Source organism: Cicer arietinum, chromosome 1 (genome assembly GCF_000331145.2).
Source record: "Cicer arietinum cultivar CDC Frontier isolate Library 1 chromosome 1, Cicar.CDCFrontier_v2.0, whole genome shotgun sequence".
NCBI lineage: Eukaryota > Viridiplantae > Streptophyta > Magnoliopsida > Fabales > Fabaceae > Cicer > Cicer arietinum.
This window is the reverse complement of record NC_021160.2, coordinates 10,859,986-10,922,521: the sequence shown is the minus strand read 5'-3', so window position 1 is coordinate 10,922,521 and position 62,536 is coordinate 10,859,986. Positions and strand designations below refer to the sequence as shown.

The window sequence follows — 62,536 nt, the reverse complement described above, 5'->3', positions numbered from 1 at the left end:
AAATTTTTTATTGAAACAAACGCACCTATTATTATCTCTCAAACAACTCAGAATATTACCTCTAAACAAATCCTCTCAAACAACTCGGAATATTATCTCTCAAACAAACTCATATTCAGTAATAATAAACAATTAGGGTTTCTAAATTTATATACTAATAATATATATAAAGATAACAAATAAATAGTATTGGTTTTTATAAAATATAAAGTAACAAATAAATAATATCGGTTTTTATAAAAAAAATACGTTGTTTTCATACATGTTTGTTGGAGTGAGTGCAATGGAAATTAGAAGAAGAAAAAATAGAGAATGGAATACATATAAAATATATATAGGCCGGCCTGTCAGGCCTAATAGGCCTTTTTACAAGTCTGAGCCTGACCTATTTACATAAATAGGCTTTAAAAACAGCATGAGTCTGGCCTATTTACATAAATAGGCTTTAAAAACAGCATGAGCCTGACCTTTTTTATTAAACAGGCCAGGCCAAGTCAAGCCATAAGTAGACCAGACCATAGACCCCTGTCGGACAGCCTAGCCTATTCCCATCCTTATTTGTCACATGTGGCTATTGTGCTTCACGTACAAATTGATTGGATGGTACCCTATGCTGATTAAAAAAAATAGGTACTCCATCCATTTAATTATAAGTGAGACATTTGAGTTATGCACGTTATTTAAGAAAATATCTATTTGTATTGATTTTAATAATAAAATATTTTTATTTTATTAATAGTTAGTTAGTTACTAGTTAATCAGATAAATTGTGATACAATAAATAATTAATATTATATCATTTAATTTTAAACAATTAAGTAAATAATATAAATAAGACAGTTCATAGTCAATTATAAATTGAGACAGATGGAGTATATGTGCACATGTATATATTTTAGGAATAAGATATATTGAAGCAAGTTGGATTCATTCATTAATTAGTGGAAGGGAACAGAACGAAAATATCGGATCAAAGTCACACAACAAAACTTTGCAAATCTAATTTGTTTCTCTTATGGAAAATGTTAAAAGTTTAAATGTTGAAAAATATTATTGAAACTTGTGTAATACATTATTAGGAATTGTAAAATGTATGATTTTTTATTTAAAAGTTATTTTTTATTTTATTTTTTTTAACAAGTGTCCTTAAAGCATTTATTAGTATAGTCATCTTGAATAAAATTAAAGTACAATTTGAATAATTAAAAAAGGTAAAATAAATTTGAGTCTTTATAAAATTTCAAAATTTATATTTAGTCAATTTCTCTCTTCTTAATTTATTAATTCTTTTTATTCAATTTTAGTTCCTATTTTGCAAAAATTTTTTTGTAAAAATATGATATTTTTAGTCCTATAAAATCAAAATAGAGACTATAATTAGATAAGAAAATATTAGAGATTAAACTTAAAAAATCAAAATTTAATAATAAAACTAAAAAAATTCACCATCATTTTGTAATATTATAAAATAAAATAAAAATATTTACCAATTGAAAACCCATATATTATTGGATTACTAGTCCAATCCAATATATAGTCGATCCTGTTTAACCCTTCTCTTAATAATTGGATTTCTTTTTTTTTTTTTTGTTCAATCACAAGGAAAATAGACTCTAACTTGAGTTTTCATGTACTATTTGTTATTAACTAGAGTTTATTAATCATTTGGGTTATCCTATTTAAGTAAATTATATATATATATTGCAATAGTAGATTATATTTGTATGTAATTAAGTGAATTAACATCTACACTCGATCAATATATATACATATATAGCTGACACGACAACTTCTTTCAAAACTTTAATTAATATTTCTTTTGAAATAAATTATAAGAAAAAGTTATAATTAAAAAATTGATCTCTATTATTAAAATAACATTAAATCATCAATTTTTCAGTTATCTTTTTTCTTTATATTTCATTTTGAAAAGAGTATAAAACAATATTATGAAACAAAATGGAGCTAGGTAGCCGTATATATTACGAAGACATATTTTATTAGTTAAAATGAAAATAAAAAACTTTAATATTTTTGGTCTTATGGTAAAAAAAAATAAACATTGAATCTGCATGTTACTGATTTAAAGTGAATCATAAAATTAATATTATTTATCTTAGATTGAAACACCCTTTTCTTACCTTAAATTTTCTTTCCTAAAAATAAAAAACAAAACATGGAAAATAAATGGTCCTTAATTAACTTCATTTTGTATAAGCAAATATAACTACTCAAGTAAGATTACAAATCACCTGTTTGCTGCTTGAGAGAATATGATTTCAGCTGATCTCATTAATCATTTAATATTTTTTATGGATGGATGTGTATTAATGTCTCGTTGGGTAGTGGTGCATGGTTCAATTGAATTTTCTTTTGCTACATGACATTAACCCTTTTTTTTTTATAATGGATGTACTTTATTTAGCACCCGTTCGTTTGATAGAAATTGGTAAATAATCGGAGTATATATCTATTTTGAGAAAAGGATATTATTTGGTTTTTGTATTATTTGGTTTTATATGTATGATGATTATACATAAGAGAACGAAAAACTCTTGTCATTAGCGAATAAATTAAATTTCGATTGTTAATATCACATGGAAATTTTTATATATTGATGTTGACAATGTTTGGCAGAGGAAGCATATGGTAACCCCTCGATCGTCGCTGCTGCAGCTAGTTTCTGTTTCTTTTTTTTTCTACAAACACAAAGATTCCTTTGGTTATACTTTTAAAGGGAGGAAGTGATATTGTGATACAATTTAGGGGAAATTGTATTAATATCTTCCTTGAGTTTATTTTAGTTAATGATATTCACACTTTCTTAGTTTTAAAAAAACATTTATCTGTTTTGCATCAAATATTTTTAATTTATAAAGGTAGGATTTTATATTTTGTATTTGTAATTTTGAAATGTATAATTATGTTCTTAGTACCACAATTAGAGTTTGTATTCTAGTATATGTTGGATTTTGAGTTTCAAAAACTATTTAAAATTCACAATTTATGCCACCGAAGATATTACTGGGTTGAGTCGCGGACTAGGTCGCTCTCTTTAAGACGTTTCGCGGCACTGCCCAAATTGTGCAAGGCAGACTATCAACCACGAAGTCCCCAGGATAAAACAGCCCAGATTCACTGTATCGGAGTTCCACTGCACCGTAGAAAACCGTTCTAGAATTACACCTTCAATATGGCATTTTAAGCCACTCTCAATATGACAATCAAAGTCACTCTCAATATGGTACTATGACCATTCATAACTACGGCATAATAACCGCTCAAAAAGACAAAAACGAATTGATTACGGCATAATAACCGCTCTGAAAGCAAAGTGATTACGGCATAGCAACCGCTCTAAAAACAAAAGAACTACGGCATAACAACCGTTCAAAAAACCGATACGGCATAATAACCGCTCTAAAACCGAAGGGACTGCGGCATAATAACCGCTTTAAAACCGAAGGGACTGCGGCATAATAACCGCTTTAAAACCGAAGGGACTGCGGCATAATAACCGCTTTAAAACCGAAGGGACTGCGGCATAATAACCGCTTTAAAACCGAAGGGACAGAAAGAAAGGGGAGAAGTGGCTCGAAAATTAGGCGAGCAGAATATAAGAGGGAGAAAAGAGAAAGTTGGGAAAAGCATCCAACTTTGGTGTTAAAACCGAAGGGACTGCGGCATAATAACCGCTTTAAAACCGAAGGGACTGCGGCATAATAACCGCTTTAAAACCGAAGGGACTGCGGCATAATAACCGCTCTAAAATCGAAGGGACTGCGACATAATAACCGCTCTAAAACCGAAGGGACAGAAAGAAAGGGGAGAAGTGGCTCGAAAATTAGGCGAGCAGAATATAAGAGAGAGAAAAGAGAAAGTTGGGAAAAGCATCCAAATTTGGTGTACTTTTCACAATAGCTTGAATCTCATTATATAGTGATGGAAGCAAAGTCACATATGTTTTCTAAACAATGTGGGACTTTAGTATGTATAGAATTGAAACTACACAAAATATGATAGTTTTTTCAAAGTGGGAATTCAAAAAATATTCTTACCAATGTGGGACTTGAATTTTAAAAAAACAAGTTTCTTTCCAATTAAATTTACAAAAAATATTTCTTTCCAATGTGGGACTTCAACACATTTTTAAATTCACACTATAACATACTTATGTTCCAACAGTATATTTTGATAAATGATAGATAAAATTGAAAGAGTAACAGAAAATAAATGTTATACACAAAAAAAAAAGTTAGTGAGGAGAGGGGCGTTTTTCAAAACTAGAAAGGGTGTTAGTATCGTTTAGGTTAAATTATGTCATTGAACTTAATTTTACGTAACGTTTTAGTCCTTTATATTTTTTTTTTCCCGAGTTGGTCCTTTGTTTTAATTTTAAGTGACAATTTGATATTTTATGTTTTAAAATTTCAACAATGTTATCCTTTTTTATACAAAAATTCAAAAAAAATCATCAAATTTTTCAAACAAAACCCATAAAATTCATTATCATCTTCAATAAAATACAAATTTAATCAAATTCATAACTTAAATCTTGAAATAAACTCATACTTTTATTCTTTATTTGATGTTGTTGGAGATGAAAATATAAGTGTATTTGAATGTTTGAGTTATGGATTTGATAAAATTTGCATTATATTGAAGATGATTATTAATTTTATGGGTTTTGGTTGAAAATTTTGATGATTTTTTTGAATTTTTGTATAAAAAAGGATAACATTGTTGAAATTTTAAAACATAAAATATCAAATTGTCACTTAAAATTAAAATAAAGGACCAACTCGGAAAAAAAAAAAAGATAAAGGACTAAAACGTTACTGAAATTAAATTAAGATACCACAGATGTAATTTAGCCTAATAATTAATACAAACATCTAACATGCATTGTAACAACCTTTTTAGACTACACAAATATATTTTTTACTCTGCCTCTTAATCCTACAGTATTGGTCTAACCGCTCATCAGGCTACCTGGTTGAAAATTTTGATGATTTTTTTGAATTTTTGTATAAAAAAGGATAACATTGTTGAAATTTTAAAACATAAAATATCAAATTGTCACTTAAAATTAAAATAAAGGACCAACTCGGAAAAAAAAAAAAAAAAACAAAAGATAAAGAACTAAAACGTTACCTGAAATTAAGTTAAGGGATCACGGATGTAATTTAGTCTATCGTTTAAGGTGACCTCTGGTGAGGTAAATGCAATTTCTCCAATTTTTTATTAAAATTTTGAATTTAATTGTTGGTGTGAAAAAATTTATCTATCGACGGCGTCAGCGTATATCAGAACTATTCATATGCATGATTTGTAAGATTGTTATGTTAAAAGTCAAATATTTTTAATAATCTAATGGTTGTGATTGACTAGCAATATTAAAACTTTTTATATTGGTGGTGTATATAAATTAAATTATATTATTTTCAAAATTACTATGTTTAATTAATCACTAAGAAATATAGTTTAATTTTCATGTACAGTCAATGTAAAATATTTTACACCGGTAGCATATCACAATAAATAATGTATGTGGTTTTATAAATAATTATAGTAAAAAAATAAACATTTCTAATAACTCACGGTTGTAATGTGCTAATAGTGTAAAAAATGATTACACTAACTATGTATATAAATTAATTTCTAAAAAATACAAAAGTATTTCGATCAATAATTGTTTTATTAAAATGTTTTTTTTCCTTTTTTAAAAACATCTGAATAATTATTATAAGTTTTCTAATACAACAAGAATTTATAATATTTTACAAATGAATATTATGATATATAGCAATCAAAGTCAATAATCCAAATCAATAATATTGGGCATGAAAATCAAGAAAATTAAGCCAAAACAATTCTGCAATCCTAACAGTTTAATAGAAAAGATATTTTACATTTGTGTTACTACTATAAATTAGAATTTTATATAGAATATTTTAAGTTCAAATGTTGAGAATATTTGATTTAAAAAAGTAAACAATTCTAATTAAATACAATCAAATATTTATAGATTTCATAAAATAATTTCAAATACAAAGTGTCAAAATTATATTTTGATAAAAAAAAAATATTTTAAAGTGTTACTACAATAAATGCATAAAATATCTTTTGACTCAAATATTGACAATATATCATTTAAAAAATATGTATGATTTTCAAATTTAATTAGTATCGAATATTTATAAATTACATACAAAAAATTTCAAGCACTCGTAATTAAAATATAATATTAGAATTGACATCTCTCAACCAAAAATTATCTCAAAATTCCAAGCATATATGTAAAGAGATTATACTTAGAGGAGTTAAATTTATCAATCATTGATATGAGTTACTACAAAATTATATTCATAAAAAAATCACTATATCACTATTAGAAGTAATAAAGATCACAATCATTTATCATACTCATGAAATTTTTATCATGTTCACATGTAACTCATCAATACCACATAAATAATAATCTCTATTATATCAATTATCATATCACAACAATAGTTATACAAAAATAACATCGATCATTTACTTCAATCTATCATATGATCTTTCACATTTTTAATTAATAATTTCCCTTTTGTTCAATGACAATTTATTATCAATCTTTCAAAATATTCTTGAAAATATTTTCTCAATTTTGCTTAGCATATTTGAGTGGCACGAAATGATATTAAGATAAATGTATTTTATCTTATTTTCCTTTCTTTTAAATCAATTTTAAGATCAAACAAATCTTATAGATTTCAATCATGGTCTAAATGTGTAATTCATCAGGAATTCAACTACAAATCTTTTGCATTTGATAAATAGTTTGTTACTTCAACTCTTCAAGAGTATATTCAAAGCACGTGAATAGTTTTCTCTTAATTTTCTTTGTTTTAAATCATATTAAGATCAAATAGATCTTACTTATTATTATCACGGGTATAAAAGTCTTTTTTTTTTTTCAAGAACCCAACCACTAAATGATTACTAAGAAAATCATATTTTGAACAATCTAAAATTGATGCTTTAATATTAAGTTTTTATTATAATAATTATTTAAGTAATGTTGATTGTACATAACCATAGGAGTACTATTTGAAATATGTATAGTAATCTACAAGATAAATCATATCTTTAGAATATTTTTATTTGAAAAGCAAAGTCTATAAAGATCCGATTGTTTAGTATTAATTCAAAATGATTAGAACAATTGAAACACATATTTTTGTAAACTTAAAGTTTACAAATCATATTAAATTTTGTTGTTAGCAAGACCGGTTGGGCTATCACAGATCTATTACAATGCAAAAAAAATGTTAAAAATTTATATGGGTTTCTATTGAAAACTCAAAAGTTTATTCAATCTAATAACTTTTGTGCATTACTAGTTCCTAAATGAAGGTGATAATTTGAGAAAATAAGTCATTCACATTTCTAGACTATATATAATGTGATATTTGTGAGCTAATACATTGATCATGACCGTGTGGACCAGTTACATGTTTATAACTTAAATTGATGCATCAACGAAATAGTTACATGTATGTTTATTACAACTAACAACTATAAATTTGTGAGATTGTTTTCTCAACTAATTGAAATTTATATTGAACATCTTTTAGCATATATTCATACCCCAAAAATGGATTTGAAGATCCATTCTTAGGCGTCTAAAGTTAATTGTATTCATACTTATGAGATTATATCTTCTAAATTCTACTTTGGAAATATGCAATTATGTATGTTGAGATATTGATTCACATCAAGCAAACAAGTTAATGTATGTAATTCATCCCCTTAAATTTTATGTTTAAAACCTAATGTTCTTCATCTTAGTGAATTTTTGGATGTGTTGTGTATCTTTCAATTGCTTCAATTTAATACAATAAGATGAATTCTATAAGAATAATGGAAAAATACATTTGATATGAAATCTTCATCTATTATAAAGTATTATGAACAAATAATTGGAGACTTGTTTAGTCCATTAGGTTGATTATCAATTGATGAATTGATTTTTCCAACATTAGGGGGAGAGAATAAGCAATTGAAAATGTGAACCATAAGTTCAAATGAGTTAATTGAAATAGATTATTATTTTATATTAATCCTCATATAAAACAATGTGAACCAGAAGTTCCAAGCATAACTCATTTGCAAAGTTAAGCAAGACTAATATCAGCTGCAAATGTTTCTATCAAAACAAATGTCTATGTTTGAAAATATAATATTGCAAATGAGTCTCAATCATGCTTGAATCGTGTGAGACCAAGCAATTCCAACGATAAAAAAAATCCTCAAATAAGAAAAGAAGCTAACATAAAAATAAAAAGGTGGCCCAAGTGAGTATATGAAAATTCCAAAAGAGTAGTTTGATATAATGGATTTTCAGTTCCAGAAGAATTGATCATGTACCTGAAACTTGTGAAAATAAAAATATCTCAATAAATTATGTTGCAAATGGAATACAATGGAACCGACATGAAGTTAACGATGTTTTTGCATATAATATAGCGCTATATGTGGTCAGTGATAATGAGGATCATGAACTAAAGTCTATTGCATATTATATATAAAGAAATGCTTTGAAAATATAAAGCAGCAATTGAAGTGAAATTAAGTTCGCTCCATAAAGCAAAAGGCTTTTGGACTTGTAGTACGCACATCTGAAGATGTGAAACTAGTTAGTTATATGGTTGAATTTTCGTGCGATAAAAACATGAGAATGATGAAATACATATTCACCTGAAGTAAATTCAACAATCTTTTTATACTTAATTAAAGTTAGTAGCCATCAAATGCTCAATTTATATTAAAGATACAACATATTTGTATAACTCACTTATAGTGATGATTATAAGAAACTCCTAGAAGAATTTAATTTATGTGGGACATACAATTCAAATTATTGAATAGATGACTTAATCAAAATAAGTAAGTCTATTTATGTGCTCAAACAAATCTAGATGGACATCGTGTAAAATTCGTGTTAAATATGTGCTAAATGATGATATGGAAAAGTTATCATTTGTCAAGCATTTTGAAAAAAATATTTGTTTGAGATTACAAAAATGATTATTTGATGAATATTTTTGTAAATTATGAAACTTATATAGCAAATGCTTTATAATAGTTATATATGAACAAATCAAATTAGTTTTGCACTTTGAATATTGTAAGGTCATCAATGGTGGACAAATGTCTTTTTAGAGCTCGAGAAAATGATAAATTCTACTTGGTACTGAAGTACCATATATTAGTGCAACATCAAATGATAATGTACCTTACTAATTATTTGTTATTAATCTATAAGACATGTGAATTTCTTTACATATACAACAACAAATTTACTTTGTTATCTTAGAGATACATGTTATTTGTATAACTCTCATAATAGTATAGATCATAAATGAAGCTATTTTCTTATATGGTGAAGTACAACCATTTAATGGAGATATGTGAAACAAACCATAACAACAATATCATCAAATGAGGATGAAGTTTTAGTACTACATGAGACAAGTCAATGATGTAGTTTTGTTAAAATGTTTGATTCATCAAATACAAGAGATTTGTGATTTTTCTTCTAGAAAACGTTATTGGAAAGTTTCTACGAAATAATATCACATGCAATTAATTTAAAGAATATTATATTAGAAGAGATCGAACAAAACATATTTCTCCAAAATTATTTTTCACTTATGATCGGCAGAAGAGTTGCGACATAAATATTCAACAAATCCGTTCATGTGATAATTTTGTGGATATTTTCAAAGTCACTCTCAAATAGAATCTTCGAACAATTGATACCAAAGTTGGATTTTCGTCGTCTCATAGATTTTTGTATGGTTGAGAGGGACAAATTAATGCAACATGTAATTCACCAAAAAATATTATACTTTTTTTCTTTCACTGGAACTTTTTACGGACGAATTTTTAATGAAACATATACTCAATGGACATTCAAGAAAGAAGGTTATGAATATTTGATCCATTAGTTAATGTATTTTTCTTTGTAAATATAAATAGGGTTAATATTGTAACAAAAGTAACATACTAATAAAATAATATTATTCATTTTTTCTTCTTCTCTTTTCTTTCAATCATCTCTACTATCTTATATTTCATTGTTTTGATTTGTTTATAACAAATTCCGATTATTAATATCACATGGAAAGTATATATTGATGATGTTTGGCAGAGGAAGCATATGGTAACCCCTCGATGGTCGCTACTGCAGCTAATATCTTTATTTTTTTTTTCTCTATAAACAAGTTTTTAAGAATTTTGAGGGCAACAAAATCATGTTATAAGATTCCTTCGGTTATACTTTTAGAGAGTGAAATGATATTATAATACAACGTTTTTATTAGAATTTTGAGCTTAACCGATGGTGTAAAAAGTTGATGCTGTAAAATGTTGTACTCATCACATCACAGCTATTTTATATTAAATATTTTTAATAATTTAATTGTGATTAATTAAAAATTTAATTATTTTACATTATTAACATAAAATATTTTACATTATCAACTCATCATAATCAATTATATATGTTGTTTTATAATTAATTATAATAAAACTTAAATATTTTAATAATTCAACAGTTATGATTTGTTATAGTATAAAAAACTTTATACGTTAATAATAATATAGATTAATTTCTAAGAAATATTAAAATATGTCGACAAAAAAGATATACTAAAATATTTTTTCTTCTTTTAAACATTCGAATAATTATTATAAATTTTTGAATACTACTAAAAAAATGCGATTGTGCCAAAATTTTATGATAAAATCAAATCACTCGTTAATTATGATGAAATTTAGGGCTAAACAACATTTCTTTGAACAAACTCAACGAAGCAAAAGTTACTAAATTTTGCCCTAATGTTTTTTTTTATATTTTATTTTCATTTAAAATTGAATGTTATATTTTATATCAGTTAACTATATTTAAATATATTTGGTGATATCTATCTTCAAAAATAAAAATTAATATTTCAATGAAATATTTAATATGAAATATATTTTCATTCAAAAATAAAAATTAATATTTCAATGAAATATTTAATATGAAATATATTTTCATTGAACAAAAATATGTTGGGATATTTTATTTTTTTATCATACTTATATTAGATTGATATTTAATATTCTTGTCAAAAAATAATTTGATATAAAAATATAAAAACCTAAATTAGAAAACAAAAACCTTATCTCCTAAATGATTTGAATTTGTGTCTCCCCTTTATTTCTTCACTTTCCCTCCCAAATGACTCCTCTCACCATAATCAGAATCGAAGAACCACACACATTACAATTATTGTTGTGTAATTCATAATTAGGTAAGTATAAAAATCAATTAGTTAGTTAATGTGACGGGACAGTTAGTTAGTTGCACAAATATCATTTATAAAAAGCAAACTAAAGAGCACTTATAATATGTAATACAAAATCAATAAAAAGACAGATTTTAATTCACATCAATTTTCCTCTCAATCTTTTCACCCCTTCTCAAAGTTTGTTTGGAAACTAAATAAAGAACCTCTATTATCTCCAAACATCAATGACTTTTTTCACTGTCATTATAGGACAGAGGTGTAAGTTATTATTGGTTGCTTCTATTTTTATAGGGACATGTTATTATTGTTCATTTATTTATAGCCTAACCAACCCAACAATAAAGCATTTTCTTAATTCTTTATGCCGTTTGTTATTCAAAATGAGCATGAAACTACCATGTCATCTAACAGCATCTCACCATCAGATGAATTCTATAACTAATTAAAATTTTCTGTCGCTGATTCACAAGTTAACTTATCTCTTGCAAAATATAATTTCTTCCCAGAATTTGCGACGAGATTTCTTATTCGTCACAAAATTAGTCATAGCATCATTATCAGAATTAGTTACAAAATTTGTGACTATTAGTAACAAAAATTTAGACTTCCAAGTAAAAAATGTGTCCATTATTAGTGCCAGATTACTTATATCTATGACAGGATCATGTCTATTGCAATTTGCGAGGCCAAGTTAAGTTACAAATTTCAGTGTGTTGCTAAATCCGTCACTAAATAATTAGTGACAGAACTTTATTACTCTAGTTTGGTTCCAAGGATTTATATTTTCTTACAAAATGAACTAGGTGGGTTGATTACCTGAAAAACAGTAAAACAAGATGGAACTTCTGAATTTATTTATGGTATTACAAAAATATAAGGCTTCCCAAGAGTTTAAAAAATTTGGAGCTAGAATAAAGCAAAATGGGTAGATATTTTCCTTTTATACATTTTTTTTCAAGAGTCTTTTTCACATGTATCAAACAATCAACAAATATGGTAAGTGTGCTTTCAAAACAATATATGCATCAAGTATCTAAGACTTCTTTAAACTTTATTTGTTAGCATACTTAGCAGTTTCAAGTGTGTATGGATATAAATATAACTATATAAGGACACCTTTATCTTGTTTTTGAACTTGCAGAAAAAATTAATGCTTAATGGCAAACAAAAAATAATACAATAACTAAGGGATATATCATAGATTCAACCCCTGATGTTCAGCTATTTAATCTATGCTAATATTTTCTATAGTAGAATGAATGCTTCATCTTGAAGGTTTCAGTTTTCTTTTGTTTTTTTTTAGGTAAATGGCTTGAACTAGATGTAGTGTGTATTCCTCCTACAAAGAGCAAATTATCTACTGCCTCATGGTACCTCAACTCATGGTTACCCCTCCAATATTACGTGCCATTCATTATTGTGGTGCTCAAAACCGAGAGAACTCACATGCACAAAGCTTTTACACTTAAAAAACAAAACACCACATCTCATTAGTAGCAAATTAGTACAATCATAATATAGGTATCAATACTTTATTATCACTGTTCTAGTAAGCTACATCATGTCCTAACTAACACTTTGAAGGAACATACTATCTGCTGCTATCAACACAAGAAAAACAGAGATAGACAGAAACAAGCTAGGATCTATTCTAACTAAATAACTTGGAGTAAAGGGTATATTACAAATATTTTACAATTTCAGAAAAATTAGTACGTAAAGGGCTACACTAGATTGCAATGACATATCACAACTCAAGCAGCAACCGGTGAGGGAGTTGAAGAAGGTACCACATTTTCGGGTGGAATTTCAACAAACTCCGATAGGAGAGCTCTGAATTCGTCTCCGGTAATCGTCTCTTTCTCCAGTAGAACTTCGACAATCTTATCAATGGCCTCACGGTTGTTCCTGATATGCTTCAATGCAATTTCATATGCTTCATCTGAGATCCTCTTGATAGCAGCATCAATGTCTTCGGCAAGCTTTTCTGACATTGAGTTTCTTGCCATCATTCTCAGGATAACATCTGTGTTTTGAGCTGATACGTCCATAAGGGACCAAGGACCAATATCAGACATTCCAAATGCGGTTACCATCTGTAACAAGAGTGTCATTTCAAATTATTGAAACACATTTATGACAGAGTTGCAATCAGAGTACTCATCGCCGCCAAATAAAATTAGGAAAATGACTAAATGAGTGAGATGTATTACGGAACAACAGAAAATAATCTCATTATGTCAATGAATAAGGACCTGTTTAGCCAAACTGGTTGTTTGCTGCAAATCACCAGCTGCTCCAGTTGTAACTTCAGGCTCACCGAAAATAATTTCCTCTGCTGCTCTGCCACCGAGTCCACCAACAATTCTCGCAAAGAGTTGTTGTTTGGAGATTAGAGTTGGGTCATCAGAAGGAATGAACCAAGTAAGACCCCGAGCTTGCCCACGTGGAACAAGGGTTACCTTTTGTACAGGATCATGGCCAGGAGTCAAAGTTCTGCAAGTACAGTTTGATATTAGCAGAAACAGCTCCTAAATGTTAACCATTGTTTCCTCGACTGAGCTCATATAGGTTATGAACTTGATTGAGCTCATATAGGTTATGAACTTGATTGAGCTCATATAGGTTATGAACTTATAATCTATAATTTGATGATCAAATCGATTCCATGATTAGGATTGTAACATGAGTTCATGACGGCAACATACATATTCTGCTTATTTTGCAATCATACACAATTTTGACATGAAAGACAAGTACAGCTTAATTTTACACTTACCCACATATGGCATGCCCAACTTCATGATATGCCACTAAATTTTTGCTCTTCCCATCTGTCATCACTGTTCCTTCCATTCCAGCCACAATCCTATCGATAGAATCATCAATTTCTTTTGATGAAATTTCCGTCTTTCCACGCCGACCAGCTAATATAGCAGCTTCATTCAAGAGGTTTGCAAGATCAGCTCCACTAAAGCCAGGTGTTCTCATTGCAATTACCTCAAGAGAAACGTCAGCATCAAACTTTTTATTGCTACCATGAACCTTTAGTATTTCAGTCCTTCCCCGAATGTCCGGAACATCAACTGTTACCTACAAAAGCATTATGTTCAGTAATAATTTACTCATTAAGAAATGCATGTATTTTATTTTGTAAAGCAATCTTTACCTGTCTATCAAACCGTCCAGGTCTCAATAAAGCAGAGTCGAGAATGTCAGCCCTGTTGGTTGCTGCAATGACAATGATTCCGGTATTACCCTCAAATCCATCCATTTCTGTCAAAAGTTGGTTGAGGGTCTGTTCCCTTTCATCATTCCCTCCACCAATTCCAGTGCCTCGTTGCCTTCCTACAGCATCGATTTCATCAACAAAAACAATACAAGGAGCATTCTCTTTTGCCTTCTTGAATAAATCTCGAACTCGAGAAGCACCAACACCAACAAACATCTCAACAAACTCAGAACCTGAGATTGAGAAAAATGGAACGCCTGCTTCACCAGCAATAGCCTTGGCTAATAACGTCTTCCCAGTCCCCGGTGGACCTACGAGAAGAACTCCTTTTGGAATGCGAGCACCAATAGCAGTGAACCTCTCAGGCTTTTTAAGAAACTCCACTACCTCCATAAAATCTTGTTTGGCTTCATCCACCCCAGCAACATCATCAAATGTTACTCCAGTGTTTGGTTCCATTTGAAATTTGGCTTTCGATTGACCAAAAGCAAAAGGAAAACCAGACCCACCGGGACCTCCCGTCCCTCCAGATGAGCGACGTGAGAGAAGGAACAATCCGCCAATCACAATTAGAGGTAGAGCCAGATTTCCAATCAGGTTCGAAAAAAGGGAATCCGACTCCTCTTGAGCATTATGAGCTGAAAAGTCAGTGTTCTTTTGCCTGAATTTCTGAAGGAGTTCTTGGCTAAGTCCAGGAAGTTGAACTCGCACTCTCTGCACCTTATTACCCAACTCAGGAGAAACAGCCTCTACAATTGCTATAGTTCCATTCTCAAACAGATCAACTTTTTTAACCCTACCCTTGTCCAAATACTCGAGAAACTTCGAATACGACATTTTGGAGGAGGAAACCCCTTGTTCGTCAGCATAAGCTTTCCCACTTCCTAATAATGCGGGTAAGCCAAACAATTTCAGAAATCCTCTTCTCCCTTCATGTTTCCATTTATCAAAGGATGCCTTTACAACTATAGATTTGGATGCCCTCCTCAATGATGAATGTCTCTGAGAAAATACTACTTGTCTTCCATTTACGTCCTTGCCAAAAGTTATTTTATTACTCTGTGTAGATAAACCACTCCCAACCAGGCATGCCAATGATGCTGCCATCTGTATCGAGAAGAGTATTCAAAATATGGGTTAGTAAACATAGATTATTTCTGTGATTTGCATGTAGAGAAATATTTTATATATAAAATTTCTATTCGTCGACTAATTTCTTATTACAAAAACCAACACAGTAAATTCAGTTTACACTGTCAATTAGTTTTTTTGGAAAAGCAAATGCGTTAACAAAACTAAACCAGCACAAGATGTGCATGACTGGACAAAAGATACATAATCTAAGGAACAAAAGAATTACAAATTGAGAGACTCCATCGCTATCTAAATTTAGAGCTCATGCTGCTACTTAAGCAAATGAGACTTCCAAGCTTAATCCACCAATTACTGATGTAAAAGCTTGTTGCCAGTCCTGCAAATTAAACTCCCAAACTCCACATATATCAGAATGAAACCAAAATGATAATTACCATCATAGCAACCAAAGCTTATCCAAACCAGAATAAAAATCGATCCTGCTAGGCTGTTACCAATATTAACTCAAATCCCAAACAAACTCCATAACCCTCCACAAACCACACTCCACACAACCCTCTGAAAAAGCCCTCATCACTTATCCTGCTCTACCACTTCACAACTCCAATACAAGGGAGAAGATTTTGGAACCATAATGGTAAGTGGCTGTTAAAGCCTTTTGTTTTTTATTGTAACCAATTCCACGAGTGCAACTTCGCCAATTTCAAAATGCTGTCTAATTTTGCCAAGCTTTATTATGACAAATTTGTGGATTCCAAGCTTTCCACACTGACCAAATACATGCAAACCATAAAGTGCATAATTTTGCCTCCAAGACCTTTCCTCCAAATACCCAACCTGAGAAGTTCCAAAAATGGTCCAATACACTATTTTGGATCACTATATCCACACCTAACCATTTAGCTAACTCATACCACACTCTTGAAAAAAACGGACATTCAAAGAAGAAATGACACATAGTTTCTGAAGCCTCATTACATCCTATACACATTTGAGAGTTCCTATCTACAATCTCACATCAAACTATTTTATACTGTCGATTAATTTCTTATCACACAAACCAACACAACAAATTCACTCAATATTCTATATTCTACACACAAGCGTAAGTGCCACAAATATTGTACATAAAATGTGCCCTTAAAAAATTTCTAGATATGAAAAGTAACAAACAACCCTAAGAAGAACAAAAACTTGGCAGAATGATCAGCAGGACAGATTATGCTAGAAGCCAAATTAAGAACGTAGATGACCCCTTTGACATGATTATTATAATCACAAGAGCAAGAAGTGCAGCCCATTAAAGTTATCTCCCATAAACTACCAAATCTTTGTTTTTGTCCTTTCTTTGTGAATAAAAGCATAACATAATAAACTTAATCTGATTGTGTGTAGTAATGACTTAGAACGTATTAGCTTGTGTCAATTATTTTTTTACCAATCAAGTCATTCAACAGGAGAAAGCCGCCACAACTTTAAAAGATAATAACAAAAAAATCTAACAAAACCAAGTGACTGCATAACCTAATACAATATCAACAACCATGCATCTTTGGACAAACAAGCGCCAGAGTTGAATCTTTTTACTTCAAAATAAACCATTGATCCATGCAGCATATTTGGCTTAAACTACAAAAATACTAAATACATATTTACTTTAACACAAACAAAGAATAAGAACCGTGCACAGATACTAACACGGACACCAGACACGGCACTCCAGCAGAGATAAGAACAAATATGCAAGCTTTCTCTAACAAGTTATAGTCTCTGAAATTGTAAGAAAGTCTCAGTTTAATCGGTGGAAAGATATAATTTTTGGTCGACCCACCATTAAAAACTCCAACAATCAAATTATCAAAAACGAAATAATAAAATTAACAAAAGCAGGGGTAAAAATAGTTGATGATTAACAGTGTTATGTTGATATGATGAGGGAAGTTTTGGGAAAGATCATGAAAAATAGAGAGTGGAAGAAGAAACCAAATACCTGAAGACGAAGAGGATGAGAGAGAGAAGAAAATGAAAGAATCTGGCAAGGATGCAATGTTGTACTAATTTTCAAGAGACGTGTTGAGGACTGATGAATGTGACTACTGTACGCGATATTTTTCTTGGCGGAGTGAGGGAGTTGGGGTTTTTGGAGTTTTATTCCAGATCAATTTCATTACAAGATTTTTCTTTATCCATTTTTTTGGAGTTTTTTTTATAATAACATTTTAGGATTTTTTTTTTCTTTCTTTTTTCGATGCTACAATGACCGGTGTTTAGAAGTATTTTAAGCTTCTCATAATGGTCCTATGAGGACTGTGACTCAATTGATTTGATAAAATAAAATAAAAATAGATGTATTTATCAAAATTTAATTTATTAACCTGATATTATTTTAGCTTAATTGCAGTTTTGATCCTCCTACTTTTAGTTGAATCGCGAAAGTAGTCTCTCATTTTATTTCTCTCTAATTTTGGTCTCTAAACATAATTTTGGTCCAAAGCTTGATAAAATTTCATTTTTTAAAGTCCTACTACACCATTTATGATCATAGATTTCATGTACAATTGTTCCACCACGAAATCTTGAGGCATGATGTGACTTAAATAAATGAAGAAAAAAAACTTCTTATGTTTTGGACCAAAATTTTGGTTGAAGGATTACTTTCGCGATTCAGCTAAAATAAGGGGACCAAAACTGAGGAGAAATAAAATGGGAGGACTACTTTCGCGATTCAGCTAAAATAAGGAGACTAAAATTGCAATTAAGCCTATTATTTTTTAGACGTAAAGTGGAAAGAATTGTTAATTTATACTTTTGAGGTGTGTCGTTCATTGTCGTTAAAGTTTCTAGTAATTTTTATGAATTGTTTACAATGTACCATTTATGAAAGGTCACCTTAGATTTTGTCTTTTTTTCATCAAAAGTATGGCAAAATCTAAGGTGGATTGGATTTGTTGTGTGGACAAATTATTCAAAATACTATTGACGATCGAGAGTACTCTTTAGAAGAATAAGTTAATGGTATCCTTCATCTTTACATTTTAGACAATAACTTATTAATGTTCATCTCTATAAAGTACAAGAGAACTATTCTAAAAAGTGTAATCGCTAGACATAAAGTGCATTATCTCTTTGGCAACAATGATATTATGATGAACTAACGTCTAGACGGGTGACAAACACATGTTTGTCCGCTTTTTATTGCGCTGAGTGGAAATAGTGTGAAAAAATTGTTAGAAAAAAAAAACTTAAGCAAATTGAAGTAATAATAGGATGAAAAAAAAATAAATCTGAAGTGGTTTAAGTTAAAGATATAGAGAAGTTTTTTTTATAGAAGACAAAAATACAACTTTAGTCTTCTAAATTTAGCTCAATCATCGTTTAAATCATTTTAAGTTTAATTTTTTTCTAATTCGATCGTTTAAGTTGCATTCGTTTATATCATTAGTCATTAAGATATACTAAATTACGTATGATGTCTTTTAAGTTTGAAGTTTTTCTCCTTTAAGAACTTAATGGATAAATTTTTCTCCATTAAGTTTGGGTGTGTATATTAGCAATCTAATATATATATATAAAAGCTGTTATTCACATCTAGGTGTAAATATAAATTGAGTAGGGTTGCTTTTGGCAAAATTTGATACGCAATTTAATTAATTTTATTTGGTTGAATTTTGTTGAATTCTCATTTTATAATTTTTATATAAAATTTGAACCATACTAACTTCGTTATGGACGAGTGAGTTGAGTTTACAAGACATAAAAATAAAATTATTTTTCATTTCTAAAAAATGTAACTAATTTAAGGTTTAACTATAATTTTAATTTTTTTTTCTTTTATCAAAAATTAGTTTTAGTCATTTATCTTTTTTTAATTTATTTTCGCCTTTCATCTTTTATAAATGATGAATGTTAGTCTTTTTTATCATACTCCTTTTCGATTAACTGTAAGATTATGGTCATGAGCTATTGAGGTATAATACTATTAGATTGGTTGTTAAGTCAAGTGTTCAACTTTAATAAGGACAAAACAAAAATACAAAGAACTTTTATTAACGTTATTCATTTCAACGAGTTTACATATGTTTCAAAACATACAAAGAGTGTTTTTTCAAGTGCAAACTTATTATTTCGTTAAATGAATATTATTTTTGAAAAAAATATTATAGTGGATACATATTGACTATTGTTAGAAGAGATTCTAATGATCAAATGTTGTTATAGTTTTTGTTGTGATTGTGACTATGACTAACATATATAACATAAAAGATAAATGACAAAAAATAATTAAAAATAAAATAAATGGCCAAAACGAATATTAGATAAAAGACCAAAACTATATTTAAGTCTTAATTTAAATACTCAAAAATCATAAAATTTCTATCACAAACATATCATTCAATACTTAAAATATTTACACATACACAACAAAAAACTTAAATCAATTAAATTAACAACAAACTCAAAATATATACTTTTTTTTGGTGAATAAGAGGGGACAAATCCTAGAAAAAAGAAGAAGATAAAAGCCCCTAAGAAAGACAACCAATTTTTTTTTTATCATACAACACAACCAGGGAGGAGAAATAAGGAATTTTATCAAAAATGCGATTGATTTGAGAAGAAAAAATATTTTAACAAAAGTATCCACTATTTGATTAGCTTCATAGTGGACATAAGATAATTTAAAGTGATCCAACGGTGCAAGCATCTCCTTTATACGAATGACAAGATTCTAATATAAATGTAATATGAGAACAATTATTAAGAATTAAAGATACTATTACTTGAGAATCTGATATAATATCAATGTTTCTGAAATCACTAAAAAATGTTAGCTATAAACAATAATATATTGTCAAAAGTTTTGTCATTAAAATAATACACACTCCTAAAGCATAAGAGTAGTCAAAGATGAAGGTACCAATGTGATGTCGAACCACACCTCCATAAACTATCATTTCATCCAAGTTTTGGACTACACCATCTCCCTTGAGAGCCACCTAATCATCCTCTAGATAATGTCAAACAAATCAACGTTTAGGAGGAAATGACACACCTACAAGACGAACATGAATTAGTTGAGTATCTCTTGGTACTTGATTTTGGTGGCGATGCTACTTGTAGTGAGGACAATGTTGGAGAATATCAACTAGTTCCCAGTCTTTCACACATTATAACTATACATCAAAATATATATGTCACATAAATAAGGTGAGTTTGTGTGTTCAAAATATTAAATGTACTACTCAAACCGAATATAATTATATTTGAATACATTTGTTTGAGTTAGTTTCAAACTTAAATAAAGTGAGTCAAAATTCATATTAAGTTGATTTGAGTGAAGAGATTATTGAATTTGCCATACTTATAAGCACTCTTATTCAAATCTATTTGAAATTTAAAATAAATTATCAATTATCAATATCTAAAATAAATTGAGATAAGGAAGGCTGCAGAAAAATTGAGAATATTATTATTTTGATTTAAAATAATTTGTTTGTAGTTGCATTTAAGAAAAAATACGATTTACTATAAAATAAAATAAAAAAGAGAAAGATTTCTCACGAAAAAAAAAAAAAAGAAAGATAAAAATATAAAAAGCACTATTTATTTAGCAATTTAGCACAATATTATTTCATTATTTGCTCCCCACGTACGGTGTTAGCTTTTTAATACTTTCTAGGGCACAAAATTTCCCCTTCTATCTCCTATCATCACTAATCTCTTTTATATTTCGGCGGCGATGGCGGCAACTTCGGTGGTTCCGGCGAATCGTCGGAGAACAGTTAACGCCTCTGAGGATATGGATTTCGAGACGACGGAGGGTGTGACGGCGATTGGAAGCTTCGAGGAGATGGGAATAAAAGACGATTTGCTTCGTGGAATCTACCAATACGGTTTCGAGAAACCCTCCGCGATTCAACAGCGTGCCGTTGCGCCTATCATTCAGGGACGTGATGTTATCGCTCAGGCTCAATCTGGAACCGGCAAGACGTCCATGATTGCGCTTACGGTTTGCCAGATTGTTGATACATCCGTCAGAGAGTAAGTTTTTTTCTTCTTCTTCTTTGTCGTTTTTGTTGTGTTGATTTGTTTGGATGAGTATTTCGAAGGGGAGATTAGAAGTAGAGAGTAATTTTAAGTTGAATTTTTTAGATTAGGGTTTTTCTATGGTTGGGATTTTTTGACGTATAATTAGGGGTTTTGAGTTTTGTTTGGTGTTTGTGTGATAATGTGGGTTTATGAAATTTAAAGACAAAAGAGAAAGTTTAACCAGGGGTAGATGAACCCCTAAGGATGAACAAAGGATTTTATATGTTTTTTGATGGGAGTTTTCAAGGGTGAAATTTTTGAATTTGGCTCGTTTAGACTGAGTAGAGATCAAAGTGAGGAAATCAATGGATGATATTTCTAGACACTCATGATTTGTTATAGGTGCATATAATAACCACCTTTTGTTTGTTAATGAATGATTAGTATTTAATAATGCTCACTTTATTACACTACAAAGTGAGGTTCTTGCTTTAGAGAAACTGGATCCATAGTATTTTTTAATTTCTGAGTGAATATTCTAATGAATTGATAGAGTGAAAGTAATAGTATGATTATTGTTCATCGTTATATAGACTGTATACCAATTATAGTTCTCTTAATTGGGAAATAAAGTTTTAATGTATCTGGCCTTAACTTCCTGACATAAAATACTTTTGTTTTTTTAATCTTTTGGTTTGAACATAATCTTAAAGATGAGTGGTCTTCTCTGAACATAGAACATAGAACATCGATTTATTAATTACTGAATCCAATTTTGTAATTTCTGAACAGAGTGCAAGCTTTAATTGTGTCTCCAACAAGGGAGCTGGCCTCACAGACTGAAAAAGTTATATTGGCTATTGGGGATTTCATAAATATACAAGCGCATGCTTGCATTGGAGGCAAAAGTGTAGGAGAAGATATAAGGAAACTTGAGCATGGAGTTCATGTGGTGTCTGGAACTCCTGGTCGAGTCTGTGACATGATCAAAAGGAGAACATTGCGCACAAGAGCTATCAAGTTGCTAGTTCTGGTAATTCACTACTACTTGCCAATGCTTGATTGTATTATTTTTCTTCTTTTTGTTGCTGTGTGTCAAGAATTTTCATATATTTTTCTTTTCGATTACAGGATGAATCTGATGAAATGTTGAGCAGAGGGTTTAAAGATCAAATTTATGATGTGTATAGATATCTCCCACCGGATCTTCAGGTTCTCCTCCCCTTGATGTCCTTATCTCTGTCGTTGTGTTTGGAATGGAATTTCTCCAATATGAAATCTTATTATATATGCTTAAAACAAACTAAAATCCACAGGGCTAGTAAGTATTTGCCAAGTAAATTTCACAACAGCTTAAGGTGTGGTATTGACTATGAACAAAAATAATATTGAATTTTAGATATACCAATTTCCAATTCAGATTAATTTGGTTAGCAAATAGGGATGAAATGTGTGCTTGTTTGATAATTGGATTTAGTGACTTGACTCCACATCATAACACATCACATGAAGGTGGCAATGAGCCTGAAGGGAAAAGACACTGGCGACGAATTCAGAAAATCTCTTCTTTTGAAATACTTATTTTGATTTGATTAGTTCAAATATTGAATTCATTGAAAACTAAATACCTATTATCAGTGACATGAGAAGTCAATTTAATGGTTTGACCGAAAAATGAAGCTTCTTTTTTTTTTTCCCCCTCTCTTCATAATATAAGTTTCTAGCAGTAATCATTTAATTTTTGCACTGTTTTTGAATGAAGAACCTAGGTGATGAGATTCTGATGCAGATTTTTAAAAATCTGTTGCCTTTATTTGGATTTCAAACTTAGGTTGGCCCAATTACCTGCAATCTTACTTCACTCAATTTATAACTTAACTGGATGCATCTTTAAGGTCCTTGGTCCCAGTTACTGGATTGATGTTTGTTTTGTTGTAAACTTGTGGAACAGTCTTGTTTGTATTCTTTCCAAACCTATGTAGACTCTGAATTGTTTAGTTTTTACTGTGTAGGTTTGCTTGATTTCTGCTACACTACCTCATGAAATTCTGGAGATGACAAATAAGTTTATGACAGATCCCGTGAGGATCCTTGTAAAACGTGATGAATTGACATTGGAGGTAAGCAATTGCTTTTATTGTCTTTCTGCTTTTGAGTATTTCACTGTATATTGATGCAATTATCCTGCCCCTAATTACAGGGCATCAAGCAATTTTTTGTTGCGGTTGAAAGGGAGGAATGGAAGTTTGATACTCTGTGTGATCTTTATGATACACTTACCGTCACTCAAGCTGTGATATTCTGTAACACCAAGCGAAAGGTAAATGAAAGTTATCAAGGTTCTATAATATATGGCAGATTATTAGATTCTGTACTCTATATTTGCACATGGTTATCAGTTTACAGTTCCTATCTTATTATTATAATTATATATATATATATCCTTGTGTAACAGGTGGACTGGTTAACTGAAAAAATGCGCAACAATAATTTTACTGTCTCATCAATGCACGGTGACATGCCTCAAAGAGAAAGAGACGCAATTATGGGAGAATTCCGTTCTGGAACAACCCGAGTATTGATAACAACTGATGTTTGGGCTCGTGGCCTTGATGTACAGCAGGCAAGTTGTTTGACCAGTCTGTTTCTTTGTATGTGTTTGGATTCATGATCAAGGGTGTCAGTTTATCTCGTCTCCTGTCAAACTCTTTGATTTATTTAAAATTCTAGATGTTTGATTACTGTGAATAATAATTAATTTTCTCACCAAATATCTAGTTAGAGTAGAAGGGTATTATTATTATTATTACTATTATTATTATTATTATTATTATTATTATTATTATTATTATTATTATTCTCAGTTGCTTAGTTTGTCTCTGTTTCTTTGTATGTGTTTGGATTCATGTCAAGGGTGTCAGTTTATCTCGTCTCCTGTCAAACTCTTTGATTTATTTAAAATTCTAGTTGTTTGATTACTGTGAATAATAATTAATTTTCTCATCAAATATTTAGTTAGAGTAGAAGGGATACAAACTAGCTTTCAAAACATAAATAACTTTACTTGTAGCTCAAATTTGCGAAATCAAGGTTGTTAAAAACCACCTTTGTCTAATGCTCACCCAAAACATAGTTGAAAGTATAGAAAATAATTACTTACCTGAAGAGAAGTAGAGAAATTTTCTCAATACAGCAAGGAATATCACAACTGCTTAGACTAACAATCATAAATAGTATTCAGTGATTGTTGATGGGCACAAGCATTCCTATTGGGAATTGTGATTCTAACTCTGCAACCATGATTCTTCGTTGAATATTTGTTGGTTGATATTGGTATTAATTTTGCGCCCTGTTTGTTTTTTGTCTTTTGGGTGGGGTGAAGGTATGTGCTAAAATAGTAACATGGCTTTATTCATTATTCTTATGAAATGCAAACAACTGAAAATATTTATTCATCCATTTGACTAGTAACAATTAAAGTTCTTGAGATATTCTTGTATGGGTTCTTTAGAATTGTACATGGAGGAATTAATTGTTGATACTGATTATGAACTTATATCTGTTATCAGGTTTCTCTAGTTATTAATTATGATCTTCCAAATAATCGAGAGCTGTACATTCATCGGATTGGTCGCTCTGGACGTTTTGGACGCAAGGTATTGGGAATGTTAAAATTAGATGAATTATTATTTGTTTACTTAAATAGTAGTTAGTCTGATTTTCACATCAGAAACTTTATTTACTCTTTGGAGGATTTTGAGAAATTATCTATTTATTAGTACTCCCACAATCTGATTTGGTTTCGTTACTTATAGTTGGACCTAATTATGTATTGCAGGGTGTTGCCTTAAATTTTGTTAAAAGCGATGATATCAAGATCTTGAGAGATATTGAGCAATATTACAGTACTCAGATTGATGAGATGCCAATGAATGTTGCTGATCTTATATAAAAAGTAATGCAGTATGCTTGGTGGAGTGTGTTTGCCAAATCCATCGGAGTAATTAGCATTTGATTGTGGTTTTGGTTTGATACTTTTTTGTGATGTTCTTGTTAAACTTTTAACATTGTTCTATTAGATTCTTTTAGTGTGCTCGACTGTACCACAAAGATAACATTTTTCTTTGCTGATCTGGTTGAGATCAATATGTAAATTGGGTTCTCAGTTGCTTTGTCTATTGTCTTACATTCGATAATGAATGTCTAATTTTATGATTCAAATGACAGATGATGTTTTGACTTGGTTGATTATTTAGCTATTTTATGAGCATTGTTTACATTATATATCTTATTCTAGATTATGAGAAGTGGGTTAAGTTTTCATTTTTGGATTATTTCGCTTGCATGGATAATGCAACCATTAGAAACGTTGCCCTGCTTGAACTTTTTAACTGTCCTATCTTCTGGCAAACAAAGACCATATAACTTTGTTCCAAATCAGTGAAAACCAGTTGAATGGAGTCAGGATTATAGTAACAGGGCATAACCTGATTTTTGCAACTTTGGCGACCTCCGCGTGTGAGAGTTTGTGCACGGACGGAAGAGGGAGGAAGTAACTAGAAAATGTCAATTTTGTTGTCTTTGAAAAAACTTGTTATTGTTGTGTCTTCACGGTGTGTGGCGAGGGAAGAGGGGGGATATGTTACAGGCGATGGCCTAAAGAAACCGGGATGTTAGGGTTTCTCATCCATCTCAATTTTTTTGCTTTTTATCCGGTTTTAGGTTATGGTAGTGTATCAATAGTATAAAGTATACTATTGGATTTTAGCTTTTGATAACGTATTTAAAGTGGAAAAGTAAAATTAGAGAGCGGATGAGTATTCATCCTTTCTTTGATATATTTCTTGTAGTTTGTTTAAAGAAAATGAACTTATATTAGTTTTGTTATTTTGTTCATTTTATTCAAAAAAAGTTAGTAAGATTTTAGGATACGTCTAATATTGTTTTACATAATTTATTTAAGGTTAAGAGTCTTGTTAGTTGTGATTAATTATAATAGTTTTTTTGTTTAAATATAAGTTTAATTCGTTATTTGATATTGTTTTGATTCTTTATCTTTTGTTTATTTAGTTTAGTTTTTTTTATCTTTTATAAGTAGCATATTTTAGTCTTTTTGCAAATGAATCAATTATTTTAGAACGAAAGTAATATTTTATAAGGGTTCAATTATAGAGAAATGAAATATAAGTTTAAATTTGAGACACATTTTAATACACTTTTTTAACACTATATAGAAATTACATAATTTATGGGACTTAGAAATCTAATTTAATTGATCATGATCAATGGTCAGATTGCTCCATGAGAAGTCACACTTAGAAGTTAGAGTTCTTCTAGGAGCTTTTTTATTTGTTCTCTTTTTTCGTTCCAGCCAAACTTAGAGGGAACCTTCGAATAAATCTTCTTCTGCTAATCTATACTTTGAACTGTGCTTATATAAATAACACATGATTAAGAGATTAGACAGGTTAATGGGCCAAACCCAATTAAAAGGTAATCTCAATTAATTAAATTTGATTAAACTAATTCCGAATATCATACTTTATTAATAAACCATATTATTTAAATTTTATTTGAATAAGATATAGATTTAATTTATATACATAACTTTTTTAAAAAATTTATATATACTAATTATTTAATTAATTCCTTTGCTCTTACACTTGAATTGACCAAACTATAATATAAAATATCACAAATAGTGGAGGCATTTATGAATGCATAATTGTTCACAATCTATAGAAATCGGTGATCCAATATGACTATCACTATCACATAATTGTGAAGGTCTTGTTCACTCGTTCTATGTACCAATTGAACACGAGATGTAAATTTATGATCCTCACTTATGTTCAATTATTTGTTTCTCAATCTCCGATTGTGTCTTCCCACATCTCACTCTATTGAGTGGTTGGAAACATAAGCTCATGCTAAATAGGAGAGACAAATATACTCTACACCACTCATTTATTTTCCTTTCATGCCTTATTGTTATTCTGAATAATGTCTTTATAATTATCCAGGTAAAGACAACGTTTAATACTATTCAAAGATATTTTGTCCAAAAAAAAAAATGATACAAAGATAAAAATTTAATACGTGAGCTTATAGAGATATCGGCTCAAAGAACTTATTATACTATTTTTTTTAACTCTCAAATTTTTCAAGAGAATATAGTCTGTTAATTTATAGTTCGGTTAAAGTTAAGTATAATTTAATCTTAGAATTTAAATTCAATTTTTTTAAAACAATTTATTATTAACTGAAATTCATTAATTATAAAGAATAAAGAAAGGAAATGTCAAAAGTACTTCAAGAGTTCTTGTTAAGAATTTTGAATGTGGGTCTATATATATATATATATATATATATATAATTAATTAATTAATCTTATATAATACATATTAAAACTACAAGTTAATTTTTAATTTTTAAAACTACAAGTCAAACAAATCACATATTTTTGTCGTTACAAAATAATTCTACAACTTGTTTTAGTCCTTATTTTAACGAAACATACTTCAACTTTTAAATTTTAAATTATTTTTTCTAAACATGTTTAAAACATTATTAAGAGTTCATTCGCACAAATATAATTTTTTTTAATTTTAGATAAATTTAATTTAAATTTTTTAAATATCACATGTTCAAGATAAAATTTCTTAAAATATAGATCTAGAAATAATCTTTTGAGCTCATTTTTTGTAGAAAAGTTATTTATAGTGTTGTAAACATGTATGTAAAATAATCATTCAAAAATATATGTTAATGTTTCAATAAAGACTAAAACTGTTTACATAATAATTTTATAGGAATTAAAATATGTGATTTTTTTTTACAGGAATTAGAAAAACAAAATTTTAAAATTTTATATGGACAAAAATTTATTCAATCATAAAACTGTGATTTTTTTATATCCAAAAATATATATATCTTAGTTAAATAATATATATGTATGTCTTTTATAATCTAATAACAACATATTAATATAGTACACATTATAGCCTATTTGCCCTCTAGAAAATAGATATTATAGTTCATATACACATTGTATAACTTTTTATATAATGAGTTGTAATGATGGGAGGGAGGGACAATGGCCATGGCTTGCCATCCTCTCCATCCGTCTCTATTCAATGATACACTTTGTTTTAATTGTTCTCCAAGTTAACTCCATCTCCTTTTAAATATACTCGAACTTAATTTGATATTAAAACATTGAGTTTGTTTAAATTATGGATGGGATAAGATTTAAAGAATCACTTGAAAAAAATTCAAGGTTGAGTGGAGACCAACATATCTTCATTTGTTTCTTGATCATCTCTATCGATAGAGAATATAAAAATCAAGTAATTAAGATTACATATAAGATATTAAATATCAGTAAAAAAGAATCTAAATTATTAAATATAAATATTATAGTTTGACTACATATTAATTAATTATTCTTTAATATTTATTTTCTCTTATATTAAATATAAGTAAAAAATGCTCATATTTAGTGAAATTTAAAACAAATATATCTAACTATTTACTCTCAATTAATATAATTTTATTTTTTTAATAGCTCATTTATTTCTATGAAATAAATTTCCTTAAAAGATTGTTTGGAAATTAGATTATTTGTATAGAATATATTTAATTGTAGTACAGTTACTTTTGATTTAAATACTAATATTTTCTTTTGAAATATACTGAATACTAAGTATAGTAACCTCAAATTAGAATGAATATTTTCTTCAAAATTTAAACTACATTAAATATTTATTTATCATATTCTTTTATATAATCTATAATAAATACTATATAAAATCACCAAATCAATGATTTGCTATAAAGAATAAATTAGTAAAATAATATAAATTATCCACAAACTCAATACAACTATCATATTTTCTTAATTTTTATAATTTGATGAATTGATTTTTATATTTAAAGACGATGAAAGTATTAAAAATTCAAAATATGAGTAAAGAGAATCTTTTCCATGTCTCTCTTTTACTATGGTATTTGGCACATCTTACTCAGTTTCAAAACTTTATTAATGATATCTATATTCAGATGTCACACTCAACGCATGCATTGAACCCGTTCAACATAGGTCAACGCTAGTCACTCGTTATGAGCTGGAACACACATTCATTTCCACGTCATCAAAACATACAACTTTCTATTACACTGTAGGAGCTTCCTTTCTGTTCGTACCTAGTACCATGCCTCGTTACAATTGGATCGACGTTCTAATACTATCACACAATATTCATCTACAACAATTATAAATTTTAAAATATGAATTTTATTATCAAACACATCTATTATCATCTATCACACATATTGTACAATAGTAATATTCGAATACTACCAATTTTTTAATATTTATTCAACACCTATTAAATCATTAATATATTATATTTACCATATTATATATTATATTTTTTTCTCTCTCAAAATATATATTAGCTGGATGTCCAAAAAAAATATTTCAAAAATATATATATACTCAATTCAGCTAACAAAGTAAAATCTGCTTTGTTCATCAACTGAAAATAATTTGTTATGATGTCAATGGGTCCTATGAATACACCTCTCACGAAAAAATATTTCTTCTTTACCCTTTGTGCCCCAAACTGAAATTCCATGGCCACTTGGAAGACTCCCCTAAGCCATAACAAGAACAAATTAAACGACACATTGAAATGGCATCTCATACTCTAAAACTATTCAATTTACAAACTTATTTTATAAAATAATGGACAATTGTAGTTACTATTAATATAACATATATCCAAAAACAATACATAGCCACATATTTTCATAGCATCGAAAACAAAATTGGTGGTTTGAACAAGCATGAAGAAGATAATGGAAAATATCTTAGCTTTTGCATGAATTTATTCATTAATCATTATAAAGCTAATTAACCAAGCCCTCAATCCCATGACATAAAATAATAGTAACTAATTAATAATATATTATTAATTTATTTTGATTATAGTAAAAATAAAAATAAAAATAGAAAAGTATTAGGAGAGAGGGGCCCTTTGGGGAGCACCCTTTCTTCTACTGCCAAGAGAGAGGACAATCCCAGGAAGGAATCTATTGGATTTGTTGTTGTGGGGTTGGTGTGAAAGAACGTTATTACTAGTGGCCTCTTGATGAGTGATAGAGTAAGAACAACTTGGACCAATGTTAATGTTATTGTTGTCTTCATCGATTACCTCAGATCCATCCACTCTTAGTCCCTCGAATTGTGATATTGCAAAGTCAGATTCATCAAATCGATGTAAAATGTTCGACAAGCTTTCCCCCACGTACACCATGTAATCTACCTGCACTTCTATGTTAGCCAAAATCATTCATACTTTATGTAAAATTCTTTTTTATTTCTCATTTTCAAATACTAATCATGTATTCATAATAAATGTTATATTTACCAAAATAAATTTCATTAAATATAATTATGGCTAAATAACTGTTTGCTTTTAATTTTCAATGTAACCTTAAACTACCTTTATGATAACAAAATTAAAGAGAGTAAACTAGTATTCTTAATATAAGTCAAAGTCAATACATTCAACTCTATTTGATATTATTGTTTCGAAAATGATTTTTTAGTAATTCTCTTATTTCTTAAGATGAAGGTATAGTTCCAACGCATTGAATGTTTTAATATTTTTTTCCTCCGTAATTGTAAGTATTGAAAAAACCTAAGATGTAATTAAGGTTTTTTCAACAGTGCCCTTAACTTGATTTTCAGACAAGTGAGTGAGATATCTATATTTCCTACTCCTTCATTCTAAAACTTTAGTTGTTTAAACATTTCAGATTAATATCAAATGATTACATAAAATGTACATATTTCTTTAAAAACAATATTACATAGATTAATTTTTAATGCAAAAGTTATATGTTAAGATTAAATATCGTTACATTTCATTTATTATTTGTTCATTATATATTATATTTATAACTATTTAATTAATAAGAGTATAATTGAAAAAAATGTAATAAGTGCTTTATTAATATTATAAAATGGTTACAAATAATTTGAAACAAATAAATAAATATTATAAAATCGGTGTATTTCTTTTATTATTACAATAAAAATACCACAATGATCATGGATAAAATGTCTATGTAATTTTTTTACAGTATAGCTTAATATTTTAACTTAAAGAGACAAGATTTAAATTTCATATAAGATAATCTTAAGATACGTACCTTAATAACTATTAAAAAGAACTCATTTGTAATAAGAAAATATGATTCTTAATTAATGCATTGGATAGTTCACATCATCCTCATTTTCTCTTCTAAATTAATTTTAGATGATGAAATATGTTGATTGTGACTTAAAGCTGTCAAAAAATTAAATGCTTTAATTTATCATTACTATTAATGGTAATTTGAAGTAGAGAAATTTAATTTACCTAACAGGGGTCCTCACAAAATTTGTATCTGTCGTACTCATATCATATCAAGAGTATCCATCCAACTTTATTTTTTAATTTCACTCTTCCCCACATTTTTTTACCTCACGTTAAAGCCTTTTTTTTTTGTACATGGTGCAAAGAAATCCTATGCATGAAAGAATTCTACATGTTACCAAGAAACTAATAATCAAACTCACATAACCGCGTAAAATTAAATAATACAACAATATTAGATATAGAAGTATAATTTTTATGGACTCATTCAACATTTTAATTTTTTTTATATATCTCTTAATCCGATTATATCATTCTCTATTTCTTTCTCATAACAACGTGTCCAAAAAGTGTTGGCGTCTAACTATGATTTTTTTCTAAATAATAATCAACCTCACATACAGTTTTTCTAAATTAACCATACCTTTGTAATGTTATACAATGCACAAATACTTTGATAAAGAAAATGCAAAATTACTTTGAAGTGTATTCGATCTTAATAGTTATGTAATGACAATACACATTTTTGTTTTACATATATCTATTAATATCTCACCATGTCAATATTTGTAGAGATTTAGATCCTTATTATAGTCTTTAATTTTAGATCTTCAGACTAATCTTGAAACATTTTATTGCAAAAAGAAAAAAACAATTTGTCAATAAAAAAGTATTAATTAAGCAGTCATTATTTATTTGTGTAAATTGAGATAAAAACAATAAAGAAGGTATTGAGAAATGGGAAAAAAACCTTGCATGAGAGAGAACAAAAATGGAAAGGCTCCTGAAGAATTCTGTCACAAGTGAAGCAAGCATTGGCTGTACCTTTGCATGACCTTGATTGTGGCCTTTGATTTAAAAATATCACTTTGGCACTATTAATTGTATAGGGCTGCAATCCAATACAAACAATTAATCAATAACTTTAGCTTAATTTCTTCTTAACTGCATTCCAATACAAACACTTTCTTCTTAATTGTCATCTTTTGACTTTTTGTATATAAATTTGCTATTTTTAATATTTTTCTATTATATGTCTTTAATCGTTTGATTATTATCTTATTTTTTATATTTTTCTCTGTAATAAATAATTAATAATATTTTTAATTAATTAATATTAAATTAAAATTTGAAAACAACAATTAATAAAAATAATTTTTTTGTGTTAGTGTGACAATTAAAAAAATAACGGAAAGAGTAGCGGTACAAGAGACACCTTCTACTTATTCTAGGCCTTATTGATATATTTTACCTTTTAAAAATCAAAAATTTTTTTCTTCTTATTAAAAAACAAAAAAGAGGTTATAATTTTTCTGACATACTATCTAAATGTTTTTTTGTTAGAGACATATTAATTAATTACACTTTTGAAGTTTATGTATCAAAATGGATGTAACAAATATATTGATTAAATTGTATTAATGAATGAAACAAATATTTAAATTAATAAAACAACAAATATTTAATTATCTGGGTTAAAATAAATAAATAAATTATATCTAACACTAATTCTCATATTTATTACGACTTTAAATATTTAATCCAGATTGTACTGATAATTTAATTTTTAATGAAACAAATTAAATTTGACTTATATAAAAACTTTTCTCCCAATGGTTTGAAAGGAAAACCCTAGGACACTTTGGGCCAACATGGTGCTTCGAGGTTAGGTTCTTGACCGTCTCAAAACAATGTTTGACTAATGAAGACTTTTTATCACGACAATAATTAATTAGTCTTCGGTGAAATCTTTGAGATAAACAGAATTCTGAATAAATGTGTCAAAATAGTGTTGCACAATAATGAAATATTAAAAAATGAGTAATTATTATTTGATTTTTATTAAACACATCTATTTTTATTTATATTTGATTTTAGAGAGACGAAAGTAATTTTTATTTTTGTATAGATTTAATCTATTTAATGAACTTTTATCTTATTTAAGACTATTAAGCACGACTTTTTTGTTATTCATATTCCAGAGCAGGAAAAATATATATGTCATCTTGTAGTTGATTATTTATTTATACTCTTGTAAATTTTCAAAACTTCTAAAAAGGTCTTTTATGTGTTTTTTGTTTTGTTTTATAATGCTTTTGTTTTTTATTCATGTTGAAATGGAGAGAGTAAACAATATTTGGTTAAGTTTTACCTGAATATTGGAACAATCAATGAGCTTTTCGAGATCATCCAATCGAATTACATCGTGGTAAACATACCTTCTCACCTAGAGCACCATGGTATATATAAATTAAAACTCTTATTATTGGTTAGTCAAACAAATATTAAGGTCAATAGTAAACAAATAAAGCAAATAAATAAAACAATACTACACTACTTTCCATTTTTATATCAACAAAACTCAGCTCAAGTTTCTAGTCTCTTCTTTTCACTCCTTTTTTAACCATGTGGGGGCAAACTTAACGGTCACTGGTTATTAGCATACCTAATATTGTAAAAACAAACTTAATTAGACAGTACATTATTTTGTTTGTTATTTTACCCTTTTTCTATCACACTTCGACCCATTAACTATGTGTTCATTGTATATAGAAACTTAGATGTCATACATATTTTCACTCATTATGTCCCTAATTATATAAACATTTTTAGAAAAAAATAGTGTCCTAAATATTTAATAATGAATACTTTTAATATTTAGTAGTGACTAAAATTCAAAGAATTTTCAAATATATTCTTTTTAGTCACTATTAAAAGCAAAAAAAAGAATATTTTGAATTTTAGTCACTATTATAAGTAAAAAAATATTTTAAATTTTAATCACTATTACAAAATAAATAAACTACATTTTAATTATTTATGATATATCCTATTTATTTCAAAAACATTTATCAAAGGTAGTTGAATATTTGATATTAAAAATTTAGAAAATTTGATTTGTATTTTACTTCAAATCTAAAAAATTAATCACATTTTTCTAATTTTTTTAATAATTATGAAAATAGTTTTTTTTTTTCTTATAATAACACGAAAGAGGTTATATTTTATTGATGTCTTTAATTTGTCTTAAAAAAAAAGTTAAAGTTAAATGAATTTATATACAAAAGACATTTTAAGAAGCACAAAACCAACCTATTAAATTTTGTATTTTTATTTTAATATATGTGAAAAACAGAATAAATGTTTGTAATTAGGCCCATAGTGTATATAAGCAAAATTAAACTATAATTTTGAAATGAAACATAAGCAAACATTAACAATTTTTCTCTTTATTAATAATAATATTTCAAATATTTTTCATTTAATTTAACTTTTCTACCATATGATTTGCTTTTGCATTCTAATTTCTACTTAAAAAAATTAACTTTTCTATTTCTAATGATCCATTTTAATGATCATGGAAGATAGTTTAGACAATTGAATTAGATTTAATTGGAGTTTCACATAATAAATATGATTAATATTTTTTATTTATTTATGAAGAGATGATAAATTGCATACTTCTATTAAATTCAAAATTAGAATCCAAACCAAAACTATAATAAATGTAATATGTTATAATACTCCGTCTAATTATAAAAATCAATTGTCTTATATAAATAGATAATAAATTTAATGTTTGTGTTAATAATAAAGTAGAGATAGATATAATAATTGATGAACAGGTAGCAGAAACAGAAGGTGTAGAAGAACATGATAGTTAAAAAATAGTCTTAAATGAAATGAAAGAATTTATGGGGAGAGGGAAAAGTAAAATTGAGAGAGGATATAATTAAGTTAGGCAACTAACCTTGAAAAAATTGAAGAGAAATTAAATGAAGTGTGAAGTGAAGAATAATTTAAATAGAAGTATTGGGTTAGTGTGCAAATAATAAAAAAAAGGGACACAGCATGAATTGGGAATAAGTGGGTCAAACTTTTCGCTTTCAATGAAAGTAACAGCTGATAAAACCTTTGCAGGGAGAAATGGATAAAAAAGAGATCTTCCATTAATGGGAATGAAACCAAAACCATAAAGCTATTATCAACTTACACATATGGTGAACTCTTTTGGAAACCATATATCAAAATATCCATTTAATGGGGAAACACCAAATACAATCACACAATTCTCCTCATTTTCTATTACACTTTCTTTTTACTACTTCATTACAACCACTTTTTTCATTTTACAAAATAAATTTTCATCATTTTTTTTACATTAAAAAAATAAAAATATTTAATGTATTTAACATTATAATTAATTAATTCAATGTGAAAAAAATATTTGATTGAGAATTGTATATGTAACCAATTAACTATATAGTATAGAATTGAATTAAAAATTGTATGTGTCAAAAAAAAATTAGATTTTGTTTTTTTTTAAATAATCCAGTTATTGTAAAACTTAAGAATAATATATCTTTGTTAGTTTATGATTTTTTAACATAGATCAACATACTATAAAATTGTTATGCAAGTTCTAATTTTTCAATATAAAAAATAAATAATCCATTACAAAAACTATCTTGTAAAAACAAATAATCTTAATTATATAGAGAATATATAATTGGAAACAAAAGGTAAATTATACCTTGGACTTCTCCAACATGAAACAAAATAAAATATTAAAATCACCAAAATTTTGGAATGAAGGAAGTAGAAAAGAATCCAGTAGAAACAACCCTGTAACCCCATTAATTGACATAATTTTGGAAAGTATTCAAAATAGAAATTGCATGGACCAAATTAAACCCCAACAATTTCAACTTGACAACTTTTTTACTCTTTCATTTCCTCATCTGGGTGAAATTAAGAGAGTTATATATGTACTAAAAAGAAAAGAAGTAAATTAAATACAAGCTCACTCTTTTATTTATTTTTCCATTATTCTTCCCAGATTGCAAGAATCCATGAGAGAGATAATTTCAGTGGAGTGTTTGAAGATATAAAAAAATTGCTTTGAAATTCATAAGCTTGTTGAACTATTTCCAATGTTCCAAAGGATTAAAAAAAAAAAAACCTTGAAGCTGCCACCAATTAAGGTAAACTAAATCCTCCAAAATTGCATGTAAAAAAAAATTATAATCAAAGAAAGAATTTTGACAATCTAAAGAGATCCAGCATCATCTGAATTTAACAAATAGGAGACCAAAAAATAAAATAAAATAAATAAAAAACCCTAAAAAGAAAAAAAATGTAGAAAAAGGACTAATTAGCTAGCTAGGTAGGTAGCTAGGAACAAGTGAAAATCCAAGAATTTCCAAATACCCATCAAACAAATAAAAGAACATAAAGTTAACAAAGTTATCCAAAACATAAAAAGAAGAAGAAATTAACAAAAAGAGTTAACACCATCACGTGAATTTTTCCAATTACCCTTATAATCAATTGAAGTTGACAAGGTGAAAGACATAAAAAAATAAAGTTTACTTCTTAACAATTTCACAAACAAAAAAAAAGTATTTTTAACATTAGAAAAACAATATAACATAAATAAAAAACAAAGGGTAGAATGAATTAATAAAAAAATAAAAAAATAAAATAAATAAATGGTAGCATGTAAATTGTATATAATACCTGGAGAAGAGGATGAGAGGTATGAGAAGGGAAGCAGTGGGGGCAGATGCTAAGACAACAGTGTAAACAAAAAACGTTCTTCTCGTTCTTCCTTCGATTTTTGTGGACCCCACAATCACCAAAGAATGTTTCACCCATCAACCTCTCTAGCCATGCAGGTTTTTCATTCATACTCATATTCGTATTCACATTCACATTCACATTCACATCATCATTCATGTCTCCCACATACCCTCTTGATGATGATGAGTATGTACCCATCATGTCTCTCACCATAAATATGTTTTTTTTTCTTCTTTTCTTTCTCTCTTCTTTAATTAATACAATTCTCTCTTCAAACCTTACCTAGCTATATAATAGCTACCTAGCTACCCTTCTTATTAATTTCTCTTTAATTTCAAATATTTATTGTGACTTGAGAGTTTGAGACTTGTGTTTTCTTTTGCTTTTGCTAATTGGTAGTTGATGTTGATTTTTTTAAATTTTTTTTGGGGAGGGGGTGTGAAGAGTGAGAATTGAAGAACCCTAGTAAAACATTAACACATCTCTATTATTTTGGCTATTTATAGAAGAGAGGAGTATGTTGTCTTGTGTGGAGAGAGAAAAATATTTGTTAAAAAAAATAAAAAATAAAAAAGTAGGCACTTATCTTAAAATTTGTTGAGTTTACTATCCATTATCCAACATTCAATAATTTAAGTCATATTATATTTTTATATTTAATTATTTGAATACAAATATAAAATTTAATAGTAATAACTATATAAAATAAAAAATGATGAAGGAAGAGAAATGATGATGATGATGATGTGGTGGAGAGAGAGAGAGAGAGAGAGTTGTTTTTAATGGCGGGAAGAGAGGCCACCAATATGTACTATCTGTGCATACTAACAATTTTTGCTCTCAGTAGTCATCTGATTATCTGAGCACTCCACTATGACACCTTCATTTATTAAGGTCTCCCACCTTCACATTTGACCAAATGTCCTTCACACTTTTATTTTTACAAAACTACTCAATATAATAAATAAACACTATTTTTGTTTTCTCTCTTTTCTAAAACTCTATTATACTACTATTTTATTAGGTTAAGTGTTTGTCAATTTTTTAGTTTATTTTAATTGATTCTGTAGTTTTATTAGAATTGTCTAATTGTTTATTATAGATATCGATTATTTAGATTTCATGTCATTTTTATTAAAAGAGGAATGCAGCTGTACTAATCAATTATTTTAGATGCTAGTGTTGGGTATGTTGTGGTATTGTTGAGACTTCATAGGGGAGTGTCGGAGAACAATAGTAAACTAATTATTTATGACTATTTAGATTATGGTCTTGTATTTTTATATAAAATTTTAAGGTATTTAAATATATATTATAATTATATGTATCTATATATAATATTTAATTTATTTATAATCAATGTAATACTTATGATTCAAATATTAAAATTATAAATTTAATTACAATTTTAACTTTCATATAACTTGCATTATAAATGTTGGTATCAACATTTTTATTTCTATGAATTTATGTAGAACATTACATTTATTGATAATGTGTTGGATATCAGTAAAAAAAATTTAATTTTCTCAATATAAGACTCTTATTATCGTTGTTATTGTCAATGTAATTGATGTAATTTGGTTTCGTAAAAATAAAAAGATGTTTGATAACAAGTTGAGGTTCTTGAAAGTCATTCTCATATATTGGGAGCTCCAATACTTCTCTTGTCAAAAATCATTCTATCACTACCTCTTTTTCTTCCATGCATGAATTTTGTATTCCTAATATTTTTTCTAATGTCATTCATGCTTCAAATGTTTCTCACATTAAGGAGGTTATGTGAGGCCCTCCTATCATATTTTAGATCAAGTCCAATATATACGGCACACCAAAAGGTTGTCCTAGACCAACTATTTATATCCTAGACCAACTATTTATAGGAGCATATTTAGATATATCAATATTGTCATTGTGGGATGATTTGCTCAAAACATGTCGTTGTGGGATGATTTGCTCAAAACATAAAACATCTCAACTGTTTTTCATTCATAACTCATTGGAGCTATGCATGCAATTGAGATAGTTTTTTTTTTCAAAAGGTTGAATATCTATTTGGTTCGAAACAGACTCTAAATTAGTGACTCTTATTTTAAAAAATGAAGAGATTGTTCCTTGGAGGCTAAGAAATAGGTGGAGAAATTGTATTAAGAAATCTAAAAATGTACACTTTATTATTTTTCATATCTTAAGAGAAGACGATTGTTGTATTAACAATATTATTTCCTTAGATCTTAAGCATTACTACTTTGTTTGGGGGAAGGTGTCCCTTCTCGCCTTTTATAATTGTATAATCGTAATAGGTTAGGTCTATCTATCATTGTTTTTTGTTGATATTTTTAATGAATTAAACTTTTGTTTGCTATGTATTCTATGACAAATACCTTCAATTTTTGTGTAAATTTTTATTTTTTTATTGAATATCTTTTTAAAGTACTACAATTAATAGATGATCATTTTAAAGTATCAATATAATTAAGATATCTTAACAATCTATGTAATTTTTTTGTAGTCTAATTATCTGTGAAGAAAAAATTTATGACATATGATTGCACTTTAGAAGAGGGAAAAAAAACTAACAAAAAACTTTATATTTGAGTATATTTTTAAATTGAAACAACTAAGAAAATAAAAGAAAAGTGAATATTACAATAAACATGTAACTTGATTAAATATAATAAATGTTTGTGGTAGATATTTGGAGTTCTCCATGGGGATGGATTGGACAATGACAATGGGTCTTTGTCTTTCATAGATGCTTGTGACATTGTAAATCGAGACGTTGACACCTTTGTTATGTGGCAGCTCTAAACTAGCCATGTGTTTGGAAACTTTCAACTCAAATCTTTATTTTGTAGTTTCAAAGTTTTCAGGCTCAAAATGCCTCCGGTTACCGATTATTGATTTATAAACTCAGTTTTAAGTGTATTTGGAAAAAATTCAAACTTTCTAAAAAGCAATTTTTCAAAATGCATGGCATCGTGAAAAAACGGTTGCAAATATTATTCTAAACATATGCCAAAAAAAAGTGTAAATAGGGTTGGTGATGCTCCTCTAGATCCAACCTAATTCTACAGGGTTTCACAAATGAAGTGCTCCAATTTTAATTATTTTTAACAAAATAATAAAATATGAACAAATTTTTTGTTGATTTAAATATATTTTTAATCTTATAAATATATGATCTTTTAGTTTGATTTCTTTAAAATTATTTAAATTTAGTCTTTATTTTAAGCTATTAAAGTTATTAATTTTTTATAATTTTTTTTAAATAAAGATTAAAAGTATTAATTTTTTACAAATTATTTTAAAAATAAACACAAAAAATAAATAAAAGAATTTTAAACACTTAATAGTTGAGAAATTTTTTATAAGAATTAAAAAAATTAAAATTTTATAGAGAATAAAAACTAATTTTACCATTTGATTTCATTATTAAAATTTCATTTTATCTCCTAATGGATCAGTATTTTTCATCGAAGTAATTCCTTTGAGGAGAAGATTATCAAAATTGAAATATCAACCTATTCCAATAGTCTGTCATTAATCCATTTATCATTGGAAATGAGATCAAACTCATTATCTAATTGAAGAGAAGATTTTTTGTTTCAAGCTTGGAATAGAAGTATTCTTGATTTTTTGGTGAGGGGTTTTGATGATTTAAAATGGTAAGCTTTAGGTTAAGAGTTAGAAGGAGAAGGTTTTGATGGAAGTTCAGTTTTCTTATTAGGAGAAGGACTCTTTGGTTGTGATGGAGTGGCTTAAGAATCACTATCATGCATATTGTTGTTTGCATGAGGACATTCTAATTTGATGATCATCAGTGGCTTTTCTTCATGATTCTTTACTTCTTCCCTTGGTGTTTGCATTCAAGAATATGAAGGAAGTTGATGAAAACTTTTTGTTCTTGTCTTTGTTTTTTTAATAAACTAAGAAGGAAGGAAGTATAAATGAATAGTAGAGTAGTTGGAAATTTAAAAGTACACTTATGATTAATCATGACCTATTACTTTTAGCTTTTAGGAACTTCAAAATAGACACCCATTACCAGTTAAAAACCCTTGCCCAATGCTTCACTTAGGTATTTGAATTTTCAAAATTGACTTTGTTCAGAAAATACGTCCATGATTATCAAGTTTCTTGCGATTTGAATAAAAAATAATCAAGGATTTTTCTCAAGCAATTTTTAGACAAGATTTTTTAAAAATTCAAAAATAAAGTGATTTTTGATATCAATGTATTTTGATTTTTAGTAATAATAAAAATGAATTCGGCATCATTTTTGTTTGCATGATAACAAATAAAGTGATTTCAACATGCTTTCATCATGAATGTTGAATGAAGTTTTATTGGATAAATTAATAATACTTGTATTATCTCAAAATATTGAAATATTTGTATATCTTAAAAGATAAGTCTTCGAGTTGATTTCTTATTGATATGTCATGTGAGCAATATAATAAAATACAAGACAAAAATAAAAACTTTTGCTATATGAAATGTCAAAATCAATAATACACCCTAAAGGAATTTTGCATATATACCAACTATAAATACTATATTATGCCTTTTGGTAGTTAAATAGAACAATTATCCAATCATTCTTCCATATTCTTTTTCTTTTTCCTTTTGAAATAGGCTTTCCTTATTCAGCTTTGTCAAAATTTGATGAAGTAGGCACTAGAGTAAACATGATTTTGGTTTCATTAATTTTAAATTTTTTAAGGAGGTCTTTAGTGTATTTTCTTCACATATAAAAAAAGAATCCTTTTGATGTTTGATTTGCAAGCCAATAAAGAATTTTAATTCTTCTTTCATATTCATTTCATTTTTAGCACCAAAAATGATGTCATTGACATACAGTTAAACAATTAATAAATCAAAGTTATTATTTTTTTTTGAAAATGCGTAGTATGAAATTTTCTCTCTTAAAAAAGTTATTTTGATTAGGAAAGTGTCTGATCTTACATACCAAGTTCAAGGATCCCGCTTTAGTCCATATAAAATTTTGATAAGTTTAAAAACGTATTTTAGATTTGTTTGATTTTCAAAACTTGATGATTGATGTACACAACTTCCTCATTTAAGAATGTACTTTCAGCACTCATTTGAAAAAGTTCAACACATTTATGATATGAATATGTCAGATGAATTCTAAATGTTTCTAACATTACAACTTGTGCAAAGGTTCCATCATAATCAATACATTCTTGATGAGTATAGCCTCGATCAACAAATATAACTTTGTTTCTTATGACTTTACCATTTTCTTGAAGTTTATTTATAGACACCCAACTTGTTTTAATAATAGAATGATTTCGAGGTTTTGGTACTAGTATCCTACTTCATTCTTCTAAAATTTGGACGATTCTTCTTTCAAGACTTCAACTCAATAGTCATCTATGGTTGCTTCATGCATGCTTTCTTCAATTTATATTTTTCAATAGTTTAAACACAATTCAATTGGTAATTCATCTAAGTATAATCCTTTTGATGTTTGATTTGCAAACTCAGGAAAAATAGTTTTTCTTCTTTCATATTCATTTCATTTTTAGCACCAAAAATGATGTCATTGACATACAGTTAAACAATTAATAAATCAAAGTTATTATTTTTTTTTGAAAATGCGTAGTATGAAATTTTCTCTCTTAAAAAAGTTATTTTGATTAGGAAAGTGTCTGATCTTACATACCAAGTTCAAGGATCCCGCTTTAGTCCATATAAAATTTTGATAAGTTTAAAAACGTATTTTAGATTTGTTTGATTTTCAAAACTTGATGATTGATGTACACAACTTCCTCATTTAAGAATGTACTTTCAGCACTCATTTGAAAAAGTTCAACACATTTATGATATGAATATGTCAGATGAATTCTAAATGTTTCTAACATTACAACTTGTGCAAAGGTTCCATCATAATCAATACATTCTTGATGAGTATAGCCTCGATCAACAAATATAACTTTGTTTCTTATGACTTTACCATTTTCTTGAAGTTTATTTATAGACACCCAACTTGTTTTAATAATAGAATGATTTCGAGGTTTTGGTACTAGTATCCTACTTCATTCTTCTAAAATTTGGACGATTCTTCTTTCAAGACTTCAACTCAATAGTCATCTATGGTTGCTTCATGCATGCTTTCTTCAATTTATATTTTTCAATAGTTTAAACACAATTCAATTGGTAATTCATCTAAGTATAAAACATACAAGTTCTTTTTCCTTGACTCAGGAAAAATAGTTTTTTCCAAATGATGGTTGTTTTACTTCACATAAGTTTGATTTAAAAATAACTTTGTTGGTTAGTGACTTTTTTATAAGATATTTTGTTACAAAAATATTTATATAAGTTTGATTATAAATGACAATTTATTTTGAAATAGAAATATTTTTATTTTTGAAAAATTCAATGTTAAGAGAACACTCTTCTTTATGAAAAAAGAATGTTCTCTTTTATTTTTGTTTGTCATGTTACATTATAAACTCGTGATTTCTTTTAAAATGTCAGCATATGTAACAAAATTGTTTATGTCACATGTTAATGAATCAACTTCTCTTTTTAAAGTAATATTTTCTTCTTTAATCCTTAAAAGATGAATATTTTCATTCAAATTCTTTCGTTGTTTAGACATTTTGAATTGAAAATTTTAAAATTCAAATTTTGCAATTTCTCTTTTTCTTCTTTTGCCTCTTGTTGTTGTTATTGTTTAAGCGAGCCACATTCTTAGTTAAAATGTTTGAATCATACAAAATATTGTCATACTCATTTTCTATATTTTCACATAAGGGACAAATATCACAAAATGTTACATATTCTGAATATGAGTTGGTTGTTAAATACTCATCTTCATCTTATTTTATATTCATCAGTATTATTCTAGGTTACCATCATAGGACATTATGTTTGGTAATGTCTTATTTGTTGCAGCTATAACATGTGAAATGAGTTTTGTCTATTTTTATTTTGGAGTATCTTCTTAGTTTGGGAATGTTAGAATATGTATTTGAAGAGAATTGTTGAACTACGAGGGATTCTCCTTGCATGAATGTTTTTGTTAATTTGAAGAGATTTTTTGTGGCAATGTTATGTTTATTTGAATGGTAGAAGGAAGGTGTGAGTATAGAAAAGTTGTTAGAGAAAAGAATATTTAGAAAAATTATCCGATGAAATAGCATAGCCTTAGTTATAAGTTATAACCCTACCAATCGGCAATGGCTGTATTGCAATGATTGGATTTTGAATATAGAAAATTAAAAAAGAAACTGTGACACTTTCTTTTTTACCAATAAACAGTAAATTGGATTCAAATCTTTTCAAAGCTCCTTACAATATATGCCTTGTACTGTCCCATCAATCATGCTGCTCAAATTTTACATCAATTGCCTCAAGAGTTCACAATCCTCTCCAACCTTTTTATTTCTGTAAAATTCATCTATGTAACGCGTAAATATTTCATTTTACTTTCTCTAAATCAAGATTAAATTAAAAATATGTATGAAAAAATACAATTAAAATACAATCATCCAAAGTCTACAACCTTTTAGCAACTGAATTGGAATTAGCAGACAATTCAACCAATTGTTTTAATAAATTTTTCTTGGAATAAACACATTATAATTTTGACATTTCATAGTAAAATATAAGTTTGAACACTAATTTAGTGATTAAAGCTTATTAATAATACAAGCTTAGCCACTTGGGTTATAGATAATGATAATTGAATTGTTGATATTACATAAGGACGAGACTACTTCTCTCCTCGAATTAACAACAAATCTATCCTTCTCTCTTTTTTCTTCATCTAAAATTTAATTTATCATTTTTTTTCTTTCTTTTTAAAATATTCATTTAAATCATGTTTATATTTTATATCTAAATTAAATTACTTTTATATATTTAACTATTTTTAATAATTTCTTCTTAATAGTATTTGTCAATTAAATATATCATTTTTTGATTTTTCTATATTATCATGATGTTCGCTAGTTCAACTTAATAGAATATCATTAATATTATAATCTTATATATATGAATATTTTTATTACTTTAATTTTATTATATTTATAAATTATGTTAAAATTATGGTTGAGTTTAAGATTATATGTATATATTTATAGATTATGTAAAGAAAAAATTAAAATTTAAAATGATTATTTAAAGACTTATTTATTTTATAATTAGAGTATGGTGTATTTTTATATAGTATTATTAATGTAACTAACTTAACAACTTCCACCTAACCATAAATAACTTTAACTAATTCTAATAATCATGGTTGAACCCAATAAAAAGATAAATAATTAAAAAGAAAAATAAAACTTAAAATAATTATTTGAAGAATTATTATTTTTTACAATTTTGCACTTTTATATAGTGTTATTAATGTAACTAACTTAATAACTTTTATCTAATTATAAATAATTTTAACTAACTCTAATAGATTATTTCAATTAATTTGATGGTAGACAATTATATTTTTTAGTAAAAAAGAAGTACACACATAGATGTGCACATATTATTTACCTCACAAGACAAAATAACATATTTCTTACATCTTAATCTAAGTTTATGTTCTTTTATTTTTGTTGGTTTTATTCACTAGAGGTAATTTTATTTTAAGCATGTCACTCTTAATTGGGATTTTAATATGAATTCACCACATTTTAAGAGACTAACTCATTTCATTGATTCTTTTCTTAATTTATTATTATTGTAAGGAAAAATAGCATCATTACATTAGACACAAACAGTGTTATGAACTTAGGGTTGAGTTTGTGTCTTAGTATTATTTTGTATACCTCGGTATCTAGGTTGATGATATGACCAAAATGCCCCTTGATTTGTATCTATCCAAAACAGTGAAATGCATGGTCCGTGCCTCATCCTTTGTATTTTTTTATTATCAATTTTCAGTAGAGAAGACACATATATAATTACAAATGCTGGAACTTTGTACACTTATTATTTTATTCTTTAAATTAAAAATAATTCATCGAGATGCTAAAATGTGAAATATTGTATTTATTGAATGACTCAAAACACCCAATTGTAGTCTTGCTGTCTACTATAATTTTGGGAGGTGTGTGTCTCATTTTCATTTTCCAAATTTATCTTAATGCTGCTGACATTTGTAAAATTGCATATGGCAGAGTTTCAGGTGGAGAACATTCTTTAAACTAATGTAAAGAGAGGGTACCCATATATTTATATGAGGAAAAAAAATATTATTGAGGTTTTATAATTTTGATTAACCTGGTCAGTCACAGAAGAATGTCACAAAAACAAAATATATGAAAAAGAATCCAATGCTGAGAAGAAAATTTTCCTTTAATTTTAAACTTTGTGGTGAATTTTGCAAGTATTTATTATTATTATATAAGTAATATTTTTAGAATAAAAAATGAGTTTAATTTATATGAAGAGCAAATTTAAAATAATTTTTTACACAAACGTCTCATCAAACCTTAGTTTTGATAATGCCGGTGCATACGTATCAAATTAAGAAGAAAAAAATATGTTATGTTCTACATGTTTTAACAACGTCGGTGCATACCTATCAAATTCATAAAATAATATCATAAAATTGCATTCCCCTCCACTTGTTGGGTTTAAATAAAACTTAAATATCATTTACCAATAAAATCCTTTGCTCATATGAAACCATTTCCGTAAAGAGAATTTTGAATAATGCAATTAGCATTTCTTATTACATTCAAAAATTAAATGAGTTAAATTATTATTATTAATTAATATATTATTTTTAATAAATAATTTCTAAATTTTTTAATTATCAAATTTTTTGATAGACCTATATTTTTATCTTTCGTTCTCTCACTCACCCATTTACTCTTTGTCTCTTCTTCTTCGTCATTAATATAATAAGAGGTATATATAATTGACAAAATAAATTATGTATAAAAATAAATAAGAATACATTTCACAATTAAAAATAAACAAATTGAGTACTATAAGACTAAATGACAAGATCACATAAAATTATATGATGTTATTTATGTTAATTTATTTATATCATATTAAATTTTAAATTAATTTTCTAGAATTGAATGAGGAATTTTTTTCATTTTCTATCCTATTAACTAGTAATACAACTAGAAGTGGAAAATATACGAGATAATTTGATAGAGATTTATAATCTGGCCTACAATAATTTTAGGTCAAATTAGATTTTTTTTTTTAAATAGTTTATATAAAAAAAAATTTAGAACTATTTAGTTAAAAATGTCAAACTACAAATCATAAAAAAAGTTTTTAAATTTTTCAGGTCGAATTATTATTATTATTATTATTATTATTATTATTATTATTATTATTATTATTATTATTATTATTTTTATTATTATATATTAGATTATGATTGTTATGTTAATTTCTAAATTTTCTAACCATTTAGTAATTTAATCATGTTGTTTTATATTAATTTTTGTCACATTTAAATTTATCATAATAAAATATAATTCAAATATGATGTCATAATCAAATTATTTAAAATATCATGATAAATATTAAAAAATATTTAATTTCATTAATATATTAACTTGTTAATCTTTTAAAAAAAATACTTCGTCCGATCACAATTATAAACAAAAAAATGACTTAAATATTGGTTGCTAATAACGTAACTACTTTTGAATAATTCAATGCTATTATTCATAATACACCCTTAATTTATTTCAAAATATTTAATGTTGATAGTTGATTGTTTGACATTAAAAAGGGACAATTTAGTAAATTTGATTTGTGTTTTACCTAAAATATAGATAATTAATCGTATTTAACTACATTTTTTAATATCCATAAAAGTAATTTTTTTTCTTCTTATAATAGTGATCGGAGGGAGTATGTCTACATAATTATTTAAAAATATTAATATGATTTAAATTTTTAAATAGATTAACATATTGTATCAAACTTTCTTAAAAGTCATACTCTGGGCCTAAAAAAATCTATGATAAGCTAAATACTTGAGTTTAAGTCTTCAATTTTTGTTAGCTTGCCCTATACCCACCCTAAATGCAACCATCGTAATTATTTTTTTGCTTTAATTGTAGTTTTGTTCTCTTTATATTCACCAATTCTTATAATTGATCTCCTTTAAAATCCGACAGTTTGGGTCCTCCTTCATAATTTTTTAATTAAAAATTTGTGATTTGACATATTTTAAATGACAAGGTGTATGATTTCATTAGCTAGAATCATATGAATGAAATAATTATTATATATTATTAATTAAATTACAAAAACGAATAATTTTTGAAATTGAAACTAAACTTTTTTTAGTGTTTTATCACAATTGTATGTATATTAATTATTCAATATCATTGTATCATATATCACATTATTTAAAATATGTGACATCATTATTTTGTAATTGAAAAATTTGAAAAAAAGACTAAAACTGTAAAATTTTAAAATAAGAGAACAAATTTTAAGAATTAATAAAAATATAGAAACCAAAAACAAACAAACCATTATCATTAAAGCCAAAAAGACATCAATTAAGTCAGAAATACATCAGTTAAAAAGACAAACAATTATCATTAAAGCCAAAATATAACAAAAACTTAATCATTAAGCGTTAGTCACAACTGAATCAAGAGAATTTGCAATGCTTAACAACCATAAGAAGAAGCTTGAATCAACAAAGCCATATGACAAAATTTAACCATTTGATAGAAGTACAAACAAGAGTATCAAGTGTTATAAACTGAATATATGAAAGTTTTTACTCAATTAATTCTTACTATTCCTAACTTGATTGTTTATATTTTGGTGTTCTTGTATGTTTCTTATTTGTTCTTAGGAGTTTAAGGGTGAAATTAACACATGTTAAATACGGAGGATATTATAGGCTCATTCTACAATATTTTAATATATGAAATGCACTTACGTGTTGGAGTCCACAGATTGTGGCTTGGTGAAGTTAAACCATATACAATTATATGCTGATGATATTGCCTGAACCTTTTCAGACCCATTCTGGTGCTTTTCTTTTGGGGGGTGTGTGGGGGACCGGGGTCAATGGGTCAGCTCTGGACATATCTGGCCCGCTTCATCAGTCCAACAAACACGGCCCACCTCCACCAAATCATCTATAATAATTCATAGGGTTAAAATAGATTTGTGTTCTTTATAAAAGTACTATGTTTCATAATTCATTAGCTACTATACCCTTTACGACACTGCTTTTGTATCAATCATCATTTTGTACCAAACTTTTATCTTAGTCATTTATTATGGGGACATCCATCCGTTGATCAAATAAGTATACTTTGTCAAGCATAAGTGACTCCCATTTTCATCAACTGCGTCAAAATTTTGATTTTATTTTCTCACAACTTAATGAATAATTTTGATTTTATTTTATGTACCACAACTAATATACTTTGCCGCCATAATTTTGCAAACTCCGCCAAAAATCCAAACATACATTAACTCTTATGAAGACTTTATTTAATCCACTCATTTCATTTTCTTTATCGATGATTATAGCATAGAACACATGAATGTATTTTCTGGAGGAAAAGTAAGCACACAAGAAATTCAAGGAATTGGTAGAAAATCGATGTGGTAATATATTTTATAACACAAGGTAACGTAAAGTCATTGTGTTTTAAATAACTTATGAACATGTAATAAGTTCTCTAAAATAAACTCAATATGTTTACGTCAATAAATAATCTCAAATAAATTAAATCAAACATATCTTAAAGGTATATTTGAGAATTGAGTTTTGAAGAAAACGGCTTTTGAGAGTTGCCTTTAATTTGGTATATGTTTGAGATATTTAAAAAATAATACTAAAATAACATAATAAATGGTCATATGACATCCCAACGACACTTAATTTATTTTTTAAAATATTTTATAGCTTTATCCATTCTCCTCCAAAATCCTCTATTCAACACATACCTTATTGTGCTATTCTTTTAATTTTAAAAATATTAAATATATATTAAAATATATAAAGTTAACTCTACAAAAATCATCTCGCATACACGCACTTAAGAGTGTTGGTGGAAAAGAATACACCTTTTAAGTGTTGGTGAAAATTTTGAAGAAAAAAAAAGCATTTGTGAAAATCGGTGAAGAATGTTTAGTGATAGGTGACTAAAGGGTATTGCATTGGAGTAAAATAGATTCCCAACAAAAAAACAAAAACCATCAAGGCGTTAAAAGATTAATTTTAAACGTGAAAAAGTTGTCAAATGGAATTTGGTCAAAAGTTTTATTCAGAGTTTTACAAATGCTTAAATAATTGCCCTACCAAAGAAGTTCAAGATGTGACTCTTATTGAGAAAAGGAGTGATAAAAAACAATCAACAAATCATGTAATGGTGTCTGGTTGTAAATGTTCCTGACTAGAAGAGCTTGATAAGCAAATTTGAAGAGAAACTTTTGTATGATACAATAACGAATTAAAGGCAAATTTGAAGAGAAGCTTTTGTATGATACAATAACGAATTAAAGGCAACCGAATGTAATGAACAAAGGACTAAAAAGCTCATTCTCAATTGAAAAATGGAGTTTCAAAAGAATAGTACTTCAAATTGAGAAGAATCTATGGAGCATAATATACTATTAGCATATTGTAAGATAAGAAGACAATATCCAAAACACAATTAGCATCCACAATTCCTCATAAACTCCTGAGGCATCTAAAACAATGTGTGTTTCAATAATCTCCATAGACAATAAGTTGTATAGAGGCTTGAGCCCTTGCCATGTTTTTTTAAATGGTTATGGAATATGTATTCTTTCTCACAAATATGTAAAATTACATAAAGCCTTATCCGTAATCTTCTCTTGTGACTTCGAAGCATAGACTTTTGTTGTTGAAGAATTCTTTTCCTATTTGTTTATTTTACTTTAGATCCCTAGAAGTCAAATTCTTATGCCCATATTACCGTTCAAATTCTCTCTAATTGAACATTTACTTCTAGATACTTCTATTTTTATATCTTTATACAACCATTGCCATAAAACACTACAGATATTACATAAAGACCATCTTTATCACTAATTCTTAAGGAGACTCTTAGCCCTAAGAACAATTCTTAGCATCAAGCACCATCAAAGAAAGCCGAGATGGAACCAATTTTTGCAGTGTTCTTGTGTTTCTCATTCTTTTAGTTTTGGACCAAAATATTATCAATGCTCTTAAACATGACATGGCATTCCTAAGCTCAACAAAAACCTTTTAGAGCATCTCCAATACAAAGAACTTAATAGTTCCTTATTTGATAAGTTTTTGTCCCCTAAGCTTTTTGTACCATTGGAGTGTGCCTATGTGTCAATTGAGATTGCATAAATTTAAAGGATGGAGCTTCAGCAAACAGCAGAAATTTCAGAGAACTTAATCGTTAAAGACAATTTTTTATTACTAAATCTCAACTAGAAAACGTGGAAAACATAAGTTAGTGGAGCAAGGCTTAGGTTGCTTATAGATTGGCATTTTGGACACACAAAATGTAACTCTAGCAACCCAAAAAAATCATCCCATTGAAAATGCACTTAACTCTTAAGAACCCAAATTTGGGTTCTATGGCAAAAAAAAATTGTTTTAAGAACCAATCAAGTAATACAAAAGTTCATATTTTTAGGTTTATATATAATAGTCCTCATTGAAATTTATCCCTATATTAATTTTATTTATTATGAATCCACATATTTTATCAAAATTCCATACAATTTTTAAACAAATGAATACATATTTTATGAAGCCCAAACTTAAAAGATCGTCATTTTATATAGACTAAAAATACACTAAATCTTTAAAATAATGAATTATGACCAAAGACAATCAAAAGTATTTAGGATGTGTATATGATATGTTTCATGATTGATCAATTTTTTATAATATATATTACATATATAAATATTTAATAAAAAATCAGTACTACATCGGACCATTCTATATTTCTATACTCACCTAAGTCCAACGAGCCTTGTTGATAATAATATTTCAAATAAGCAAAACACAAAATTAACATTTTTGGTAGAGTATTTTAATCATATAATTTGAAATAAGATATGCATCCAGTCCCAAAAAAATTAAGATATGCATACCTAATTTAATTTTGTAAATTATTTATATTTATATGAACCCTGCCTAATGCATGACGTTTTCAGCAATTAACAAGTCAAATGAAGCTTAAATTTCATCATAAGCTTGAAATTGCAACCCTCCTCCTTTGTCCGGGCTGGGGACCGGCTGTGTGTATATCATAAAGGTTTAAATGCCCTTTTAGTCTCCTTAATTTTAGTAAAACAAAATTTTATTCTTCCTTTTCTAAATATGAGATTTTAGCCCCATAGATATACAGATTTCAAGATTTTGTCTGCAACCCAGTTTGGGACTGGTTTTTTTACGTTTCATTATGATGTGGAATTAATTTGACAAAATGATATTGTTGATTTGGACTAGAAACCATGTTACAATCTTTTTTCAATTTCATTGATCAAATATAAATATATTCTTCTCAAATGCATTGTTTCTAGTCCAATTCAACAAAGACACATCAATAAATGTAATTATACATCATTAATAAATATGAGGCTAAAATCTTGGATTTAGAAACAGGAAGACTAAAATCTTATTTCAATTAAAACAGAGGAACCAAATGTAAGATTAAACCTAACATATACGAAACACAGGCAGAGTTAATTGCCAAAACTACACGAGGTCTCCTTCATGCGTATAAGCATTGTCTATCTGGGTGAAGAGAGAAACAAGTACCAATCACTTAAATTGATGGGCATGCACATTTTATATAGTAAATGCAAAACATCATCCCGTTTTCCTTCCTCTGCCAGTCTTAATTAGATAAACAAATGAATTTACCCCCCAAAAAAATACTCTCACTTCGAAGTTAACATGAACTTCCGTAATCCCAACAGGACCATCATATGCGTCAATGCTCTAGGATGTGTTTTTTGAACTATAGCGGTCTCTATATGTATATATATTTGTTTAATGAGATTAATCTCTGTATAGAACATTAAAAAAAAAAAAAACTAATTTATATACACTAACTGTGTAAAACTTTTGACTAAAATATATTTTAGTCATTTATTTTTTAACCTGAGATTTTTTTGGGTGTTTATTTTAGTCTTTTATCTCTTTTGAAATGAGTAAACATTAATCCCTTTCTCATAGTATGGTAAATATGAAATGGAAAGTTTTGACTTAGCAATAGTGTCCAAGGAGCCATAATTATTGTCCAAATTGGCATCCAAAATCTTCAAATTGTTTTTAAATCAATGATAGTTATCATTCAATTGTTGTCTTTGCTTTGGGGTTTTATTGAAGACAACAATTAAAGACTACTACTATCAACAATCTGAGGATTTTGGATATCACTTGGGATAGTAATTATGTCACCTCATACACATTGGTTGTTTTTCAAAGGCAAAAGTAACACTTCGTTCTCAATAAACCTTGCCACAAGTTGTTCCCACGTGTAAGAGTAACAATTGTTAAGTTGGCATTTTCCCATTTCATATTTAATGTAATGTGAGAAAAGAACTAACATTAACCCACTTCATAAAGATAAATGACTAAAATGAATCTTAAAAAATATAAAAGATCAAAACGAATATTTGATAAAAGATAATGTACAAAAAGAGTTTCCACAAACATCCAATATATATATATATATACTTAATTAGACATCCACAAACGTCTTGCAATAATCAAAACTTAAACCTTTATTGGTTTTCATTTCAAAAATAATAAACATATTAAAATGAGTTTAATTGCCATGTACCGGAGTAGTAAAAAAATTTACAATATCAATACAATACACAACCATTTATGTGTATGACTTTAAAGTTAATTCTGATAAAAATCACACATCTCTAATTATTTAACAAGTGTGATTGACCAACAATATAAAAACTATTTACTTTGACAATATATTTATTAAATCCTACAAGAATATCAATCCAATGTTTTCCTCACTATTTTCTTTTACAATTTTTTAAAAGATATTAACATTTTTAGAAATTTTAAAAATGTCAAAACATTTTATTTTCTCTCAAAAGGCATTTTTACTAGCTTGTCCAATTGTCTTTCATTGCATTTTTTCTCGTTGCATTTTTGTTATCACAATTGTTGATTACATAAGTCTTTAATTTCCTTATTAGGATTTTCGGGCCTAATTGATGCAATGTCATGAATGGAAAGGTGGACCATGTGAGCCAACTACATTAGCAAGCTTGGCCCTTATTTAATAGTTGACATTTCAAAAGTATGCCATTTGTTGTCCCAAAAAAAAGTATGCTATTTGCCAGTGCTACTGAAAATAAACACACCAAGAAAACAAATAATTATATTTGGTTGAATTTGAAAGAAAAAAAACTGATGATAGCATTACACAGTTTAATATATGTACAAAATAGAGTGAGATTGTAACACTATTTTAAACGTTCTAAACACCCACTTTTCCATTTACGAACTTGTCTTTTCAAGCAAACTTCTCAGAAACGTTGTTAACATCACAATTTATCTCTACACTTTTTTCCCTTAAAAAAATTAGAATGCAAGAAAACATGTAAAATAACAATGTTTGTTAATCTCGCCAGTACAAACTCCACACGATATATCTACAAACTCCACACGATATATCTACGGAAAATTGATTAGAGTAAATAATTTAAATTAAAAAAATGATTTGATTAGTTAGTATAAAACAATTTGAAATTAGTTCGTTGTAGTAATTGTGAGCATGAGAATTTCTAAGTATCATAAGGAACCAAACAACAAAATAACGTGAAAGTCACTGCTCCTAACCCTTTTTAACATTTCTCTCATCCAAAATGGTAATGGTATTGGCCAGGAATTCATTTTTTATTACCTTTAGCTCCTGCTCAATGATCACTTTATTTGCTGAGTAGTTGATGGAACCGAGAACCACTAGAGAACAAATAAAAAGAACTGACGAGCAATGACTATAACAAGGGGCAGAAAGAGAAACATACCAGTAGCATAAATCCAATTCAGCAACCTAACAGTTTTTCCTACTTGAGCTACTCCTGCAACCACAGGAATTGAAGGAGGGAAGCCAAATAAACGAATTGAAATCATGGAAAACAAATTAAGTATGCTCACTCCTTGACAAACAAACCAACATGGTATCTACTTTTTAATTTTAAAATGGGTCACAAATAAGATTTTAAGTCAACTCACTAACCACAATTTCTTATTTTTAGAGTAATTATTATAGAGTAAACAATAAAAAACAATTTATTCCATAATTATTTTCACTGCATGACTTGTACCAATCATCATTAACATAGCGAAATTGAACTCCCTGATTACAAACCATTTCACTTGAAATCTTACCAATTTCCCAACGTTGATAAATGGGAGATTTGACACCATGCATGAGTACCAATTTTCAAGGCATGGGTTTCCAGACCAAAAAAAGCATTGCAAGTTTATGCTATAACAAATAATTTCACCAATGGCTAAAAACATCCTGCACATGAATATTGAACGGCAAATTCTACTGTGAACCACCTATACTTTGACAGGTGATCCATTGTGGACTAGTGCTTGAAAGTCACTCGAAACTCTAACCACGATTGACGACATTATCTAAAAATATATGGTAATTGTTCTCCTCGTCTTTATGGCCGATGACCTGATTGGTGTCGGTTCGACGCATTAAATTTTGAAAAACACATTTGTTTTCCCTTATTTATATCGAACTGACATTGATCTAGTCATTGTTTCAGCTGTAAAGACCACGATGACTAATAACTTCAACTTCTGAATAGTGTCGCGATCGCGGTAAGAGTTTTGAGAACTTTTACATACAGGTCTATGGTGATCCACCGTAGCATCCACTAATATTTAACAATTAACGATTCAAAAGGTTGATCCGAACGTCTAATAATTTTGCATCCCACTTGTTAACAGGAAGGCCAATATTATTATACTGTTGGCCTGTTGAAAAATCCAGTAGTTGCCATCAATTCAGCCGCAGCTACTAAATACAATTCAACCAAAGCTTTGTCATAGAAACATGGAGGGTGGAACAAAAAAAAAGAGAAGGAACTGGGGAGGGAGAAGGGGGATTTGAGATTTGCAATGTTGTAATTGAGTAACATGCACTAATGTTCCAATGATTTTTACTCCTTAAAAGAATTAGAATCTTTTGCACCAAATCATTCCTTCCCTAAATTATATATAAACATGGAAAAACAATGATTTACAGCTTCTAAGAGGAGAAACTCAACTGCCACAACTGTCTACAAGAATGCCCAAGTTAGTTATTCCATCACCAAACAAGTTGGCAACGCCAGTCACCAATAGCATTCAGTTCAGCATATCGTCAACGTTGGTGATCCATAAATACCTGAAAAACCATATTATTTAAATCAATACCCAGAACTCATGCACTAGATGGCATGTATTAGTATAATTTCCACTATTATTATCATCAAAACAGCATGAAGTTCTTGGCATAAAAGGCTCGAGAGAAATCACAAATAATTTTTTAGTCCTACATTTATTTTTGTTTCTCACAGCAGATACTCAGTTTAATAAACAAGGTACAAGGTATGTGGAATCATACAAGGTATGTGGAAACAAGCACAGCCGCAACTCATCCAATTTGATGTCAACTGTCAAGTGTAATATGCAGTAATAGTCTTCAAATCTTCAGCATGCAACATGTATCTTGAGAGTATAATCCTGCAAGGAGGACAAGAACAATAAGACTACGTTCCAATTGAAGAAAAATAACTTTCTGACCAATTGTTCCAATTGAGGCAGAATAATTCTCTCTCATCATTGCATCCACTTAATATTCACAATTAACGAAGGTACGCCAATTTCCAAAACATTCTTTAACATGTGTTTCATAAAATTGAAGCCAAATAGACATGTTTAAAGTGCATGCATTGAACAAAACCGTAGGCAAAGAAGTCAGGAAAATGAGAACGTGTAAAGGTAAAAGGAGGATTAGCTATCAACAAAGAGGAGAATAAATTATAATCATCTATCAACTATCAGATGCCAAAAGGGGGGAAATGTCAACATTTGAATCTAAGAAACATAAAGATGAGATATAGGAAGGATTAAATAAAACATACATTAACACTATATAGCCCGAGGAAGCACATAATAAAATGAACAACAGTTGTTCACTATACCAATTAAACACAAAATTTAGGACAAGTGCATACCTAAGGCAAGAATTGTCCACTCTCAGTGGTGAGTGCATACGAGGATTAGTCACAATAACTGCCTAATTCATTGATCCGCGACACCTGCATAACAAGAACATAAATGTTAAAATTTGAAAGGAAAACAAAAAGGTGACTTTCACATTCTATTTCATCCCTAAAAGTTTTGATAGAATGTTGATCCGATTCAAATGTTTATCAAACAAACCAATGATGTTAAAGGGTTATAAGACAACAACCAACCTATATCCCAAGGGTCCAAAACATGAATTTCACACCATTGTACATCATTAAAAACAAAGTTATTCGCTCAAGTTAAAAACAAATCCATTCCTACTGGACCTTATTGATAATTCCTCAATTTATTCGCTGTTTTTTTCCACCATGTTTAATCAAGCCAGCTTTCATTTGACCCATTTAATTCATTTATCCATTGTTCTCACAGGACAATCATTTGGTCTTTTCTTCGCATGACCAAACCCTTATCCACGGGAAGTTTATCTACTCATCACAAGGTGCTGCTACAACCATCACCAAATTACATTGGTTTGTGATCCCATCATTTCTAATATATATATTCACTCATGACTCATCCGATGAAAAACTCATCTCCCCTACTTGTACTTGTGTGATACCAATCAATTACAATGCTTGAATAATAATATGTACATAAATGTATTAGTGAAATAAAAATTAGGAACATATCCGTGTACCCAACAACTCAACAAGTACGGGAAGCAAATATTTATTTGACTATTACTAATACAACCACCTTTTAAGAGTACACATGGATCAAGACAAACATAGTACTTTTTAATTAAATCAATGCAATTCAAAGATCTAGCAACAGCACCGAGAAAAATTGAGTGCCATAATCTTACTTTTTGGAACCACAGTTGCAGGGAATCTTTTTCTCCTCCAAGGGAAACTTATAATTGTATGTAATCTCTTCACCAGCTTTTATATGCCGTTTTGCATATATAAAAATCTTCTTTTGACCCTCAACAGATATAACCTTTGTGTAACAGTTGGGCTGCCAAAAGTTCAGTTCAAATTAGGAAGAACGTGAAAACAAGAGTTGAAGTAACACAAGCTTACACCCAAACCAAAAAACAAATAAACACACACACACATGCATTTTGATATATAATAATACTGCACAAGTACCTCACACGAATGATTAATAAATCTTGCAATCCCACCTCTCTTGGTAGCATCAACCTGCACAAACAGATAGGAAAAGCAAATATCACTTTAAATGTTATCACTGGATTAGAATTTACCAACATCATAATACTAGTTAAAGGACATGAAAAACTGCATTTAACTTAATATTCCATTTTGATAAGCTTATATAGATTATATATTATTCAAGCTTATCTAGTGGAAAAATCAATCATGTGTCAGAATGGATTGCCTTATAATGTGTCTAGAAGAGCCAAATATGCCATGTATTACAAGCTACAATAACACGGAACTTAAATTCTCAAGGTTGGGTGGTTATAATGTTTTCATGAATCTCCCAATTATCAGATTAAGAAAGGCACAACTAACAATAAAGCTAACCATCCCACAATTTGTATGCATACTGCCTTTACCAAATTCTTGATTTCAAACCATAGTTGCACAAACGGGAATCATCTTCTTCGTCAAGTAACACCCAAGGTTTTAGTTACAAGCTTAAACTTCTACCTTGTAATTTCTAACCATATTAGACACCTGATCAGGCCTACGTGAATTCTCAAAATTTCTAGACTAAACACAATCATAAGGTTTAACTCTTACAAGATTTTGATCCTTTGGTATCTTTATGTTTTAATTACAGAAAAGTAGAAGTAACAATATCATTTAATACTAATATAGGGTAGACAAGGATAACAAGATATCAGATTCATCAGACAAAATGAGTCCAGACTTTTAGAAAAGCAACATTAATGAAACTGCCAACATAAATTTAAAAAAAATACTACACTACATACTAACCACGTAACCATCATCAAGTCTAAAAAGGTAACTGCTTCCAATTCCCATCTTCTCATATTGACGCTCACGTATATCGGATATCTGTGAAGGACAAAATCACATCAGTCACTATCGCATAAAAAGTTAAATTTTAAAAAAATAAAAATAAAAGCAAATTGCATTAAGACAACAATGACTATGACACTTGTCAAACCAGAAGCAAATTGGAAGACCTGGTAAGCGTAATGATCAATTGTTATATAGAACAAAATAAGTACAGAAATAAATTATTTCCCTATTTCCTTTTCAATGCATATTGATATCCATATATACTCAGTTCCTTAGTTTCTGTTCACCTTAATTATTATATTCTGAACAAGTTACGGATTCTACAGACATCAGCAATAAAGTATTCATTCTTCAGGAAAGCAACCATTAAATAAAAAACTTTCAAACAAAACTTATACCCAGAATAAAGTTACTTGCAATGAAATACACACAAAGTTACACATCTGCCTAATTTGATTGACTTTATGTTTATCGTTATATGATTATGAACATAAAAGTCAGAGTTTACTTTGTAAAACAGACCAACATGATATGCATTCAAATATGCATCTTTAGAGCAATTAATTTCTTTATACCCGAGAACGAATTAATTCTCCAATATATTCAATCACAAAGTCCTCTGCTTCTATTGGCTCCAAGGCAACAAGACCCCAGTCATGTATCTTGCTCCTTTGAAAACGTAATTGCTTTTTCCGTGCCTGAAAAATGCAAAATAGATACTTTGAATCTGATCTATCCCAACGCTCTACATAAGTATGACAAAAAACACATTCATATTCTACAACCACCTTCAATTGAGGCACTTTCAGAAGATCTGCACCCTCAGCTGCAGCAACAAGGTTGCGCAATTTCACCCTATTTGTTCTTGCAGAAAGACCCTTACCATTTGACAACTGAGATGAATTATTTTCAGAACCTATGCTCTTGTTTTGTACACGCAGAAGACCCCTGACACGTGCTCTACATGCAGGACTTGCACTTTGAGACCATTTATGCCATTCCCACCCATTAATAGAAGTCCTAGCACATCCATTAGATTGAGGACATAAATCCAATGACTTGGATTCAGCAGAATCTCTCCGTGCCACAGTTACTTTTTTGCTAGCTCCCAGACTTGCACCCTTATTTGAAATTTTCAAAACCTTAGCAGGATGTGATGATGTCACACCATCTGTTTGATGCTTCTTTTTTGACTTTGATGCTTTATTTGTTGCTGCAAATGGGAATAACAAACCAAAAGCAAATAAATCTTCCGTGAAAACTAGTAAAGACATTTTACAACAATCAGGTAAGTTTCAACAACAAACAACAAGCTGAGAAACAAGAATCCAATAAGAATATGCCATAAACCTACCATTTAGTTTCTCTCTGGCGATATGACCAGTGGTTTTTCTATGAACGGTGCCATCAGAATTATTGCTTTTAACTACCTTCATGCTAACTCTATTATCTGTTGACGCTGAAAGCTTCTTTTCATTAGACTTCACAACATCTGTAACATCATCTGAGTAACGGAAATGACAGCTGTTATTCCTAAAAAAAGTATAATCATAAAACCGATGACAACTTAACATGGAAAACTAATAAAGATATTTTACAACAATCAGGTAAGTTTCAACAACGAACAAGAAGCTGAGAAACAAGAATCCAATAAGAATATGCCATAAACCAACCATTTAGTTTCTCTCTAGAGATATGACCAACAGTTTTCCTGTGAACAGTGCCATCAGAGTTATTGCTTTTAACCACCTTCATGCTAAAACTAATATTAGTTGACGCTGAAAGCCTCTTTTCATTAGACTTCATAATATCCTTAACATCATCTGCATAATGGAAAATGACAGATGTTATTCCTGAAAAAAGTATAATCGTAAAACCAATGACAGCTTAACAAGAAAATTAATGAAGACAACTTACAACAGGCAGGTAAGTTCAACAACGAACAAGAAGCTGAGAAACAAGAATCCAATAAGAATATGCCATAAACCTACCATTTAGTTTCTCTCTGGGAATATGACCAGTGGTCTTCCTGTGAATGGTGCCATCAGAGTTATTGCTTTTTATCACCTTCATGTTAACACTATTATCTGTTGACGTAGAAAGCCTCCTTTTATTAGACTTCACAACATCCATAACATCATCTGAATAACAGAAAATGATAGCTGTTATTCCAAAAAGAAAGTATAATCATAAAACCAATGACAACCTAACAAGAAAAATTATATACTTTGAACTGTACACGCCAACTTCAATACTTTCTGGCTAGTTTTATTCGTCAGGGATAACTGATAACTGGGTGAGCTATTATTGACAATGACAGAAGACCTGCTTTTAGAAGATGTATCCTTCTTCCCTTTAAACATCTTAGCCTTTCCACGTTTAATAGCAGCTATTTTGACTTCTGCAGTCTCATGCACATCTCCAGAAACAATTTTCCTTAACTTAGCCAGAGGCTGCTTCCCTGGCCCTGAATCGTCTTCTACGACAGACTGAGAGGAGCCAAACTCTTTCCGTGACAGCTTCTTGCGATAATATGCATACTTTCCACTCACCGGAGGAGCTCCAGAACTTTTTGC

At 28.4% G+C, this 62,536-nt stretch overlaps 4 protein-coding genes across 7 annotated transcripts in view; 1 reads left to right on the top strand and 3 right to left on the bottom strand.

Moving 5' to 3' along the window:
• Nucleotides 1-12,810: 12,810 nt before the first annotated feature.
• Nucleotides 12,811-17,850, bottom strand: LOC101488563 (ATP-dependent zinc metalloprotease FTSH 2, chloroplastic). The gene is made up of 5 exons (XM_012718338.3): nucleotides 17,663-17,850; nucleotides 14,515-15,684; nucleotides 14,125-14,438; nucleotides 13,601-13,841; nucleotides 12,811-13,441 (listed from the first exon to the last, which is right to left on the bottom strand). Exons 2-5 carry the CDS (start codon nucleotides 15,682-15,684, stop codon nucleotides 13,100-13,102), a joined length of 2,067 nt encoding a protein of 688 aa, XP_012573792.1. The 5' UTR covers nucleotides 17,663-17,850; the 3' UTR covers nucleotides 12,811-13,099.
• Nucleotides 17,851-21,298: 3,448 nt separating this feature from the next.
• LOC101488233 (eukaryotic initiation factor 4A-3) lies at nucleotides 21,299-25,979 on the top strand. Its single transcript, XM_004487872.4, has 8 exons — nucleotides 21,299-21,714; nucleotides 22,495-22,735; nucleotides 22,834-22,914; nucleotides 23,715-23,822; nucleotides 23,903-24,022; nucleotides 24,158-24,325; nucleotides 25,272-25,358; nucleotides 25,541-25,979. The coding sequence occupies exons 1-8, from the start codon at nucleotides 21,413-21,415 to the stop codon at nucleotides 25,652-25,654; spliced, it is 1,221 nt and encodes a 406-aa protein (XP_004487929.1). The 5' UTR covers nucleotides 21,299-21,412; the 3' UTR covers nucleotides 25,655-25,979.
• A 4,602-nt stretch (nucleotides 25,980-30,581) lies between these two features.
• LOC101515478 (uncharacterized) lies at nucleotides 30,582-38,196 on the bottom strand. Its single transcript, XM_004487871.4, has 4 exons — nucleotides 37,650-38,196; nucleotides 34,282-34,356; nucleotides 32,881-33,021; nucleotides 30,582-31,031 (listed from the first exon to the last, which is right to left on the bottom strand). The coding sequence occupies exons 1-4, from the start codon at nucleotides 37,923-37,925 to the stop codon at nucleotides 30,726-30,728; spliced, it is 798 nt and encodes a 265-aa protein (XP_004487928.1). The 5' UTR covers nucleotides 37,926-38,196; the 3' UTR covers nucleotides 30,582-30,725.
• A 16,714-nt stretch (nucleotides 38,197-54,910) lies between these two features.
• Nucleotides 54,911-62,536, bottom strand: part of LOC101514300 (histone-lysine N-methyltransferase ATXR7) — a 14,210-nt gene continuing 6,584 nt past the window's right edge. For 2 of the 4 annotated variants that reach the window (XM_004487866.4, XM_004487868.4), the window contains exons 10-22: nucleotides 62,188-62,536; nucleotides 61,952-62,101; nucleotides 61,634-61,783; nucleotides 61,315-61,464; nucleotides 60,749-61,173; nucleotides 60,536-60,658; nucleotides 59,913-59,993; nucleotides 59,097-59,150; nucleotides 58,811-58,962; nucleotides 57,930-58,013; nucleotides 57,317-57,435; nucleotides 56,979-57,097; nucleotides 55,056-55,769 (exon numbers count right to left, since the gene is read on the bottom strand). The exon at nucleotides 62,188-62,536 is cut by the window's right edge and continues 75 nt beyond it. In XM_004487866.4, the coding sequence (XP_004487923.1) occupies nucleotides 57,992-58,013; nucleotides 58,811-58,962; nucleotides 59,097-59,150; nucleotides 59,913-59,993; nucleotides 60,536-60,658; nucleotides 60,749-61,173; nucleotides 61,315-61,464; nucleotides 61,634-61,783; nucleotides 61,952-62,101; nucleotides 62,188-62,536 (1,656 nt within the window). In that variant the 3' untranslated portion in view covers nucleotides 55,056-55,769; nucleotides 56,979-57,097; nucleotides 57,317-57,435; nucleotides 57,930-57,991. Of the gene's footprint in view, nucleotides 55,034-55,055; nucleotides 55,770-56,978; nucleotides 57,098-57,316; nucleotides 57,436-57,929; nucleotides 58,014-58,810; nucleotides 58,963-59,096; nucleotides 59,151-59,912; nucleotides 59,994-60,535; nucleotides 60,659-60,748; nucleotides 61,174-61,314; nucleotides 61,465-61,633; nucleotides 61,784-61,951; nucleotides 62,102-62,187 lie in introns of those variants that run through there. The other 2 variants (XM_073370259.1, XM_073370261.1) reach the window with 2 other exon arrangements.

Coding starts and splice junctions, on each gene's coding strand:
- LOC101488563 (XM_012718338.3), bottom strand. CDS start 15,684: ATGGCAGCATCATTGGCATGCCTGGTTGGGAGTGGTTTATCTACACAG. Junction 13,842..14,124: donor GTTGGGCATGCCATATGTGG/GTAAGTGTAAAA, acceptor CTGTACTTGCAG/AACTTTGACTCCTGGCCATG. Junction 13,442..13,600: donor CAACCAGTTTGGCTAAACAG/GTCCTTATTCAT, acceptor CTCTTGTTACAG/ATGGTAACCGCATTTGGAAT.
- LOC101488233 (XM_004487872.4), top strand. CDS start 21,413: ATGGCGGCAACTTCGGTGGTTCCGGCGAATCGTCGGAGAACAGTTAAC. Junction 24,326..25,271: donor GTGGCCTTGATGTACAGCAG/GCAAGTTGTTTG, acceptor ATCTGTTATCAG/GTTTCTCTAGTTATTAATTA. Junction 25,359..25,540: donor CTGGACGTTTTGGACGCAAG/GTATTGGGAATG, acceptor TATGTATTGCAG/GGTGTTGCCTTAAATTTTGT.
- LOC101515478 (XM_004487871.4), bottom strand. CDS start 37,925: ATGGTGAGAGACATGATGGGTACATACTCATCATCATCAAGAGGGTAT. Junction 34,357..37,649: donor CCTCTCATCCTCTTCTCCAG/GTATTATATACA, acceptor ATGGTGCTCTAG/GTGAGAAGGTATGTTTACCA. Junction 33,022..34,281: donor TTGATTGTTCCAATATTCAG/GTAAAACTTAAC, acceptor ATTGGATTGCAG/CCCTATACAATTAATAGTGC.